Source organism: Marmota flaviventris, chromosome 1 (genome assembly GCF_047511675.1).
Source record: "Marmota flaviventris isolate mMarFla1 chromosome 1, mMarFla1.hap1, whole genome shotgun sequence".
Taxonomy (NCBI): Eukaryota; Metazoa; Chordata; class Mammalia; order Rodentia; family Sciuridae; genus Marmota; species Marmota flaviventris.
Genome location: NC_092498.1, coordinates 207,144,468 through 207,207,492, shown reverse-complemented (window position 1 = coordinate 207,207,492; position 63,025 = coordinate 207,144,468). Strand labels below are relative to the sequence as shown.

At 39.2% G+C, this 63,025-nt stretch overlaps 2 protein-coding genes across 3 annotated transcripts; both read left to right on the top strand.

The window, feature by feature from the left end:
- The first annotated feature begins 6,886 nt into the window (after positions 1–6,886).
- Positions 6,887–26,048, top strand: LOC117794580 (zinc finger protein 709-like). 2 transcript variants are annotated; one of them, XM_071601552.1, is made up of 5 exons: positions 6,887–7,259; positions 8,895–8,955; positions 21,487–21,613; positions 21,826–21,883; positions 22,590–26,048. In XM_071601552.1, the coding sequence occupies exons 3-5, from the start codon at positions 21,580–21,582 to the stop codon at positions 23,836–23,838; spliced, it is 1,341 nt and encodes a 446-aa protein (XP_071457653.1). In that variant the 5' UTR covers positions 6,887–7,259; positions 8,895–8,955; positions 21,487–21,579; the 3' UTR covers positions 23,839–26,048. The 2 variants fall into 2 exon arrangements, with proteins under 2 accessions (XP_071457653.1, XP_071457651.1); XM_071601550.1 differs by lacking the exons at positions 6,887–7,259; positions 8,895–8,955 and adding an exon at positions 16,146–16,243.
- Positions 26,049–38,579: 12,531 nt separating this feature from the next.
- Positions 38,580–54,119, top strand: LOC114090380 (zinc finger protein 709-like). Its single transcript, XM_027932573.3, has 4 exons — positions 38,580–38,669; positions 48,110–48,236; positions 48,446–48,503; positions 49,210–54,119. The coding sequence occupies exons 1-4, from the start codon at positions 38,667–38,669 to the stop codon at positions 50,756–50,758; spliced, it is 1,737 nt and encodes a 578-aa protein (XP_027788374.2). The 5' UTR covers positions 38,580–38,666; the 3' UTR covers positions 50,759–54,119.
- Positions 54,120–63,025: the final 8,906 nt, after the last annotated feature.

Genomic DNA, 63,025 nt, shown 5'->3' with positions numbered 1-63,025 from the left:
CGATCCTCAGCACCACATACAAACAAAGATGTTGTGTCTGCCGAAAGCTAAAAAATAAATATCAAAAATTCTCTCCCTATCTCTCTCTCTCACCTCTCTCTTTAAAAAAAAAAAAAGATTACTGTGATCCCTCAAAGCTAGGAGGTCCTGGAATAATATATTTCAAGCTCTGAAAGAAAATGATGTCAACCAAGAATTTTATATCCAGAAATATTAAGTTTCAGATTTGAAGATGATATTAAAACGTTCTCTGATAAACAAAAAATTTAAAAAGTCACAACTAGAAAGCCTACATTACAGCGCATTCTCAACAAAATATTCCATGAGGATAAAGTGGGGGTAAAAAAGTGAAAACCAGCAAAGGGAGGATCTACACTAAAGGGACATTCAACCAAATGAGAAACTTAAGACAAATAAAAACCAGAAATAAATCAAAATGACAGGGAATACAAATTATATCTCAATAATAAGCTTGAATGTTAATGGCCTGAACTCATCAATCAAGAGATATAGAATGGCAGATTGATTAGATTAAAAAGTAAGACCCAACAATATGCTGTCTTCAAGAGACTTGACTTACCTTATGGGCAAAGACATCCACAGGCTAAAAGTAAAAGGATGGGAAAAAAACTTATCATTCATATGTATTGCATAAATAAGCAGGGGTTTTCATTCCCATTTCAAATAAAGTAGACTTCAAAGTTAATCAGAAGATACAAAGAAGGACATTTCATACTTTTTAAGAGAAGTATATATAAGCAGGACATAACAATTATAAATATTTATGCCCCAAACAATGGAGCATCTATGTACATCAAACAAACCCTTCTCAATTTCAAGAGTCAAATAGACCACAATGCAATAATACTGTGTGACTTTAACACACCTCTCTCACTACTAGACAGATCTTCCAAACAAAACTAAATAAGGAAACTGTAAATCTAAATAATATAATCAACAATTTAGACTTAACAGACTTAGATAGAATATTTCATCCATCAACAAGCAAATATACTTTCTTCTCAGCAGCACATGGCTTCTTCTCTAAAATAGACCATATCTTATGCCACAAAGCAACCCTTAGTAAATACCAAAAAAAAAAGGGGGTGGGGTGGGGAATAATGCCTTGCGTTCTATCAGACCACAATGAAATGAAATTAGAAATCAATGATAAAATAAAAAATAGAAGTTACTATAACAAATGGAGACCAAATAATACACAATTGAATGAAGAATGGATAGTAGAAGAAATCAAGAATTAAATAAAAAATTTCTAGAGGTAAATGAGCACAGTGATACAACATATCAAAATCTCTGGGACGCTATGAAGGCAGTACTAAGAGGAAAGTTTATTGCACTGAGGGCATTCATTAAAAGAATAAAAAATCAACAAATAAATGACCTAACACTACGTGTCAAACCTCTAGAAAAAGAAGAACAAATGAACATCAAAAGCAGAAGACAGGAAATTAAAATCAGAGCTGAAATTAATGAAACTGAAACAAAAGAAATAATTGAAAAAAATGACCAAAAAGTTGGTTCTTTGAAAAAAATAAATAAAATAGATAAACCCTTGGCCATGCTATTGAAAACTTAAGTTACTAAATCAAGGTGAAGAAGAAAATATCACAATAAACATGTCTGAAAGAGAGAAGATAATTAGAAACTTTTTTGAAAATTTATACTCTAATAAAACAGAAAATATCAAAGACATCGACAAGTTTCTAGAGACAAATGACCTACCCAAACTGAACGAGAAGGTCATACATGATATAAACAGATCAATTTCAAGTAATGAAATAGAAAATGCCATCAAAAGCCTACCAACCAAGCAAGGCCTAGAACCAGATGGATTCTCAGCCGAGTTCTACAAAACTTTCAAAGAAGAATTAACACCAGTACTTCTCAAAGTATTCTATGAAATAGAAAAGGAGGGAACCCTTCCAAACTCATTTTATGAGGCTGATATCACCCTGATACAAAAACCAGACAAAGACACATCAAGGAAAGAAAACTTCAGACCAATATCCATGATGAACATAGATGCAAAAATTCTCAATAAAATTCTGGCAAATCACATACAAAAACATATTAAAAAGAGATTGCACCATGATCAAGTGGGATTCATCCCAGGGATGCAGAGTTGGTTCATCCTATGGATATCAATAAATATAATTCATCATATCAATAGAATTAAAAACAAGAATCATATGATCATCTCAATAGATGCAAAAATTTTAAAAAAGCATTTGACAAAATTCAGCACATGTTCATATTCAAAACACTGAAAAACTAGGGATAACAGGAACATTTCTCAACATTGTAAAAACTATCTATGCTAAGACCCAGACCAACATTTTCCTAAATGGAGAAAAATTGAAAGCATTCCCTCTAAAAACTGGATTCCCTCTTTTACCATTTCTATTTAACATAGTTATTGAAACTTTACCCAGAACAATTACACAAACAAAAGAAATTAAAGGGATATAGATAGGAAAGATGAACTCAAACTATCACTATTTGACAACAACATGATTCTATACCTAAAAGATCCAAATAATTCCACCAGAAAACTTATACAACTAATAAATAAGTTCAGAAAAGTAGCAGGATATAAAATCAACACCCATAAATCAAAGGCATCCCTGTACATTAGTGACAAATCCTCTGAAAGAGAAATTAGGAAAACTGCTCCATTTACCATAGCCTCAATAAAGCAAAAAAAGAAAAGAAAAAGAAAGAAAGAAAAACTTGGAAATCAACAAAAGAGGTGAAAGACCTCTACAATGAAAACTACAGAACATTAAATAAAGAAATTAAAGAAGACCTTAGAAGATGGAAAAATCTCCCTTTTTCTTGGATAGGCAGAATTAATATTGTCAAAATGACCATACTTCCAAAAGCATTATACAGATTTAATGCAATTCCAATCAAAATCCCAATGACATTCTATATAGAAATAGAAAAAGCAGGGGCTGGGGATGTGGCTCAAGCAATAGCACACTTGCCTGGCATGCATGGGGCACTGGGTTCGATCCTCAGCACCACATAAAAATTTTTAAAAATAAAATAAAGATATTGTGTCCACCTAAAACTAAAAAAAAAAGAAATAGATAGAAGTTTAGTTTCATTTTGCTACAGATGGATTTCTAGTTTTCCCAGCACCATTTTTTTTGAAGAGGTTATCTTCTATCCAATATGTTTTTGGTGCCAATACCATATCTCTAATATGAGATAACTGTATTTATGTGGGTTTGTCTCTGTGTCCTCTATTCTGTACCATTGGTCTATTTTGGTGCCAATACCATGCCGTTTTTGTTATTATTGTTTTGTGGTATATCGTAAGGTCTGATATAGTGATGCCTCCTGCTTCACTCTTCTTGGTAAGGACTGCTTTGGCTATTCTGGGACTCTTATTTTTCCAGATGAATTTCATGACTGCTTTTTCTCTCACCATGCACAAAACTCAACTAAAAGTGAGTTCAAGGACCTAGGAATTAAATCAGAGACCCTGAGCCTATCAGAAGAAAAAAAAAAGGTAAGCCCAAATCTTCATCATGTTGGATTAGGCCCCGATTTCCTTAATGAGACTCCTATCGCACAAAAAACAAAATCATGAATCAATAAATGGGATGGATTCAAACTAAAAACCTTCTCAGCAAAAGAAACAATCAGTGAGGTGAATAGAGAGTCTACAGAATGGGAGCAAATTTTTACCACATGCACATCAAATAGAACACTAATCTCTAGGATATATAAAGAACTCAAAAATCTTAACACCAAATTCTTCATCATCATCATCATCATCATCATCATCATCATCAATAAATGGGCCATGGAAGTGAACAGACACTTCTCAGAAGATGATATATAATCAATCAATAAATATATGAAAAAATGTTTAACATCTAGCAATTAGAAAAGTGCAAGTCTAAACTACTCTAAGATTTTATCTCACTCTTGTCAGAATGGCAGCTATTATGAATACAGGGAACAATAAATGTTGGCGAGGATATGAGGAAAAAGGCACCCTCATACATTGCTGATGGGATTGCAAATTGGTGCAACCAGTATGGAAAACAGTATGGAGATTCCCTAGAAAACTTTGAACGGACCCAGCTATCCCACTCCTCAGTTCATACCCAAAGGACTTATAAACAGCAAACTACAGTGACACAGCCACATCAGTGTTGACAGCAACAAGATTCACAATAGCTAAATTTTCAACCAACCTAGATGCCGTTCAGTAGATGAATGGATAAAGAAAATGGTATATTACACAATGGAATGTTACTCAGCATTCAAATCAAATCAAATCATGGCATTTGCAGGTAAATGGATGGGGTTGAAGAACATTATGCTAAGTGAAGTGAGTGAATTCCAAAAAAACAAGTGCTGAATGTTTTCTCTGATATCTGGATGCTGATCCATAATGGAGATGGCGGGAGTTGCCGCCCCCCAACCTGAGCGGCAGCTTAACTTAAGATCGCTTGTGTGAATGTGTAGGGACACCAAATAAAACACAGACACACTTTACTTTTATACAAGCTTCAGGACAGCTTCCCCCCTCTTGGCCTAAGGCTCCCCAAAAGAGAGACCAAGAGAAAGTCATGAGAGGCTGGCGAGAGAGAGCCAGCATGTTCGGAAGTGAGTTTTTATTGAGGAGACTTTAGTTCTTAGAAAGTTCTATCCAAAAAAAGGCCAGAAGGGGCAGGGTTACGAAGGACATGTTTTCCCTACACCTGAAAACCCGCCTCTCTATCCAAACCAGGATAAAGCCCAAGTCACCACAAATGTAGTGAATGGTCAGAGCCTCTTGCTTCAGGACTGGAAGGCGTGGGTCATTCAGAGTGGCTCCCTGCAGGGAGGGGCATGAGAAAAATGGAGGAGCTTTAGATAGGGCGAGGGGAAAGGAGGGGGCAGGAGGTAGGAAAGATGGTGGAATGAGATGGACATCATTACCCTAAGTACATGTATGAAGACATGAATGGCGTGAATCTGCTTTGTGTACAACCAGACATGAAAAATTGTGCTGTATATGTGAGAGGCACACTGCTGTCATGTATAACTAGAATAAATAAATAAATTTTAAAAATAAAATACATAAAATAAAGTTATTAAAAATTTTTTAAAAGGAGAGGTGAGGATTAATTAAATTTGTTAGAGCTAAGAAACAATTTTCCAGTGTCAAAACAGGATGTGTTCTCCTAAAATGCCAGGAATCATACATCTTAAGTAAGCAGCAAATTAAGTAGTTAGGACCTTATTTTCCTTAATCAAGGCCATCTTCCCTCATTCAAATTCATGGTGCACTCTCCATGATCTCAGGGGTCTGGGTCCTCTGGTGCATAGCAAGTATCATTAACTTTTGAACCACAGTTTCCTGATGTTGTAATGTCTCCATCCTGCTTTACAGGCTATGCAAAACAAGAACAGAGACAAAACTAACTTCATAGTTATAGCTTGTAATCCAACTACATGTGGAGAAAAATATTTAAAAGGATTAAGTGAAGAAATTCCTTCAGCTAAATTGCCCCAATCTTCTTCATTATTAAAAAAAGAAGAAGAAGAAAAAGAAAAGAAAAAAAAATAGGTGTTTTTGCATTAGCCATGGCCAGAACTTGAGACTGTAATTTTAACACATCCAAAGAGGCATTATGGAAAAGGATCAAGTCCCATTAGGTGATTACATACATCTTGCCATTGAGTTTCAGTATCATTATATGGAGCTCTAGTAACACAAAACTGAATGATTGTTGAGAGCCATCTGTGGGCTGTGTGGGGACTACATCACACATCACAGCCTAATGAATAGGAGAATCTGGTGACTGGGAATTTCCAGTGGACATTTCCTCTGGCTGACTGCCCAGACACATTGTGAGCCTTATTCAAGCTCTGCCAAATGTCCCTCACAGCCCCTCTGAGATGGGTTTGTCCTGCCAAGATGCCAATCAATCTGCTGCCTTCAAGACATCATGAAGAGGGCTGGGGTTGTGGCTCAGCAGTAGAGCACTTGCCTAGCACATGTGACATGCTACCTCATGAAAAATAAATACACCACATAAAAATAAATAAATAAAGGTATTGTGTTCAGCTACAACTAAGAACATATTTTTTTTAAAAAAGACATCATGAAGTAATTCTTCACCCCTGAAATGTTTTCTCTCTTTGATGTACCCCCTTCAATAAAGGTCAGGAGCAATTTTCTTTCTTTCTTTCTTTCTTTTTTTTTTTTTTTTAGTTGTCAATGGACCTTTATTTATTTTATGTGGTGCTGAGAATCAAACCCAGTGACTCACACATGCTAGGCAAGCGCTCTACCACTCAGCCTCAGCCCCAGCCCCAGCCCCAGCCCCAGCCCCAAGGAGCTATTTTCTAATTGTTTATCTTCAGCTCCTGGGTGGACTGGACCTATCAGGTCTCCATCTTTTGAAATTTTCTTTCTGACTTAATCTTTTGTTCTTCACTAATTATTCTAGACTTTAATTTCTTAGGTGGCTTATATCCTCCTGAGCAGGAAGAAGAACCTGCTTAAGGAGATGCTGGCCACCTCCCCATAGGTAATGTTATAAAGACATTGGGAGTCTCTGAGCCTATTGTAAATCTTGTACTTGTTCTCCTAGCCATATAACAGAATCTTTTAGTTGTGAATTTCACTCAAAATTTCCTGAGCAATATGTCCTTTACTTTGCCAGGTTTCCTTTACTTTGATTTTGTAAAGTCAGTACCAAATTGATGAGCTGTTGGGTATCTGCAATAAGTGTGCTGACAGTTTTTTTTGAAATTGTTGAAGGTAGATGCAGAAGCAATTATCCCAGCCAAGATAACCATGCCAGCTATTGGCCACCAGATAAAATGTTCAGCACTTTGTAAAAGTGCCAGGTGGCTCCTGGCCTTTTGGGAATCATAACAGCTTATCATGGACTCTGCCATATAGTCCAATTGACACATTATTGTAACATACAGTTCTCACATTTAACATAATTTATGTTTCGTGAGGCATTGTATTGTTCTTGAATAGGTCCAGATAATAAAACATAGGGATATAATACATATTCTGTGTATGAAAGGAAATATTGAAATGGGTAACATTGTTAAACTGATTATATTGAAAATCACCATTCCAGATCCAAAAAGTCTCCTGAGTCAGACCCTCCCTCCATATTCCAGATGGTCCTGGAGCCATTCTTACCCCATCTCTTGCCACTCCTGATTGGTTTACACAGAAACAGCAGGACATCAGATGCCAGGGAGTCCAGGTGATTTTGCAAAGTCAGTACCAAATTGGTGACCTGTTGGATATCTGTAATAAAGTGTGCTATTTTTATAGTGAATAGAAGTCCCGAATCTCATTGTTCCTGTGCCAATACCAATGTAGGTTTTTAGCTCTATGAGTAAGGGGATAACTTGCAGGGGGGCCGGGGGGTCTCTCCTACATCTGGTGTGTGCTTCTGTTACTCAGGGCTGGATAATCATACTAGCAAACATCAAGCCCACCTGTGTAGGTTAGGAATATCTGTAGGCCTTAAACTAACTAAAACCTTCTGACTCTGCCAGTTTCTCTTGATAGTTAGTTTCTTCTGATAGGTTTCAGGCATTCCTGCCTAAGAATCTCTCTTTTGTAGCCTCCTGTCTTGCTTATTTTGGGGGGCTAACACAAGGTGTATGCCTTAAGTTACATTTTTTATTATTATTATTATTATTATTATTATTATTATTATTATTATTTTAAATACCCAGGAATGGCTGTTTTGGTTTTAACTGTTTTCACTGGGGGTTTAAGATGAAGCAAGTCAATTGTTAACAGTCAGTTAAGTCAATTGTTATCTATTGTTAACAGTCAGCTGAGTTTCCATGGGAATAACTCCTGGGGGAACTTGAGAGCAGCTTCTTATTTCTGCTAGTGCCATTTGCACTAGGGTGGGTCCAGATCTTGCTTTACCATGTGGCTTCCCTTGGAAGCATCAGGGATGTCTCCCTTCTCCAATGACTGTCCTCTTCATAGCAAGTGCACTGATTGGCTTTCTGTTCTCCAGTGGTCTCATTAATCTCCCTGATCAGGAGGTCATGTGGCCCAGAGTTGCAAAGCTCTAGAGAAATTCCCTGTTCCCTGGATTCAAACTGACTCAGATGGCAAGAGTCAAATATTGGTTTTCTTGGTCCTTTTAATTTAACTTTAATTTTTAAGTCTTGAGCTTAAACACCTAGCAAATCAGCTCACCATTCTTAAATTAAGAGTACTGGGCTTTAACTTTAATATCTATAACTTTAGAATCATAAACCCTTTTTATTAACTGGGGTCTGCACTATCCTATCTGTCCTGTAGGTGATGGCTTATTATCTTAAATTAATCCAGGTTGTGTTCTTGAAGTAACATCTCTGCAAAACATTAACAGGCAACTGTTAGACAGTTTATAAGGAAAATACAGAATAAAATTAACTACAGTTAAAAACATTTAGTTCATATAATAGCTACCTTGAATTTTGACTGAGTAATATATTATACCCCCTGTTTGAGATCCTAGTAATCTTCTTTTTATATACCTTTATTTTATTTTTTTTTATGTGGTGCCAGGGATTGACCCAGTACCTCATGCATGCTAGGCAAGCGCTCTACCACTGAACCACAATCCCACCTCCCCCCCAAGATCCTAGTAATCTTAATAAAAATCAATCTCTGAACACAACTTTAAATGAACTGAAGTGGGCTGGGGATGTGGCTCAAGTGGTAGCGCGCTCGCCTGGCATGCGTGTGGCCAGGGTTCAATCCTCAGCACCACATACAAACAAAGATGTTGTGTCCGCCGAAAACTATAAGAATAAATATTAAAATTCTCTCTCTCTCTCTCTCTCTTTCTCTCTCCCTCTCTCTTTTAAAAAAAAATGAACTGAAGTTTGGCCTACTTTGGAGTCATTCTGTCATGTAGCAAGATGTGAGACAGAGCCTTATCTCAGGTAAGACAGGGTTCTTTATAAATCTTAAATGTCCTAGTTCTGAAGCTGATCTTTGCTTCTTAAATATCATTTTAACAAAGTTTACACACTTGTTGCTTGAGGTCACATGAATACTAGCTAACACAATATGATATTAAAGCATGAATTAAAGAAAGGCTGAGCACTTTTAACCTTTTGTGGAAAAGTAGCAAAATGCTTGTGTTTTATAATATTAACCTTTACATAGATTAGGCTCTCATTAACTTAAAAATACATTTAAATTGTATCCCAGTGTAAAAAGTTACACAAAACTTTATATATCTTATTGATAAGAGGTCCAGTTGTAGTATATTAAATGATATAAATAAATCTCAATATGTTATTTTTATAAGCCTAAAATTACCATACAACTTTAGTTTGGAGAAAACCAGCTTGATATAATGTTCTTTTAAATCTTCTGCCTTAAAGACTTGAATAGGGGCTGGGATGTGGCTCAAGCGGTAGCGCGTTCGCCTGGCATGCGTGCGGCCCAGGTTCGATCCTCAGCACCACATACAAACAAAGATGTTGTGTCCGCCGATAACTAAAAAATAAATATTAGAATTTTCTCTTTCTCTCTCTCTCCCTCTCTCACTCTCTCTTAAAAAAAAAAAAAAAAAAAAAAGACTTGAATACCTGGAAGATATGAACACATTTAATATACAAAGAAGAGTAATAGCACTGCAATTACATTGATGTTTTTATATTAAGCAAATTTAGCTTTTAAAGAAAAAACATAATAAAATGCTCTAAAATAACAGTTGTTGTTTAATCCTTAAGTCTTTCAAGATTATTTGCTTAAAAAAAAGACTTAAAACACAATGTTATGGGTAAATTAATGTTTTAAGAAATCTTTGTCCTAGGGCTGGGGTTGTGGCTTGGTGGTAGAGCGCTCGCCTCGCACATGTGGGGCCCTGGGTTCGATCCTTAGTACCACATAAATAAATAGAATAAAGCTACTGTGTCCAACTACAACTAAAAAACAAAATATTAAAAAAAGAGAGAAAGAAAGAAATCTTTTTCCTTTTAATACATATATTAAAGTTTGGTTTATATCAGTATATTAACATCTGACTTTAGGAAAAACATTAAATAGCTTTGATTGTTTCACATATATATATAACCAACTTATACAGACCTTCTGAATAACTTGCTGAGAGCCACGGCTGAGTCTGTATGGCCCCTGGCATTTTGCCAACAGTATTGATTGCCAGGCGAGGCATTACTATCCACCTCTGCCGCAACTTTTGAGTTCTCGCACTATTTTGGAGTTCTCGTGGGGATTTCCGGGGATTCCCCGAGAGTTCCCATTGGTTGGGGAAGTGCAGGAGGAGGGATTTTCCGGGAGAGATATTTCCGGCTGGGGGTTCCTGGACAAGCCTCGTGGTGTTCGGGAGGATTCCCCGGGAGCTGTGTGAAGTGTTTTCCTGCAGTTTAAAAATAAAGTTTGTTCCTGCTTCAGTGGCTCGTGATTTGTGCCCAGCCAGACTGCGGCAATAACTTACTTAAACCCTCTTATTAAAGAATTTCTTATCCAAAAGTACTTTCTTTTCCTTCTATTAAATATGGTTTCCATACCTAGAACCTTTTAATTTCTCCTTCCTATCTGTAAATCTCCTTTTCTGTTCACATTTTGAAACAATCCTTGTAAATTTCTGAATTTAGGCAAATTATTTCATTTTAATAAAAAGAAATATTTTATGTTACTTATAGTACTCTTAATTGGAACAGTTGGAAACTTTTGAGCCTTTGTATATAGAAATCTTCTATAAACCTTTGTATCTAGAATCACATCTGTTTATCATTTCATGAAAACACAATGTTTAAGTATATAGAATTATACCTGTTGGGACTTTAAATCTTTAGTAAAACCTTTTTTAGTGATGACAAAGCAACTTTAAACCCTATTTTTCTTCATTTACCAATTTATAAAAACATTAATAATATTACCCAATGGAATTTAAGAAGTTAAGAGTACTTGATAGTATATTTAACAGCATTTTAACCTTGTAAATTAATCAGATGTCTAACAAACAAAATTACTCAGAAATATGAGTAATCCCATGTCAAATCTACTTTATTTTACCAAAATATCAGATAAGTATATTGAACAGTATTAGCCATTTCTTCCTTGTTGAAGAAAAGTCCTATAACCAAGGGAAATTAGACATTTTATAGGCATCAACATTTAATTAGTTCTTTGCCCACCTAGAGAGACTTGTGAGTTAAGTTTAATTTTAAAGACATCTTTCTTTCATCTGTTTACCCATTTTAAACTGAACCGTTTTAAATCATGTGAATTAAAGATATTTGAATCCATTTTTAAAAAATTTTATGAGTGTTCCTTATTTAACTGCCAATTTTCATGTTATGTACATGATATATGGACATACACACATATAGGCATACAACACATAACACAAGTATGCATACATAACACAATAGTAAAGGCCTTGTAGCTTTTCGCCTTGTAGCTTTTCTGTTGCAATGTTTAAAAACTCCATAGTTAGGGGCTGGGGGTTTAGCTCAGTTGGAAGAGTGCTTGTCTCCCAAGGCCCTGGGTTCAATCCCCAGCACCTAAATAAATAAAATAAAATAAAATAAAATCTCCATAGTTGAATAAAAAATAGGACTGATAGGAAAAACATTAACCTAGGTCTGTAGGGTCAAAATCATGATCTAAAACAAAAAAAAAAAAAAAAAAAAAAAAAAACACAGAATCTAAGAAAAAAAGCAAGAGTCCTAGCAAAAATGACTTTTACTTTTTTTTTCTCCCCCTTGGGCCTCATATTAGTCTCCTACTGAGCTTGCCGGCTTCTTCCATTTGCATTTCAATGTAAGCCCTGGCTGAGGTCTGGGGAAAACATCTCATGCCTAAGGTGTTTTAACTATTTTTTCTAGTTGGTAATTGGACAGGTTTGGATGTCTAAAATCATGGTACTGAAAGACCCACCGATTCCCTGTCCAAGAAAGACGCACGAGGCACTGGCTGCAAAAGCAAGAGGCGATTTATTGATACACAGGCGCCTGCGGGTGCCCAGCGAAACCTCAGCCGGAGCTTCGGTGAACTGGCACACCGGGCTTTGGGGTACAGATCTTTTATAGGGTACAGTGGTCAGTTTCCCTCCTAGCACAGTAACAGGTATCTCATTGGCTCTTTTGAATCCAGCATATAGGTCACTTAAAGGGTAAACTTGTTTTTTTTCACTATAGGTTCCTGGAAAAACCACATAAAAACCATTTGTTATTCATTGTATGGTTTTTCATTGTATGATCCCCTTTGCCCAACCGTGCTGGTTCCTTTCCCAACCATCCTGTCCTTTCTTAATCGGTTACACTTAACTGATTTTCTGAAAAATACATCTGACGTCTGTGCAGGTGCGGAAGCAAGCCCTGGTGATTTATTACTGGGCCTAAAGTTATTGGGCTGGGGTCTTTCAGTACCTTACTTTCTATTACCTTTGAGAACAAAGCTACAATGTTAAGCTCATTCCTGAGATAAGCCATTTGCTGTTGAACAGGTCCTTGGCATTTCCTTGCCATTCCTAGGGTTAGTCTTCCTCTCTCAGTGACAAACAGGTTAAATCTTGCTCCAAAGTCTGTTCATAACTCAGGGGGAGTAAACCTTTTTGGCTGTTCAGGTATTTCTAAGAGTTCTAAGGTAAGAGGAGAAAACAGAAAAGCTGGTGCTTGTATTCTAGGGGAAATTGACTTCTGGCTCCTTACAGAGATGCAGGAGAAGCATACCTGGGGCATTGAAGGAAAAAGTTTGGCTAAGTTTACCTCCATGGGGGCTGGGGATGTGGCTCAAGCGGTAGCGCTCTCGCCTGGCATGCGTGCGGCCCAGGTTAGATCCTCAGCACCACATACAAACAAAGATGTGGTGTCCACCGATAACTAAAAAAAAAAAAAGATAAATAAATAAATATTTTAAAATAAAAAAAAAAGACTCCTTATTGATTATTTTATCTCTGACAAATCAACTTTTAACTGCAAGATTGTACAATGCTTCAAAAAAACATTCAAATACCAGATTGTTACAGTAAAACATCGTCTTTTTAGACACATTTACATCTATAGGTGGCCCATTCAGCCAAGATTATTCCCAGGAAACAATCTATAATATCAACCCATTTCTTAAAGGGCCAGAAACAGATACAAACAAAGACACAATGACAGACAGGAAGAGAGGAGCTCCAAACTATGGCCAACAGGCAGAAACCTTTAAAACAGACAGACCAGATAGGGGGAAAATCTCAAGTTCCCAACTAACACTTAACCATGACTCATACACAGGTGGCACCACGAATGTCCCCATGAATTGACCAGATGTTCCCACAAAGGGGAACCAGAAGTGTAAAATGAAGGGTCTTGGTGTGGCAACTTTACTGCATTAAGTTTTCTTTTCTTTTTTTAGGAAGATAGAGATGGAGCAATCCTTACAGTGTGGGGTGTGGGGGGGAGTTCGCTGAAGCAAAAGGGGCTTTGGCAGCTGCTGGAAGTGGCACAGCTCCTCTGGTTCTGGTTCTGTCTGACCCCAAGCACACTCGCCTGTCTCCTAACTTTCCAGTAGTCAGCTCTCAAAAAGTTCATCTTACATCCTAGGTATCAAAGTGCAGTTGCTTGGAGTGCTAGGTTTCCCCAAGAAAGAGGAGCGAGGAGCGGGAGGTGGGGGGGTGGGGGTGGCTGCTCTGGAGTCCCACCTGGGGTGTCAAAATTTGTAACTGTTTTCTCAAAACCATGTCCTCATTATTAAATTGGCATTAACTGGCTTTGGGGATAGGAACTGAGTTCAAGGCATGGGCAGGAATTCCAAAGAAGTTTAGAAATCTCAGTAATTTAAGAAAAACAGAGATTAACTTTTCATGACTTTGTGACAAGATGGCTCCAAATCTTAAAATGGAATTAGGCTGGGTTCATCTGTTTCTCTGCAGCTATATTGGAGACAATGATTTGGGATGTGTAGCCTACTGGAGTTGATCTGTAATTTGTCCATGGGAAGGAAATATATAAGGAACAGGATTAGAGAAAGAAGATTTAAAGATCTCCTAAGAAAGGGTGATAAAAGTGAGTCAACATGAGAGTGTTTATGGTGAATGTTCAGGTTTTGAAGGATGGAGAGTTTGCACACCATGAGGAGGGGACAGCTGGGCATGGTGACTTCCACCATGAAATCCTTATGCAATCTGCCTCAGCACCCAGGAGTGTCCCATTTTGAAAACTTGGATTCAGCAAGATGTCATTGTGGCCCTCGAGCTTGGGAATATGTTTAATCTTCTGAATCTAAGCTTTTCCTACATGTGGAGCAGGCTGGTTTCTGAGTTCAAATGTTTCCTTTTATTCCCTCTTGATTCTTTTGTAGAACGTTGCTTCCATATAGCTTCATTGCCCCCTGAACTGTACTCCCCTGTGGGTATGTAGGTAGGGTAGATAGACAGCAAAGGCATGAGAAAGCCTTGGCTGTGAAGCCAGCTGTCTCATCCCAAATGTCAGATCTCTGACAATACAGGGCACTGCCTCACTCCCTTCTGTTCCATTATGTCCTGCTAATACTGCCAGTTACCTGTGACAAGTTCTGCTACCTCAAATGTTGAAGTCTGAACATTAGAGAAGCATGCCGAGAGGCAAGCATACAAAGCAGGGTTTATTTAAAAAGGGGTAACATAGACTTCTCCCAGGAGAAAGAAGGGGGCTGTAGCTGGTATCCTGGTATCTCCAGAAGCAAGGTGTTCTGCCCTTTTTCTATGTCCTAGGCTTCTTTTGTCCTCCTGCCTTTATCCCCTTATATTTCTCCTTCCTGCATATGTGACTAGCCCAGGACTAGGCCCAGGAATGCTCAGTGGGATGGACCAAAGGTGGGAAAGTGTGGGCTGAAGGGGGAAGGGCAGGATGACGCAGCCCAGGACACATTGATTAACAATCTTATAGCTCCCTGTAGGGAGGGGCAATTCCTGGGACAGGTTACCTTAGAGCAGGGGGTGGTTCTTGATAAGGGTGAGGAAGGGCTCTGAAGGAATTAACATTTCAATCCCTCAGGGGATAGTCTCCAACTTGCCTCACTCACTCAAAATTGGCCTCCTTGATCTGACCTGACTCAACTTACCTATCTATGCTGACTACCTGTCTGATTCTGGCTTCACTGGCAGTCTGGGTAGATGTCCTTTTCTTTTTTGGTACCAAATTGAACCCTGGGGTGCTTAACCACTGAGCCACTTCCCAGCCCTTTTTCTTTTCTTTTTTTTTTTCTGTTTTTATTTTGAGATTGGTTCTTGCTGAATTGCTGAGGCTGGCTTGAACTTGCAATCCCCCCACCTCAGCCTCCAGAGCTGCAGGGACTCCAGGCGTGTGCCACCATGTTTGACAAGATGTCCTTTCCTGAGGTGGGATGTTATCTCGTGGACATTGCCTCTGGAATTGCCTAAGTACATTCACTGGTTCCCTCAATTAGGGGGCAGCAACAGAAAGAGCCCATTGATTACAGTGAGATGACAACACCAGTTCTGAAAGGCCAGGATCGAATTTTGCTTAAGTAATGAAATCCAGATTTTTCAATTCTGCAATGAATTTCATTTAATTATATATTATAACAATATAGTTAAGAATATTAATATCTCTTATTGGTTATATTTAAAATGGCCTTTTATGGCTGGGGCTGGGGCTCAGTGGTAGAGCGCTGGCCTAGTATGCATGAGGCACTGGGTTCGACCCTCAGCACCACATACAAATAAATTAATAAAATAAAGATATTGTGCCCACCTATAATTAAAAAATAAATATTAAAAAATAATAAATAATAAATGGTCTTTTATAAAACTATATTACATATCATATACTATATTTAGTTTTTATAGGTGTTCCCAGACCTGGGAGGTTGGTCCTAAATGGATACATGCAATAATCCCTCACGTTAGGTCAGGTCCAGGCCCTGGGAAGTTGCTGGGGCTGGGAAGGGCTGTAGATAGAAACCGCCTCTCGTGTGCCATTCAGCCAGGTAGAGGTTCTATCCTGCTGTCACTCAGGGTTCAGGGGCGGGGCCTGGATCACTAGCCAATCAGAGACACGGGAGGGGGGGCCTGCAGGAACTGTCCAATCAGGAGCGCAGTTGGAAGAGGGCGGGAACCTTCCTCTTTTGAACAGCTTTCTTCCTAGGACGCCGTAGTGTGCCTCGCGCGTCCTGTGAGGAGAGATTCTAAGTGGCTCAGCCTCCTCTCTGTGACATCTCCGTTCTACAGGCTGAGGCGACCCCGGGAACCCTAGAAGGCGGGGAATGGTGAGTGTGGAGGGCGCCCTTCCCGCAAGGGGAGCGGGTCGCGGTGAAGGGGACGGGTGAGTCGCTGTGGAGGGACCCGGGCCTCCGGCGGCAGCTGCGGCGACTGCGGTCGGAGTCCGGCCGGGCCCCGGGTCCTGCGCGGCGCTTTGCCGGCCGGAGCGGTCTGTGGGCAGCGCGGCCGCCCAGCCCCGCGTCTCCCCCTCTGCGGTGGCGGCGGGAGGGTCGCGGGGAGACTCCCGCCGCGGGCGAGGCGGGGACTGGGAGGGAGGTGTGCGCGTCCCAGCCCCCCTGCTCCTCGGGGTCCCCTGGTTACTCCGAAGTCTGCAAAACTGGGGAAGCCGGTCCCCAAATCCGCGACTGACCCTCAGCCCCGGGGCTTGTGGGGGCAGGAGGCGGACAGATCTGTAGACCCTTCTGCCAGGGCCCCCTGACTGGAAATCAGCGCCCGCTGGACATTGGTTTAGAAAATGCGGATGGAGGAAGGCACAGCTGCATTTAAGAGAACCGCAAAGCAGGGAAGCCCAGCTGTGAAGTCTGCAGACCTCTCAGTGGTTGGCAGAAAGGACTTTTTGAGGAGAGGAGCAAGCGGGATGCCAAGAAGGCGCTAGTGATGGGGGACAGGAGAGGTTGGGCACCTGGAATTCGTAGGAATTTTCTGGAAGCAGGTTTATTGACTGCGGGGCCCAGAGAGGCCGTTGCCTAAAGCATTCTGTGGGCGTTAGAGTCTGGAGTTCTTGACTTTGTCCCTCTGAGAGGAGGGGTTTGAAGGTTTACAGGACAAGTGCTTTTTGTTCCATTTTCTTTTTTTTTTTTTTTAGAATTTTAATATTTATTTTTTAGTATTTGGCGGACACAACATCTTTGTTTGTATGTGGTGCTGAGGATCGAACCCGGGCCGCACGCATGCCAGGCGAGCGCGCTACCGCTTGAGCCACATCCCCAGCCCTTTTGTTCCATATTTTGAGACTAGAGGTTTTACAAATTTGTTTTTGTTTTTCATTTGCAAACCAACAATTTCCAAAAAGAGGAAACTACCACCACAGTGCTCTATGCTGCTATGCAGAAGTTTTTTGTTTTTGTTTTGTGGTTGTTTTTTTGTTTTTGCTGACATCCTGCGTAAAAAGCTTTCTGAGAAGAATAGGAACTCATATGTTATGTATATGGTGGGGGTTTCTGCTTAATTATGGTAAGGGTTTTCATGGTGGGAGGTCTCTGGCCTGCTTCTGTAGATTATGGGAGGATGGAGGGTGGCAACCTAATTATACATCTGAGAAGAGTTCACCCTGCTGTCAGCCTTCTTTGTTACATGGTTGTTGTTTGTTTGTTTTGATACTGTCATTGAACCCAGGGTCCTTAAGCACTGAGCCATATCCCCAGCAACAAACCTTCTTCTTCTTTTTTTTTGTATTGGGGATTGAACCCAGGGGTGCTCCACCACTGAGTTACATCCCCAGCCTTGTTCATTTTTATTTTGAGACAGGGTCTCACTAAGTTGCTGAGGTTGGCTTTGAACTTGAGATCCTCCTGCCTCAGCCTCATGAGCCACTAAGATATAGCTTGCTTTTATTGATTACCTCTGGCCTTGATCTTTTTTTTTTTTTTTAGTGTTCCTTTATTTTTGTGAAATTGTTTCTCTCTTTGTCCAAATTCTTGTTCTGTATAAATAGTGTTTTAAATTTGAAGTTGATTTTTTTTATACTTGATATATAGAAAAATGACGAGTATTTGCATATTTATGGTAAGGGTTTTCAGGGTGGGAGGTGGCATGTGTGAACAGTCATTTTTTATTTGTTTCTTCTCAGTCTGAATGCCTATTGTTATTATTTCTTATGCTTTCTCTGTACCTATTGATATGACCATAGGATTTTTTTGTTTAGCTGGTTGAGGTGATCAATTACATGAGTTGACTTTTAAATGTTTAGTCATGGGCTGGGGTTGTGGCTCAAGCGGTAGCGCGCCGAAAAAAAAAACAAAACTAAAAAATAAATATTAAATATTTAGTCATTCTTAAATTCTAGGCTAGGCAGGTACTATACCACTGAGTTAAGCTCTCTTCAGTATCTTTTCACCTGTATTTTAGAAGCAGTTTGTCTTCTCTCCCTCTAATCTGTAATGGGATTGAAACTCAGGACACTCTCACTGAGCTACACTCCTTTCCTTTATTAATTTATTTTTGTTATTTCTTATAATGTTTATCTAGTTTTATATTTTGGCACTGTGGACCTCATGCATTATGAAGTAGTAGTTTTGCATCTCTTACCCGGAAGACATTGTAATGCTTGATATGCTTTTTTTTTTTTTTAATATTTTTATTTTTTAGTTTTCGGCAGACACAACATCTTTGTTTGTATGTGGTGCTGAGGATCAAACCCGGGCCGCATGCATGCCAGGCTAGCGCGCTACCACTTGAGCCACATCCCCAGCCCCGATTGATATGCTTAAAGGTTAGAATATGCCCAAAAGACAAGGTGGGCCTGGTTCTCCCTGTTTTTGAGTTTCTATTGTTTCAATTTGTGGAATACATAGAGCCTTATTTATATTGTTTATCTTTTCTCATGTGAGTTTTTCTGGATTGTTTCTTTCCAGAAATTGTTTGACTTCTTCCAAGTTCTTTTTCTGTGGCTTAAGAGTATCTTACTCTTGTTTTGCAGGTTATCCAATGTAATACATTACACTGTTGAGTTGAGGTCTTTCTTCTTTTCTAATATACACATTTATTGTTCTAAAGTTCTCCCTATGCACTGCTTTTTCTGTATCCCATAAGTAATATTAGCATGTTTGTTCAAGTTCACATAATTTGAAATACTTAAATTTCTTTGGTGTTCTTTCTTTCTATTCATATGCTATTGTTTGTTTGTTTGTGATGCTGGGGATTGAACCCAGGTACTTGTACATGTGAGGCAAGCACTTTACCACCTAAACTATATCCACATCCCTTAGCCATTGCTGAATGGCTGAATTAATCTGATTACCAAATACATTGCTTTACATATATTTTGTGTGTGTTTGGAATGAGGGCACTTTAAACATACTTCTCTAATGATTTCTCACAGTACTAGATTTCTTGAATTTATTTCTCATATATAAGAAATGTTTTGACTCCAACCTGATGTCTTGATAGTTAAAACTGTTTTTTTTGTTTTGTTTTGTTTTTGTTTTTTTTTCTCATAAAGTGCACAAGGGTGGAGCACAGGGTGGATCTTGTTTTCTACCAGTCTGTCTGTATTTAAAGGGATTATTGATACAATGGGATTAATATACACCATATTTGTAACTAATTTCTGTTTTACTTTATGTGATCCCTTTTCCTACATCTTTTTGCTTCTCTCTAAAGAACTTTCCAAAAGGCATGACAAGGAGATACATTGGTGAAACAGTCTCTGACTTCATCTTAGATGATTCTTTGTTCTCCTTGCTTCATTATGTCATGGAACACCTATAGTGATGGCTTCATGTGACTTGTTATAATTGCAAATTACTCTATGGGTTTTTGTTTGTTTGGTTGGTTGGTTGCTTGCTTTTTTGTTTGGTGATACTGAAGATTGAATCTTTATCACAGTTAGATCCCACCCTTTTTAATTTTTTGTTTAGAGTTAGGGTCTTGGTGCATTGCCAAGGCTGGCCTTGAACTTGTGATCCTTCTGCCTTAGCCTACTGACTCAGTGGGATTACAGGAGTGTATCACTTGCCCAGTGAATGTCTTTGTTGACTGAATTCAAATTCTGAGGTTTCTCAGAAGTGGCTTTTCTCTCTCTCTCTCTTTTTTTTTTTTTTCAATTAATGAGCCCTGTTTCCCTTTTCTTTATTACTATGATGATGATGATGATGCCGCTGCCAGGGAGTGAACCCAGGGGCGTTAAACCACTAAGCCACATCCCCAGCTCAGTAGCTTAAAGCCTTGCCAAGTTGCTGAAGCTGGCTTTGAATTTGCCATCCTCTTGCCTCAGCCTCCTTAATCGCCGGGATTATAGGCATGCACCAGTGTGTCTGGCTCCTTATTATTCCTTGATTGTTAGACATTAAATATGCCTAGAGGATTTGATGAGCTAAGTTTTTTCCTCTGTTGTTTTTTTCCTTTTTCAATTTTTTTTTTTTTTTTTTTAAATTTTTGGTTTGGGGGATGATGCCAGAAGCCCTAAATCACTCAGCCATATCCCTTCCTATTTTTAAAAACTTATTAATTTTCTTTATTTCTTTATTATTTTTGAGACAGGGTCTTGCTAAGTCCAAGTTGCTGGGATTATATGCATGTGCCAATGGAGCAGGCAAGAACAATTTTTTGTTTTCTTAGGAAAAGCTTTTGTTATTGACATTTTGCAATTTTATAGGTCAGTGTATAGGTGACATCTAGGTGAAGTAAAATCTTTCTAAGAACACATACCACTTTCCCCCTTGTTTTATTGTGCTTTGACATTCTCCATCAAATTTTTATTGATTACCTATTAGTCTACTGAGTTATCCTTAATGAATCTTATTTACTATTTAATTCTAATGACTTACAGGAACCTGGTACAGGCTTCTGGTTGTGGGCCCTTAGTGCAATCCCAAAGTATATACTAAATTCTCTAATGTTTTGCAAAAGAGGTTTCAAATTTGGTCTGATAGTCCAGTTCATTGGAGATTCATCACTCTTAGTGTATTTTGGGCGTTGATGAGATAGGCCACTTCTTCTCTTTTTAAAAATATTTTTTAGCTGTAGATGGATACGATATTTTTATTTATTTATTTATTTATTTTTAGGTGGTGCTGAGACTCAAATACTGTGCCTCATGTGTGCAAGGCAAGCATTCTACCACTAAGCCACAGCCACAGCCTGAGATAGGCAACTTCTGACAAGCATATCAAACTATTCCAGTTAGAGGACCAGCAGGATTTAAACAGGCTGCATTTTGTTGGGATAACCTGCTTGGGAACCCCAAGCCCTTCCTTGCAGTTAAGCTGGTGAGGTTCATCCCGGCAGTAATTGCTAGATACCAACAAAGTTCAAAGTATTTTCTCAAGCATTCCTAAGAATGTGCTGTCTCAGGACAGCTATTGTTACTAAGCACTGTATATAGTTGGACTTTGTTGTGGGAAGTGCTTGAGACCTGTGTAGAAAGAGAATTGGAGAGACCTAGCAGTACTGCAAGTGTTCCTGTTCTCCCTGGGAGGACATAGTATGATGTGAAATTCTCACAAGTGAATGAGGTCTCTAGTGCTGTGTGTCTCATTTTCCTCCTGGGAATACCTGTGGGATATTTCAGGAGCCAGTGACCTTTAAGGATGTGGCTGTGAACTTCACCCTGGAGGAGTGGGCTCTGCTGGATCCTTCCCAGAAGAAGCTCTTCAAAGATGTGATGCAGGAAACCTTCTGGAACCTGATCACTATAGGTAAGGGTGACATATGACATACTCTTCTCACTTAGTCAATCAGAGAACTGTTGTTCAGTTATCAGTGCTGTTCCATGATTTGGAATATTCGAAGCCCACATTTTGATGACTGTATTGGCATGGTGACATTATACAACAGATCTGCCACACTCTTACAGTTTTTATATAATTTTGAAATGAATCATAATGATTTTTCTGGGTCTGTATTTTAGGAAAACAATGGAAAAATCAGGCCATTGATGATCACTACAATTCCAGGGGAAATCTAAGGTAATTTAACTCACAAGAGAAGGCAATGTTCCTCACAAATCTGGGAGTAACTTATTAAAAAAATCATAAAAATAAGGAAAAGATACACCCCAAGGTACAGAATGATTTATCTCCATTTGTTCACTTCAGTGCATACAGGTTGAACATGCATAATTGGAGAGCGCAAAACCCAAATGAAACAGTGCCTTGATGTCTTAAGTGACACTTTCTGGTAGTTTATTATATACAGACTGTTTTCCATACACAGTTTATTAAAAATGTATGAAATTACCTTCAAGTGGGACTCATTTTGAAGATATTTTACTGTGTATACACAAATATCACAAAATCCAATCTGAATTTTTTCCCACGCATTTCACATAAGCAGTACTCAATTGTATTTACAAGTGTAAGCATCTTCAGAGTTAACAAAATCGTAACTTGGCAGGATTATTTAGAAAGCTGATCTGGGCAGTGATGCACACCTCTAATCCCAGCTACTAGGGAGTCTGAGGGAGAAGGATCACAAGTGGGAGGCCAGCCTCAGCACTGTAGTGAGGCTCCAAGCAACTTACTAAGATGCTATCAAAAAAAAAAAAGAAAGAAAGAAAACTTTAAAAGGACTGGAAGGTAGCTCAACAGTAAAGCTTACACAGCATAAAACCAATTCTTCTGCTAAATCATTAATATTACAAATACTTAGTAATGTGCTTTTCATTTTTTGCAGAAGTCAAGTGTTAGAGAGACTCTGTGAACAGAAAGAAGATGGTCAATGTGGAGAAATCCTCAGCCACATAATAGATTCTCTTGTTAACAAGAGAAGTTCTGGAGTAAAACCTAGTGAACACCATGTGTGTGGAGAAGTCACCATTGCTGATTCATCCCTAGCTGTGCCCCTGATAGCTCACACTGGACACAAAGCACATGAGTATCAGGAATATGGAGAGAAGCCATATGAATATAAGGAACATGGGAAAGCCTTGCATGATCCCCAACGTTTCCAGAAGCATGAAAGAACTCACACAGCAGAGAAACCCCATGTGTGTAAGCACTGTGGAAAAGCCTTTAGTTCTTCCAGCTACATTAAAATCCATGAACGAATTCACAGTGGAGAGAGACCTTATGTGTGTAAGCAATGTGGAAAAGGCTTTAGTTCTTCTGGTGACATGAAAAGGCATGAACAAATTCACAGTGGAAAGAAACCCCATGTGTGTAAGCACTGTGGAAAAGCCTTTAGTTCTTCCAGCTACATTAAAATCCATGAGCAAATTCACAGTGCAGAGAAACCTTATGTGTGTAAGCAATGTGGAAAAAGCTTTAGTTCTTCTAGCCAAATGGAAACACATGAACAAATTCACAGTGAAGAGAAACGCTATGTGTGTAAGCAATGTGGAAAAGGCTTTAGTACTTACAGATATATGAAAAGACATGAAGAAATTCACAATGGAGTGAAACCCTACACATGTAAACAATGTGGGAAAGGCTTTAGTACTTCTAGATACATGAAAAGACATGTACTAATTCACAGTGGAGAGAAATCTCATGTATGCAAGAAATGTGGAAAAGGCTTTAGTACTTCTAAGTACTTGAAAATCCATGAACGAAATCACAGTGAAGAGAAACCCTATACATGTAAACAATGTGGGAAAGCTTTCAGGCATTCCAAAGCAATCAGAAGACATGAAAAAACTCACACTGGAGAAAAACCCTATGTATGTAAGCAGTGTGGAAGAGGCTTTAGTTCTTCTACCAATTTTAAAACACATGAACGAATTCATAGTGGAGAGAAACCCTATGTATGCAAGAAATGTGGAAAAGGCTTTAGTTCTTGCAATTCAATTAGAATACATGAACGAATTCACAGTGGAGAGAAACCCTATACATGTAAACAATGTGGGAAAGCTTTCAGTTATTACGGTTCAATCAGAAAACATGAAAAGTCTCAAGAACACTGGAGAAAAACCCTATGTATATAAGCAATGTGGAAAAGGCTTTACTTCTTATAGCCATACCAAAACTCATGAATGAGTGGCTGGAGTTGCGGCTCAGTGGTGGAGCACTTTCCTAGCAAGTGTGAGGCACTGGGGTTTGATTCTTAGCACCACATATAAATAAATGAATAAAATAAAGGTCCACCAACATCTAAAAAATATTTTTTAAAAACACATGAGTAAAATAACAGTGCCAAGAAACCTTATACATGTAAGCAATGTAGGAAAGCTTTTCAATTCCCCAGAACCCTTCAAATACATGAAATAATGCTCAATGGAGAAAAACCCTATGTATGCAAGAAACTTCTAGCTCTATTGGAACTTCCAGCTCTATTAGAATATATAAACGAATTCACAGTGGAGAGAAACCCTGTACATGTAAGCAATGTGGGAAAGCTTTCAGTTTTTACAGTTCAATCATAAAACATGAAAAACCTCAAAAACACCGGAGAAAAACCCTATATATGTAACCAATGTGGGAAAGGGTTTAAGCACATGAAAACATTCACAGTGAAGAGAAACCTTATACATGTAAATAATGTAGGAAAGCTTTTTATTTTCCCAGATCCCTTCAAATACATGAAATAATGCACAATGAGAGAAATGTTGTGTATGTTAGCAATGTGGAAAAGGCTTCAGTTCATCTACCATATGAAGACTTTCAGAGTGAAGAGAAACCCTATATATGTACACAATCTGGTAAAGCTTTTCTTCATTCCTATTTAGTCAAAAGACATGAAATAAATCACACTGGAGAAAAATCCTATGTATGCATGCAATGTGGCAAAGCCTATGGTGATTCCAGTCCCCTCAGACAACATCAAAGATTTCACAGTGCCATGAAACATGCATGTGAGCAGTGCGGGAAAGCCTTCAGTCATTCCTCCATCCTTAAAATACATGGAAGAATGCACACTGAAGAGAAACCCTGTGTGTGTAAAGAGTGCAAAGAAGCCTTCACTCCATTCAGGTACCTTCTCAAAATTCAAGGAACTCACACTTGAGAGAAACCCATGAGTGTAAGCCATGTGAGAAAGTGTTCCTGTTCACAGTTCCCTTTGATACCATGAAAAAGATCATAGCGAGGAGGAACCTTAATGATGTCAGCAATGTGGGATAACCTTAATTTTAAGATTCTTTCAAGTACATAAAACACCACATGGAGAGTAACCCTGTATCAACAGAAGAAATGGGAAGTCTTTATTATCACATGAACTTGTGAGCAAACCTAATAAGCAGCTGCAATAACTTGTATTTTTGCATTGGAAGTTTTGACCCTTGTTGCCATCTTGGTTCAGTGTGCCCATATAAATGAGCACAGTATGCGGTGGACCTGCAATAGAAGGAAGACCTGTGCAACAATCTCTCTTTGGTTCGTATGTAAGAAATCACAGTGAATGAAAAACCCTGTGAATGTCTGTATCCCAGTGACTTGGGAGGCTGAGGTAGGAGGTTTGCAATTTCAAATTCAACCTCATCAATTTAGAGAGGTCCTAAGCAACTTAGAAGAAACCAGAGACTGGCAATAAATTACCTTTTTTCTGAAATATTTATATGCTACTTTTTCTCACATTCCTATGTATCTGATCTTTTTAAGCTAAAGGCATTTATTTGCTTAAAGATGAATTGGATATATTTTACGGAAATCAGGGTGAGAAGAAATCTATAACTATTAACTTTCAAAATAAATTTTTTGTGTTCTCAGTTTAAAGATAAATTAAGAATAAATGGGATTGATTCAAGCAAAAAAAAAAAAAAAGCTTCCTCTTAGCAAAAGAAACAGTCAATGATGAGAAGTGGGAGGCTACAGAGTACAAGAATATCTTTATCACATGCACATCAGATAGAGCACTAATCTCCTGGATCTATAAAGAACTCAAAAAATTTAACAACAAAAAATACAACTCAATCAATAAATGGGCTAAGGAACTGAATAGACACTTCTCAGACTATATACAAGTGATCAACAAATATATGAAAAAATGTTAAGCATTTCTAGTAATTAGTGAAGTGCAAATTAAAACTAAGATTTCATCTTACTTCAGTCAGAATGGCAGTTGTTAAGAATACAAGCAATGGGGTTGGGGTTATGGCTCAGCAGTAGAGTACTTGCCTAGCATGTGTGAAGCCCTGGGTTTGATCCTCAGCAGCACATAAAAATAAATAAAATAAAGGTATCAAATAAATAAAATAAAGGTATCCAACTACAACTAAAAAATACATATTTTTTTAAAAAAAATGAATACAAGCAATAATAAGTGTTAGCATGGATGTGGGGAGAAAGGTATACTCATACATTGCTGGTGGGATTGCAAATTGGTGCAACCACTTTGGAAAGCAGAGTGGAGATTCTTCAGAAAACTTGGAAAGGAACCACCATTTGACCCAGCTATACCACTCTTTGGTCTATACCCAAAGGACCTAAAATCATCATACTGTAGTGATGTGGCTACACTGATGTTTGTAGTAGCTCAGTTTACAATACCTAAATTTTGGAAACAACCTCAATACCCATCGATAGATGAGTGGATAAAGAAACTGAGATATCGGGCTGGGGATGTGACTCAAGCAATAGCGCGCTCGCCTGGCATGCGTGCGGCCTGGGTTTGATCCTCAGCACCACAAACAAAACAAAGATGTTGTATCCGCCAATAACTAAAAAATAAATATTAAAATTCTCTCTCTCTCTCCCACTCTCTCTTTAAAAAAAAAAGAAACTGAGATATATATATATATATATATATACACACACACACACACATATATACATACATACATACATACATACATATACATACATACACACAATGTGGAATATTACTCAGTGTTGTTGAGACCCACAGCCGAAGGGGCCCCAGCAAACTTCCAGCTGCCAGCTGATGATTGGCTCACAGCGGCCCCAGCAAACTTCTAGCTGCCAACAGATTGGCTCCTCTGCGGTGATGCTCATTGGGCTGTTTCCCCGCCCTTTCAGGCCAAGGAGCTGCTCATTGGGGGACTTTTTGGCTCCGCCCACGTGACCCAGCCAATCGGCCTCAAGAGCAGGAGGAGTGGGGGAGGTGCAGAGGCTTGTGGGAAGCCCTGGTGGCAGTTGGGCTCTGAGGGTTTTTCCTGAGGAGCTGTGTGGTTAGGTGTGTGTGTTCTAAAAATAAAGTTCGTTTCTTTTGACATGTGGCTCCTGAATTGTGCCCAGCCAGACTGCGGCATTTGGTGGGCTGCACGGGGAATGACTGAGGGTAAGTGATAAGGTAAACTGCATGCCCCTGAGGGCAGGGCGAGAGGATGGGTAGCCATTTTAAGATTCTTTTGTTTTGTTTCACTTTTGTTTTAAGTTGCCTGTCCCTGGAGATGAGTGAGATGGAAGAAAAATCGCTCACATCTGAGGAAAAACTATTTGCGTCTGAGGAACAGATAGGGAGAAAGTAAGGATGGACATTTCAGGAGGATAGAAAGGCTATAATGATTTCATGTGGTTCCATTTTTATTTCATTCTGTCTCGGTTTTGTTTGGTGTTATCTTGTTGGGTTGTATTATAGTAGAAATATGGGATCAGAAATTAGTAAAAAACAAACCGAAAGAGTGTTAAGTAAATTGTTAGAGGAAGGAGGCATCTCAGTAAAATCAAGAACAGTTAGGGCATACGTTGATACAATACAAAAATGTAGCCCATGGCTTTTTTTTTTTTAATATTTATTTATTTAGTTATTAGCGGACACAACATCTCTGTTTGTATGTGGTGCTGAGGATCAAACCCGGGCCGCACACATGCCAGGCGAGCGCGCTACCACTTGAGCCACATCCCCAGCCCTCCCATGGCTTTTTAAGGAGGAGTTGTTAAATATATCACAATGGAACCATCATGGTGAAGATTCAAAAAGAATAGAAAAGAAAAGCCCAGGGACTCTGCCGGTTGGCACATTGCCATTGTGGATGTTTGTATCTTGTTTGCTTAGTCCAAAGCCTTCAGTTCAGACAATGGTAGAGGAAGGAGAAGACATATTGATTCAAGTAAAAGAGAAGGTCTCTCGAGCTAGTCAGATAGAGGAAAAGGTTCAAGTAAAAGAGAAGGTCTCTCGAACTAGTCAGACAGAGGAAGAAAGTTTAGAGCAGAAAAAGCCATCAGGGGAAAAGTTACAACAGGAGAATGCTACTAACACCTTTCTATCACAAGAGGGTGTAAGTGTCCAACCAACAGTGCCACCTCTATAGGAGACTGCTACTAACACCTTTCTATCACCAGAGGGCGTAAGTGTCCAACCAACAGCGCCACCTCCATATGCTGGGAAGCTCCCAACCCCCGCAGTTGATAATTGGGATCCTGAGACAAGATCTCAAATATTAACATGCCCTGTATTTGAGCAGGCAGGAAGGCAGCGAATTCACCATGCTTTAAATTTCAAAACAGTGAAGCAGCTAAAAGTGGCTGTAACAACCTATTGTCCTCAAGCACCCTTCACTGTAAGCATGGTCGAATCCATTACCAACTTGAACATGATTCCAGCAGATTGGGCTAATATGTGTAAAGCTGTGCTAAATGGAGGACAATACCTGTTATGGAAGGTTGCCAATGAGGAATTTTGCAAGGAGTCGGCTAGGCGAAATGCAGCAGCTGGTTATCCTCAGAGAAATCTAGATATGTTGTTAGGAAAGGGACCTTATGAGGATCAGCAGCAACAAATTGCATATGATCCTGGCGTATACATACAAATTGCTGTAGATGCGGTTAGGGCATGGAAGACTTTACAAGGACATGGAGGTTTACAAGGTCAATTATCTAAGGTAATACAAGGAGCTAATGAACTTTTCGTTGAATTTGTAGATAGGCTTATTCAAACAGCTACCAGAGTTTTTGGGAATACAGAACAAGCAATGCCATTAATAAAACAAGTGGCTTATGAGCAAGCGAATCATTGGTGCAGAGAAGTCATTAGACCATGGAAACATGAAGATTTAAACACATATTAAATTATTTAGAGACATTAATGAACAAGGGCAAGTCGTGGCAGCTGTAGTACAACAGGTTTTAGATGCCAAGCCAAGAACATGCTACAATTGTGAACAAACAGGACATTTTAAAAGGAATTGCCCCATAGGAGGAGGGTTTAACAAAACTAGATATCAAAGGAGTAGAATACCGGGTACTTGCCCACGATGCCTTAGACGGAGACATTGGGCTAATGAATGCCGTTCTCAAACCACCATAGAGGGTACTCCATTATCAAAAAACGAACAAGGACCAGATGTTTATCCACGATAACGTGGAGAAAGGCATCGGGCTCCATGCTAACCCTGTCTCTTACCACCCATGATAGGTTTCCATAGAAACAGCATTCGTTCATGATCAGTTTTGTAGGACAACAGATGCCAGGAGTCATTTGATTTTGTAAAGTCAGTACAAAATTGGTGTCCTGTTCCATATCTGCAATGCCCTGTGCTATTTTTATAGTGAATAGAGGTTTCTAATCCCGTTCCTCCTGTGCCAATCCCCGTGGATGTTCTTAGCCCTATGAGTAAGCAAATAGCTTTGTGGGGTTCTCCTACATCTGGTGTGTGCTGTTATCAGAATGGTAGGCTTTGGTTCTTGGGGAAAATGTCAGTTTGAGGAGTAAGGAAGATTAAGGTACAGATGCCAGTTTAATTTTGGTAAGCAGGGGCAAATAGGGGGCCTCAGAAAGGAAAAAAAATAATTTGGGGGGCATCAGGGTTGACACAAGTGTAGTTCTTAAGTTCCATTAAAGAACCATTGTATTTCTTTTTCAATGCCCAGATATGACTGTATGTTGGTTATAACTGTTTTTCTAGGTTTCTCTCTGTTGTTAAGAGTCAGCTGAGTTCCCATAGGGGTCACTCTTGGGGAACTTGAGAGCAGCTTCATAGCTCTTTTAGTGCCATCTGCTAGGATGGGTCAGGGTCTCCTTGATGAGGTGGCTTTTCTTGGAGGCATCTGGGATGTCTCCATTTTCCAGTGACCCTCCTCTTTTGCAGTATGTGTGCACTAATCAGCTTTCTGTTCTCCAGTGGTCTCATTATCTCCCTGATTGGGAGGTCATGTAGCCCAGATTTGCAAAGCCCTTAGAGAAGTCCCCTTGTTGCCTATGTTCAGGCTGACTCAGAGGACAAGAGCTGAATATTGGTGCTTTTGTACCTTTTATTCCTAGCCTTAATTTTTAAACCTTGATTGTAAACATCCAGCAAGTTTGTCTGTCTGTCTGTCTATCCATCCATCCATCAATCTATAACATAGTTACACATAAACTTGTTGAAATTGCGCTTTAGTTACATACACCTCCTGTCACTTAATCAGGCCCTCTTGTGGTTTTTTCATCATACAGATACTTTCTTACACAGAAACATTTTTTTTTCTTTTTCCTTCTAGGAAATATATTTCCACCTAGAACTTCTAATATCTATTCCCTGTCTGTTCCCCTTTTCTTAATTCACTGAAATAGAAAATGCCATGAAAATCCTACCAACCAAGAAAAACCCAGGACTAGATGGATTCTCAGCCAAGTTCTACTTACTTTCAAAGAATTAACACCAATAGTCCTCAAAGTATTCCATGAAATAGAAAAGGAGGGAACCCTTCCAAACTTATTCTATGAGGCTAATATCACCCTGATACCAAAACTAGACAAAGACAGATGGAGGAATGAAAACTTCAGACCAGTATCCCTGATGAACATAGATGCAAAAATTCTCAATAAAATTCTGGCAAATTGCATACAAAAACATATTAAAAGATAGTGCACCACAATCAAGGTGGGCTTCATCCCCGGGATGCAGGCTTGGCTCAACATATGGAAATCAATAAATGTACTTCATCATATTAATAGACCTAAGAATCATATGATCATTGCAATGAATTCAGAAAAAGCATTTGACAAAATACAGCACACATTCATGTTCAAAACATCCCTAGAAAAACTAGGGATAGTATGAACATACCTCAATATGATAAAAGCTATATGTTAAACCCAAGGCCATCATCATTTTAAATGGAGAAAAATTGAAAGCATTCTCTCTAAAAACTGGAACAAGACAAGGATGTCCTCTTTCACCATTTCTATTCAACATCATCCTTTTTAAAAATTTTAATTTTAAATTTTCAGTTGTTGATATGTGGTGCTGAGAATTGAACCCAGTGCCTCACACATGCTAGGTAAGTGTGCTACTGCTGAGCCACAGCCCTATCCCCCATCCTTTTTTTTCTTTTTACATTTATTTTTTTTTTTAGTTTTCGGCAGACACAACATCTCTGTTTGTATGTGGTGCTGAGGATCGAACCCGGGCCGCACACATGCCAGGCGAGCGCGCTACCGCTTGAGCCACATCCCCAGCCCCTATCCCCCATCCTTGAAACTCTAGCCAGAGCAATTAGACAAAAGGAAGAAATTAAAGGGATACAAATAGGTAAAGAAGAATTCAAACTATCACTATTTGCTGATGACATGATTCTACATCTAGAAGATCCAAATAATTCCACCAGAAAACTTTTAGAACCAATAAATGAATTTAGCAAAGTTAGCAGCAAATACAATCGACACCCATAAATCAAACACATTTCTATACATCAGCAATGAATTCACTGAAAAAAGAAATTAGGAAAACTATCCCTTCAGAATAGCCTCAAACAACAACAACAACAAAAACCTGGAAATCAATCTAACAAAAGAGGTGAAAGATCTCTACAATGAAAACTACAGAACACTAAAGAAAGAAATTGAAGAAAACCTCAGAAGATGTAAAGATTTCCCATGCTCCTGGATAGGCAGAATTAATATTGTCAAAATGCCCATACCACCAAAAAGAGTTATACAGATTTAATGCAATTCCCATTAAAATCCCAATGATATTCTTTGCAAATTTATTTGGAAAAATAAGAGACCTAGAATAGCCAAAGCAATTCTTAGCAAAAAAAGTGAAGCAGGAGGCATCACAATACCAGACCTTACACTATACTACAGAACTATAGTAACAAAAACGGCATGGTATTGGCACCAAAATAGACTTGTAGACCAATGATACAGAATAGAGGACACAGAGACAAACCCACATAAATTTTGGTTATCTTATACTAGACAAGGGTGCCAGAATCACTCACTGGAGAAAAGATAGCCTATTCAACAAATGATGCTGGCAAAACTGGAAATCCATATGTAGCAAATGAAATTAAACCTCTATCTCTCACCCTACACAAAAATAAACTCAAAGTGATCAAAGACTTAGGCACTAGAACAGAGACCCTGTGCCTAATAGAAGAAAAAAATAGGCCCAAATCTTCCCCATGTCAGCCTAGGATCTGACTTCTTTAACAAGACTCCTAAAGCACAAGAAGTAAAATCAAGAATCAATAAATGGGATGGATTCAAATTAAAAAGCTTCTCAGGGACTGGGGTTATGGCTCATGGTAGAGCACTTGCCTCACATGCATGACGCACTGGGTTCAATCCTTCCTCAGCACCACATAAAATCAAATAAAATAAAGATATTGTGTTCATCTACAACTAAAAAAATATTTTAAAAAAGCTTCTTCTTAGCAAATGAAACAATTAATAACATGAGGAGAGAGCCACAGATTGGGAGAAAATCTTTACCTCATGTACCTCTGATGAAGCATTAATCTCTAGGACATATAAAGAACTCAAAAAACTTAACACCACAAAACCCCAAATAACCCAATCAATAAATGGGCTAAGGAACTGAACAGAAGAAGAAGAACTACAGTTGATCAACAAATATATGAAAAAGTGTTCAACAGCTCTAGCAATTAGAGAAATGCAAATCAAAACTACTCTAAAATCTCATCTCCTGTCAGAATGGCAATCATCAAGAATACAGGCAACAATAAATGTTGGCGAGGATGTGGGGGAAAAGGTTCACTCATACATTGCTGGTGGGACTGCAAATTGTGCAACCACTATGGAAAGCAGTATGGAGATTCCTCAGAAAACTTGGAATGGAACCACCATTTGACCCAGATCTCACTTCTCGGTCTATACCCAAAGGATTTAAAATCAGTATACTACTGTGATGCAGTCACATCAATGTTTATAGAGGCTTAATTCACAATAGCTAAACTATGGAATTAACCTAGGTGTCCTTCAAAAGATGAATGGTTAAAGAAAATGTGGTATGTATATTCAATGGAATATTAAGCAACTTTAAAGAAGAATGAAATTACATCATTTGCCAGCAAATGGATAGAGTTGGAAAATATGCTAAAAGAAATAAGCCAATCCCAAAAAACAAAGGCCAAATGTTTTCTCTAATATGCGGTTACTAATTTACAACAAAGGGGGGGCACTGCCAAAGAAAAGAGTGACCTTAGATTAGGTAGAGTGAAGTGAAGGGAGGGGTGGGGAAGGGATGAGGGGATAAGAAGAATAGTAGAATGGAACAGACATTATTACCTTATGTATATATATGACTGCATGGACCAATGTGATTCTACAACATGTACACTCAAAGAATGAGAAATTATAGGGCTGGGGTTGTAGCTCAGTGGCAGAGCACTTGCCTAGCATGTGTGAGGCAGTGGGTTCAATCCTTAGCACCACATAAAAATAAATAAACAAAATAAATGTATGTGTCCATCTACAACTAAAAATCTTTTAAAAAATGAGAAATTATATCCCATCTATCAACGTGCATAAATGCATTCTACTTCATGCATGACTAATTAAAACATAAATAAAAAAATTAAAAATGAATGAGTGCCTAAAAAAGAAAAAATAAATATCTAAATTTAGACAAATTATTCATTTTTTGTTTTTGTTTTTTTATTTTTTTTAGTTGTTGATAAACCTTTATTTTATTTATTTATACGTCATGCTGAGAATTGAACCCAGTGCCTCACACATGCTGGGCTAGCGCTCTACCACTGAGTCACAATCCCATCCCCCAAATTACTCTATTTTAAGAAGAAGAAACACTTTGTTATTCACTATACTCTAGTTGAAACTTTTGGACCCCTTGTACATAGAATCACATCTGATTATTTACAAATTTGTGAAAACACAAATAATGCTCAAGTATATCACCCCATGGAGTTCATGAAGTTAAGGGTATTGAAAGTTAGCATTTTAACTTTATAAATTAATCACATGCCTCTAATAAACACATTGATGGGGCTGGGATGTGGCTCAAGCGGTAGTGCACTCGCCTGGCATGTGTGCGGCCTGGGTTCGATCCTCAGCACCACATACAAAGATGTTGTGTCCACCGAAAACTAAAAAATAAATATTAAAAAAAACCCTTAAAAACCACATTGATGAAAATTAATGTCATTGATATTAAATCTAATTTATATATTAATTATAAGAACCAATGTATCAGGTGTATCAAAAAGCATTTATTTTTTCCATGTTGAACAAAGACCTTAGAAACAATGGATTCATACATCTACATTTTACGAATTTGACACTTAGAAAAACCAGTGAGTTCGTAGCTGTAAAGATATCATTCATTCTTATCTGTCTGCCCCAATGTAAACTGAACGCTTCAAATTACATTTTTAAATTTTAATTTATGAGCGCTCAAGTTTGATACACACACATAGACAGGACAACACACTGGTGTACACACATACACAAACAAAGGCCGTGTAGCTTTTAAAAACCTATTAGATTGAGAGCTGACCCTTGCAAATAAGCCTCTGAAGAAAGCAGAGTGTGAAATACCTTTATAGTTGGATACAATAGGACTAATCAGTAAAATATATTAACCTAGGCTTGTAGGATCAAATCATGAGCTCCAAAAAATACACATTAAAAAAAAGGAATCCTAGAAAAAAATGACATGGCTATTAATTATTTAGTAAAGCAGCGTGAGAGGGAGGGAGGGAGGGAGGGAAGGAGGGAGAGAGAGAGAGAGAGAAAGAGAGATAACCCTGAAATAATTTTTCTCCCTGTGCTGAAGTCAGGATATCTGGCCAAGGGAAATTTCTGTTTAGAGCAAAAGCATCATGCCTAGGGCTTTTAAAAAAATATTTATTTTTTAGTTGTAGGTGGACACAATACTTTTACTTTATTTTTATGTGGTGCTGAGGATTGAACCCAGTGACTCACGTTGGCAAGAGCTGTACCAGAGCCACAAGCCCAACCCCAATGCCTAGGGCTTTTTAACCATTTTTCCCCCAGTTGGTAGTCAAGCCAGGTTCAGATTAGGTTTCCACAAAGACAAAGGTGATCAGTAACCTTTTTTTCCTGGTCCTTCTTTATCATTTTACACAGGTCCACTGAAATGAACTCTTTTCTTGATTGGGCTCAACAGCATGCCACTAGGGTGCATGACTGCTGGACGTGAGGACTGTTCCCCTTTCCCAGCACTTCTGGGCTACCTTGGGGGGAATCTCCCTTACAAAGAAGTGACTGGATAGAATTACAGTCTTTAGTTGTTAGAACCGAAGAAAGAGAAACACTCTTAACAAGCTGCAACTCATGCCAATATTAAATTATAGCCTATAAATGAAACTTTATCACAACCAGGTCATGGAAAAACTTTCACTTTCCAACAAGCCAACCTTCAGACTTTATAGCTGTCAAATCACATTTTAGCCCATCCACTCCATGCTTCCCAACATCAGTGCAAACATGTCAAAGGTCTAAGGATGGTGACTGTAGATTTGGGATGGGTATTTGTAGCTTAAACCCACCACAGGGCATCTAAACCAAGAAGCCCCAATCTGTTGAGAACAATGTAACCACACCTGACAAATGGCCTAATGCTACCTGGGAATTAGGATGGACCCCCGAGTCAACACATAGTGATTTTACAGGCCAACAATTGCTTTGGGACTCATTGGTTCTCTAGTCCTGAAATTAGGTGGCCAGCCACCCAAAGGGACACAATGGATGTGTGGAAAAAAATTATAGCACTGGTTTCCCCCAGCATGGAGAGGAAGATGGACTATTGGGTACCCCTGGAGGCAAGGGAGATGGACACCAAGTATAGGACAGCCAGCAAACCTCTGCAGTCTCCGACGCGGGTGGGCCCGATCTGGTTTTGGTTGCTATGATCCTCAGCTTCACGGTTACTCCACAAACTGGCTTAGAGGTTGGACTGTGGCACCTGGAAACCCTATACTCACACTGCCCTATACCAGGTTGAGTATTTCTCTTCTTAACACAGAAGTAGCCCTCATGAGGAAAGCCATCTGACAAAAGCAGATGGCTTTAGAAGTCCTCACTGCAGCCCAAGGTGGCACTTGTGCCATGATTGAACTGATGCTGTGTTTTCATTCCTGACAACTCTGGAAATGTAAGTCACTTCCTAAAGGTCTAGGTTCCCAGGCTGAGGCCACCAGCCCTGTCATGGGAACAACTTCTTCGTTCTGGTCCTCTGGTGCCCCCTGGTGGAAGACACTCAAGCTCTGTCGTCCTCACCATACTCATCCGCGGGTTCGCATGCTGCGACATTTTTTTGTTGCACGGATCTTATGCCAGTACTCACGTCTTCTTGTTTCTCTGGTGGATCACCCGCCTCTCAATGGCTTTACAACCTGTTGCTTCCAAACCAGACTTTTCTTGTGGACCCCTCGACCAACCCCATTCCTGAAAGGGAAGCTCAAGCTGCTGCCCCACATCATTCCCTCTCAGCTCAGAGGCCAGAGCTGTCATGGGCACTTTTCCCTCACAGCAGCAAGGGTTCCCTAAAATTAGACTTGGGGGTGAAGCAAGAACAAAGGGCAGGGAGCTAGTGTAGACAGCCGGTCCTCAGGTCAGGTGGGGAAGAAGGAAGCTGGTTCCAAGGAAATGGAATGTTAATACCTTCAGGGCACTTCAGAATCACCTGTGGCTAAGGTCGCCTGGGGAGGGGGGGTGTTCCTCCCACCAGGGAATTGTTAATGAGTAATCACTGTGGCTTGCTTCCTGCTTTTCTGGGCGGACAATGGAAAATAGGGAGAGGTTCCCCTGGATCATGCCCTTCTATCCCACATTAGCAGGATAGGAGGAGGGGGCATGAGAAGTTAGAAACTTGGAAAATCTAAAGGACAAGATTCCACACCTTGGTGGAATAAATAAAACTTATTTAGTTTTATTTAAAGAATAGAACAGAGTCCTCCCAAGGGAGAAAGCAATCCATATTGGTGTTCATTATTTCACTCATGGGGAAACAGGACTTGGACATCAATGAGTGGTATCAATATCCTGACCCCAAAGGAACTAACTTGTTTTTACATGTTCTCAGAAGTCCCTTTACGATCTATTCATTTCTAATTTTACCTACTAGTTTTGGGTTTTTTATATCTTTATACTTACAGCAAGTAGACTAGTTTAATCTGTACCAAATAATGCTAGAGAGTTTTCCAATAGTTCACAACATATAATTGTGGGGGTTTTTTAAAAATTTTTTTTAGAGAGAGAATTTTTTAATATTTATTTTTGAGTTTTCGGTGGACACAACATCTTTGTTTGTATGTGGTGCTGAGGATCCAACCCGGGCCGCTTCCATGCCAGGCGAGCGCGCTACTGCTTGAGCCACATCCCCAGCCCATATAATTGTGGTTTTCAAGGAACTAATTTCATCAGAATTTTACAGGACTCTAGAAACCTGCATTTTTAACAAGCCTTTGATTAAAAGTGTGATTGGGGGAAGCAATTTTAATTCATTTTGTGTCTGATCACATAATACAATAAAATTAAATTAAGTCATTTAATTAAACAAGAACTTTACACAAATTTTTGATACCTAAACACAATTTGATTAGGAAAATGAAATCATATGTATATTGTTTTCATAAGACATGTGTTCTAAATGAAAAGCTTATAATAATGAGAAACATTCAAGGGTCAAATCCAGGTACAAAGAAAGACACTCCTCTGAATTTCATGTTTCATTATGCATCAAAAACCACCAATCTTTTGGTTCTTTTCTTGTACATTATTCTGTATCTACATTTATGTGGTACTTAGGATTGAACTCAGTGCCTCTTCCACACCCCCAGCACTATACTTAACTTTGAGTAGGTATTCCATATCTGGACTTATTATTATTATTATTATTATTAATGTAGTGCTGAGGATCCAATCCAGCACCTTGCTAGGCAAGTCCTCCACCACATCAGGATGATGCAATTAAATGAAAAGGTGCAATAATCCTTCAGGTACCTGGGAAGAAGCTTATGCTGGGATGTTGAGAGCCACAGCCAAGTCAGAATGAAGCCTGGCATATTGCCAGAGGGAAGGGTTGAAAGGTGACCCCAGCGAACCATTGAGATGATGATTTGAGTTAAGCTGTATATAATTGCTGTGATGCTGGATTGATTGAGTTGTATATGGACCCTGCTCCGGGGGAATAGGGCGGCTCCAGGAATCTACCTGGGGCAACCGCTACTTTGGAGTTCCCTGTGCAGTTCTTGCGGGGGTTGGGGAGATTGGGCCCCACCCTGGTGGAAGGAGTGTGCGAGTAGTGTGTGTGCAGTTCCGGTGAGAGTTGGGGGAATAAAGAGTTGCTGTTTGAACCTACAGGCTTTGTGGCGGCTTGGTTATTTGTGCCCAGCCAGACTGCGGCATTGGGAAGGGTTGTAATTGAAAAGGTTCACATGAATTCCTTTCAGCCAGGTGGAGGTTCTTTTCCGCAGCCTCTAGTGATTCAGGGGCGGGGCCTGGATCATTAGCCAATCAGAGACATGGGGTGGGGCTGCAGGATCGGCCAATCTGGAGCGCAGCTATAAGAGGACGGGAACCCTCCACTTTTGAACAACTTTCTTGCAGTAGTGGGCGTAGTGTGTCCCGTGGGTCCTGCGAGGAGAACTTCTAAGTGGCCCAGCCTAGTCGCTGTGACATCTCCCCGGGAACCCCAGAAGGCGGGCAATGGTGAGTGTGGAGGGCGCCCTTCCCGCAAGGGGAGCGGGTCGCGGTGAAGGGGACGGGTGAGTCGCTGTGGAGGGACCTGGGCCTCCGACGGCAGCTGCGGCGACTGCGGTCGGAGTCCGGCCGGGCCGGGTCCTGCGCGGCGCTTTGCCGGCCGGAGCGGTCTGTGGGCAGCGCGGCCGCCCAGCCCCGCGTCTCCCCCTCTGCGGTGGCGGCGGGAGGGTCGCGGGGAGACTCCCGCCGCGGGCGAGGCGGGGACTGGGAGGGAGGTGTGCGCGTCCCAGCCCCCCTGCTCCTCGGGGTCCCCTGGTTACTCCGAAGTCTGCAAAACTGGGGAAGCCGGTTCCCAAATCCGCGACGGACCCTCAGGGGCTTGTGGGGGCAGGAGGCGGACAGATCTGTGGACCCTTCTGCCAGGGCCCCCTACTGGAAATCAGCGCCCGCTGGACATTGTTGTTGTTTTTGTTTGTTTTTTAATCGAATTGAGGAAGGCACAGCTGCATTTAAGAGAACCGCAAAGCAGGGAAGCCCAGTTGTGAAGTCTGCAGACCTCTCAGTGGTTGGCAGAAAGGACTTTTCTTTGAGAAGAGGAGCAAGCGGGATGCCAAGAAGGCGCTAGTGATGGAGGACAGGAGAGGTTGGGCACCCGGGAATTCGTAGGAATTTTCTGGAAGCAGGTTTATTGACTGCGGGGCCCAGAGAGGCCGTTGCCTAAAGCATTCTGTGGGAGTCAGTCTGAAGTTCTCTATTTGTCCCTACTGGGAGGAGGGGTTTGAAGGTTTACCGGACGAATGCTTTGTCAGTTTTTGAGACTAGAAGTTTTACAAGTTTTTTTTTTTTTTCTCATTTACAAACTTAGCACTTTCCAAAAAGAGGAAACTGCCCACCACAGTGCTGTATGCAGAAGTTTATCGTTGTGTTTTTTTTGTTTTTTTTTTTTTTCTTTTTCCTGATATCCTGTGTAAAAAGGTTTCTGAAAGAGGAACTTATGGTAGCGATTTCTGCTTAATGATAATGGTCTTCTGGGTGGAGGATCTGCGCCCTGCCTTAGTAGATTATGGGAGACTAGAGGTGGCCACATCGTCTTACATCTGAGAACCTCCACTCTCACTCAGACTTCTTTGTTGTAATTGTTTTATTTGTTTCGTTTTTGTTTAATACTGGCATTGAACCTAGAGTCTTTAAGCACTGCCATATCCCCAGAAACAAACCTTCTTTTTTTTTTTTTTTCTTTGTATTGGGGATTGAACGAGGGGTGCTTCACCACTGAGCTGCATCCCCAGCTTTAGCCCTGCCAGCACAGGCTTTATAGGTGAAGGTTGGGCCACGTGGGAAATCCAAAGGGAGTTTGAATTAAAGAGACAGACTCTTAATTACCTTTAAACCAGCTCCTGGACGGCTTCTTATACCACCAGCCTCAAGCTACCCATTCAAGTAGCCAGGTTTACTGAAGAGGCCAGCTAGAGAGAGAACACCAGGGAGTAGACTTTTATTGGGGAACAAAAAATTCTGGGGAAAATCCCATCCAATGAAGATTAAGGGGGGACAGTGTCCCAAGGTCAAGTGAGATGATTGGGTCTTCAGGGGCTGTGATCAGGGATGCTTCCACTCGACAAGCCCTGGGACCCAACAAGGGTGGGGAAAGCTCTGAACACAAAGATGTGTTTGAGCGCCTCTCACAGCTGGGGAGGTAATTCAATCAAGTACAAGGATGGCCTCCCACACCCAGCCCTTTTTATTTTTATTTTGAGACAGGGTCTCACTAAATTGCTGAGGTGAACTTTGAACTTGAGATCCTTCTGCCTCAGCCTCTTGAGCCACTGAGATATATCTTGCCTTTATTGATTACCTCTGGCCTTGAGCAATTTTCTCCAGTGGTTTTTTGTTTTTTTGTAAAATTGACTCTTTGTCCAACTTTTTCTTCTGTATAAATAGTCTTGTTTTTAATTTGAAATTGATATTTATACTTGATATTTAGAAAAATGATGGATTTTTGCATATTAAGCTTGTGTGTGTTTACAGCCTTGTTACATTGCAGTATTAATTCCCAGAGTTTTTGTTGGTTCTTTGGGATTTTTGTAGGTAGGCCATAATGGCACATGTGAGAAGTCTTTTTTTATTTGTTTTTTTTCTCAGTGTGAATGCCTATCGCTATTTTGTTTTATGCTTTCTCTGTTCCTATTGATTTGATCTTAAGATTTTGTTATTTAGATTTTGGAGATGATCAGTTCCATGAGTTGACTTTTAAATGTTTGGTCTTTTTTTTTTTTTCTTGGTACCGCCTATTGATCTCAGGGGCACTTGACCACTGAGCCACATCCCTAGTCCTATTTTGTATTTTATTTAGAGACAGGGTCTCACTGAGTTGCTTAGCACCTTGCTTTTTGCTGAGGCTGCCTTTGAACTCATGACCCTCTTGCCTCAGCCTCCCTAGCCACTGGGATTACAGGTGTGCACCACCGCACCCAGCTGTTTGGTCATTCTTAAATACTTATAGTAGGAGCAGTGGTTGTGGCTCAGTGGTAGATGCTTACCTGGCATGTATGAGGCACTGGATTCAATTCTGAGCACTATGTCCAAATAAATAAAGTCCCATCTACAACTAAGTATTTTTAAAACTACTTATAATAATTCTTATGTAGTTTTGTTGGATCATGCTGTTTGTATAAGGATAGATGTACTTTGCCATTATTTGTTGAGGATTTTTTCTTTTTCTTATTTATTTTGGCAGTGCCAGGGATCAGAGTCAGAACCTCACACATGCTAGGCCCTTATACTGAGCTATGCCCTTATAAAGATTCTTTCATCTTTATTCTTAAAAGCAGTTTGTCTTCTCTCCCCCTACTCTGTACTGGGATTGAAACTCAGGGCACTCTCACTGAGCTATGCTCCTCACCTTTATTCATTTATTTTTGTTATTTCTTATAATGTCTGTCTAGTTTTGTATCTTGGCACTATGAGCCTCATACATTATGAAGTAGTACTTTTGCATCTATTGCCTGGAAGACATTGTAATGATTGGTGTTCTTAAGTGTTAAGAATAAGCCCAAAAGACAAGGTGGGCCTGGTTCTCTGTGTTTGAGTTGCTATTGTTTTAATTTCTGTAATACATAGAGCCTTATTTACATTGTTTATCTTTCCTCATGTGAGTTTTTCTGGATTGTTTCTTTCCAGAAATTGGTTGATTTCTTCCCAAGTTATTTTTCTGTGCTTTAAGAGTATCTTGCTCTTCTTTTGTCAGTTATCCAATGTGGTACATTAAACTGTTGAGTTGAAGTTTTTCGTCTTTTCGAATATACGCATTTATTGTTGTAAATTTCTCCCTATGCATTGCTTTTTCTGTATCCCACAAGTGATGGTAAGATTTTGTTCAGGGCTGGGGTTGTGGCTCAGTGGTAGAGCACTTGCCTAGCATGTGTGAGGCACTGGGTTCAATCCTCAGCACCACATGAAAATAAATAAATCAAATAAAGGTATTGTGTCCATCTACAACTAAATTTTTTTTTTAAAAGATGTTTGTTCATGTTCACATATTTTGAAATACTTAAATTTCTCTGCTGTTGTTTTCTTCCATCCTTATGCCATTCAGCCATGTATCTTGGACATTTGCCAGTTAAGTTCATGCTACTGATGTCTGCTTTAATTTCAGTATGGTCTGAAAGGGAGCAAGTGTCTATGACTTCTTGCTGAGACCCACGCAGCATCAACAAAGGATCTTGAGTACTGGGGAAGGGAGACGAGAAAAACAGAGACAAATGAACTGAGACATTTTTAAGCACAGCTGGGGCCAGATGGAACTCTGGCCTCTGATGGAGGAACAGTGACCTGGAACTAATTGGCATGTTTATTATATAGAGTCTTCTAATCAGGAAGTTTAGCTATCAGGGCATTGTAAATTCTTCAAGGCTTGTGAGCTATTAAGAGGCTTCTTTGCGCGCTAAAAAGTTTCAGAACAAGAAGCTCTTTACAGCTATCCTGCTGTGCCCAAAAAACCCATTCTACTGAAACTTTTATAACTGTTAGTATCAGAGCCGAGTGTCAAGGCTGTTCACGTCCTCACCTTTTGGCAAGGAATGTTTCCCAGGCTTGGCTTTTGCCAACATACAGCATCAGCCGATGGTTGGGGGTTTAACTGTTCTGCACAATTTGTGTTCCTTTAGATTTGTTAAGGTGTGTCGTGTAGTTCAGAACATGGTCCATGTTGGATATGAATCTATACTGTGGTAGAACAAAAATGGGAACATTGGCATTTTAAGAGCTGACAGGCTGTGGTTTTTGCACGCTGACACAGAAACTCTGCTTACTGACGTGTAAATATAGAGGCTTGTGGTGGCTAACAGGTACCTGTAAGAGATAACTGCAGTGGTAGAAGCAGGAAACCCAGCAATGGGGACAGAACAATCCCAGTTTAGGCTTAGTGCAGTAAAAATCCCTAAGCAGTAGGAGCTAAGAGTCTCTAGACTGTTGACAACTTGCTCCCATATAAGAAAAGTAGAATGCACCTTCCAATAGAATTGCACCAACTCCCTTGCCTGAGGTACCCCAACTGTGCTTATGTATAAAAGTAAAAGCCCTGCTGTGCTCAGGGCTCAGGCTTTGGGAATTATCCCTCTGGGCTGTGGAGCCAGGAATAACATATTGCTTCCAGATCTCACTGTCCTAAATCTCATTTCCTGCTACACTGTGATCTTGACAAGAATGTGTACTGAGGCTTGGGATGTGGCTTAGTGGTAGACACACTTAGCTAGTATTTGCAAAGCCTGGGTTCAGTCTCAACACTACAAAAGGATAAGGCAAAAGAACGTGCACGCTGTAGTGGTTTCTACCTGAGCAGATGTCTCTAGTTGATGTCTGATGTTATTAATTTCAACTATTCCAGTACTGATTTTCTGACTTCTTGATCTATCCCTTGCTGATAGAGATGAGTTGAAATCTGAAGATATAATTGTGAATCTGTGATTTTTCCCTTCAGTTCCATGTTTTGCCTCATGTGATTTGATGCTCTGTTTAAGAGACTATATATTAAGGATTTTTATGTTTTCCTGGAGAGTCAACTGTTTTATCATTATTTAATCCCTTTATTCCTTATTATTTTGTTTGAGGTACAACTTGATTGGTACAAAATTAATAGAGCTTCCAAAATTGTTTTGGGGTCAAAATAAGAATGGACATAACTTTAGATTTCATTCATTTTTGTCTTCATATTGATGTATTTTAAAAATATCTATATATTTAATTGATAAAAATTGAATGAATTTGTAATTTCACATATGATGCTTTCAATCAGATGTCATGGGGGCATACCTGTAATCTCATCCATTTGAATGGCTTAGGAAGAAGGTGGTAAGTCCAAGACCAACCCTGTGCCACTTAGACCCTGTACTAAAATAAAAATTTAAAAATGTATTGGCTGCAACTCACAACTCAGTGCTCCTGGTTTCAATGCCCTTTATCACACAAATGTGCACGTACAATTTAGCCATTGTTGAATTATTAAATTGAGCTTATTACCAACTACATTACTTCACATATATATTTTTTGGGATGAGGGAACTGTAAACATAATCCTCTAGTGATTTCTCACAGTACTAGATTTCTTGAATTTATTTCTCATATATAAAATAAATTTTGACTCCTGACTTGATGTCTTGATAGTTAAAAAAAAAAAAAAAAAAAAAAAAAAAAACAACTGTTTTTGTCTCATAAAGTACACAAGGGTGGATCTTGTTTTCTACCAGTCTGTCTACAGAGCATTCACATTTAAAGTGATTATTGATATGGTTGGGCTAATATACACCATATTTGTAACTACTTTCTGTTTGTTTTACTTTATGTGATCCCTGTTCCTACATCTTTTTGCTTCACTCTCAAGAACTTCTTTCCAAAAGGCATGCCAAGGTGATACACTGTTGAAACAGTCTCTGAAGCTTATTCTCTGTTCTTTGTGTTCTTCCAACCATGTAATTTCAATCATTTAACTTCATCTTAGTTGATTCTCTGTTCTCCTTGTTCCCGTGTGCCATGGAACACCTATGGTTATGGCTTCATGTAAGTTGTTATAATTGGAATCTACAAATTACTCTATGGTCTTTTTTTGTTTGGCTGGTTGCGTTTTTTGTTTGGTGGCACTGAGGATTTCAGCTTTATCACAGAGCCATATCCCTAGCCCTTTTTTATTATTTATTTTTTTAAGAATTACAGTGTTGCTGAGTTGCCAAGGCTGGCCTTGAACTTGTGATCCTTCTGCCTTAGCCTACTGACTCAGTGGGATTATAAGAGTGCACTACTCGCCCAGTGAATGTCTTTGTTGACTGAGTTCAAATTCTAAGATTTCCTTGAAATGGATTTTCTCTATTTTTTTCTATTAATGAGCCTTCTCCCCCTCTTCTTTATTACTATTACTATTATTATTATTACGGGGATTGAGCCCAGGGGTATTTAACCACTGAGCCATATCCCCAGCCTTTTTTATATTTTATTTAGTGACAGGGTCTTGCTCAGTTGCTTAGAGTCCTGCCAAGTTGCTGAAGCTGGTTGTGAATTTGCCACCCTCTTACCTCAGCTTCCCAGATTGCTGGGCTTACAGGAGTGCACCTTGATTTCTCTTTTTTGCTATTGTTGCTATGTGAACATTTGAGGAGTCTAATGGGTATCTATATGGATCAGATTCTCTTCTTTCAGTGTGTGAGCAGAAATATTTGATGAGGTTAAATTTGATTTCAGCCACTGGTGTGAAGGTTGTGGTAAAATTGAAATTACAGTGTCAGGGATATGCATCAGTTTATCCTCCATTTATGTATAAGCCTGTGTGTTTTGCTATGATCGTCACTATTTATATGTATTTGGCTTGTTCCTCAAACAAGGACACAGTTCTCTTTATGCTGTTTTATATTGAGTTAAAGTGTTTAGAGTGTCTTTAATCATGTATTCACTTATTTTTGTTCTGTGCATTAATCATGTTTATTGTGGGGGTATTGGGGATTGGATCCAAGGCTTTGCACATGCTAGGCAACTGCTCTAACACTGGCCTACACTGCAGCCCTTTTTCTTTTTGGGTGCGGGTATCAGAGATTGAACTCGGGGGCTTTCCACCATTGAGCCTCATTTTGTATTTAGAGATGGTCTCACTGAGTTGCTTCGCACACCACCATTACAGATGCTGGCTTTGAACTCGCGTTCCTCCTGCCTCAGCCTCTTGAGCCACTGGGATTACAGATTTGTGCCATGTTCCCAGCCCTTTTTCATTTTTAATTTTGAAACAGGGTCTCCCTAAGTCACCCAGACTTCCTTGGAACTTGGGATCCTCTTGCCTCAGCCTCCCAAGTAGCAGTGATTACAGGTGTGTGCCTTGGAGCAAGCACCTTCTCCTTTTTCATGCCATATATTGCAAAAAATTTTATACATTGTTATCTTTTACCTTCCTGTATTTTTAGTATGTCCACTTATTTTTTAGGAATTATTACTTTTTAAAATTAGAAAACACCATTTTCTATTTTTTTGTTTGTTTTTGTTCTTGTTGTTTTTGTTATTACAAGGGATTGAACTACTCAGGGGCACTTGACCACTGAGCCTCAGTCCCAGCCCTATTTTGTATTTTATTTAGAGACGGGGTCTCACTGAGTTGCTTTTGCTGAGGCTGGCTTTGAACTCACAACCCTTCTTTCTCAGCCTCCTGAACCACTGAGATTACAAGTGTGCTTCACCACGCCCTGCAGAAAACACTCTATTTTCTATATTGAAAATGTATGTGTGGCGTTAGGGCTGTAGCTCAGTGGTAGAGCACTTGCCTAGCATGTGTGAGGACTGGGTTCGATTCTCAGCACTGCATATAAATAAAATAAAGGTACATTGACAACTAAAAAAATTCTCTCTCTCTCTCTCTCTCTCCATATATATATAATATGAATGAAAATGTATGTGTGGCTTTTCAAATTGTTCCTGTATTTTTTCCTGGTTTCAATGTGTAATTTGTAATTTGTATTTCATCCTTGGAATAAACAGGAACACATGGCATGTCCAGGTAAATATACCTTTTTGTCCCTCTCTCAACTCTTAGAGTGATTGGGATGTCTACCACTGTTGTACACTGCCCACTATGTCATGAATCAGTTCTCTATTCACAAGTGGGTCGAGTGAGTGTTCTTTTCTTTTTCATGATGTGTTTGGTAATCTTTCTGTTAATAGCATCTTTTTCTAAATAGTGTGACTTCAAAATGTTTATGTATAGTAGTCAAATGATCAGTTTCTTATTCCAATGAGTTTAAATATTGTTAGACATTAATTATGCATAGAGGATCTAATAAGCTAGTTTTTTTTCCTTCGGTTTCTTTCCTTCTTTTTTTTTTTTTGTCTTTTTCTGTTTGGAGAATGATGTCAGAGGCCCTAAAGCACTGAGCCATCTCTTTACCCTTCTAAAAAATTTATTCATTTTACTGATTTCTTTATTATTTTGAGACAGGTTCTTGCTAAGTCCTAGTTTATGGGATTATACACAATCCCAGTTGATGGGCAATTGAGCAAGCATGAACAATTTTTTGTTTTCCTACCAAAGGGTTTTATTATTAACATTTTTTCATTTTATAAGTTCATGTAAAGTTGACACCTTGGTGACAGTGAAATCTTTCTAAGAACATGTACCAATATTCCCTTTATTTTATTGTTTTTTTAACATTCTCCTACCAAAACTTTAATGATTACCTATTAGTCTACTGAATTATCCTTCATGAGTCTTATTTACTATTTGATTCTGATTGATGTACAGGAACTAAGATATAGGCTTCCAGTTGTGGTCCCTTAGTGCAAATCCAAAGAATGGATTGAATTCACTATACAGTGAGTTGTAAAAAGAGGTTTTAAATCTGATCTAAAGATCAGTTCCCAAGAGATTCATCACCCAGAGAATATTTGTGGGCTAATGAGATAGGAAACCTCTGACAAGCATGTCAGAAAATTGCAAACATTAGGGGACTAACAGGACTTAGGCTGCATTTTGTTGGGATAACCCTCTTGGGAACCCCAAGCCCCTCCTGCAGTTATTCTGGTGACGTCCATCTTAACAGTAGTTCCCAGAGAGCAACAAAGATCAAAGTTTGTTCACAAGCATTTCTAAGAATATGCTGTCTCAGGACAGCTACTGTTATTTTGTGCAGTAAATATTTGGACTTTTTTTCTGAGAAGTGCCAGAGACCCTCGTGCAGAAAGAATTAGAGACCCAGCAGCACAGCCAGTGTTCCTGTTCTCCCTGTTACTCTACCACTAGGTGCAATTCAGCACCAGAATTGCTGTGGAGAGGATGTGAGCCTGGCAGGAGATTAAGAGTGTGACACCCAGGTGACAGAGTATTGGGAGGACATGGTATCCTGTGAAATTCTCACACAGTGAGTGCAGGTCTCCAGTGCTGTGTGTCTCACCTTCCTCCTGGGAATGCCTGTGGGATATTTCAGGAGCCAGTGACCTTTGAGGATGTGGCTGTGAACTTCACTCTGGAGGAGTGGGCTCTGCTGGATCCTTCCCAGAAGAAGCTTTTCAGAGATGTGATGCAGGAAACCTTCTGGAACCTGACCACTATAGGTAAGGGTGACATACTTTCCTTACTTAGTCAATCAGAGAACTGTGGTTACTTGCTTGTCAGTTCTGTTCCATGATCTGGAATATGGAAAGCCCACATTTTGGTGACTATACTAGCATGGAGTCATTATACAACAGATCTACAAGACTCTGATATTTTTTTCTATAATGTTGAAATGAGTCATAATGATGTTTTTGGGTCTGCATTTTAGGAAAACAATGGAAAAATCAGGCCATCGATGATCACTACAATTCCAGGGGAAATCTAAGGTAATTGAACTCATTAGAGAAGGCAGTATCCCTCAGAAATCTGGGAGTAACTTATAAAAAAGCATGAAAAGAAGGAAAAGATACATGCCAAGGTTCAAATTGATTTATCTCTATTTGTTCACAACGATGCATACAACGATGCAGGTTGAGCATCCATAATTGGAAAGTTCAAAATCCAAAATGTTACAGTGTAGGCAGCATCTGGAATACTGACTTGATGTCATAAGTGACACTTTCTGGTAGTTTTTTATATACAGAGTGTTTTTTTGTATATAAATTATTAGAAATGTATGAAATTATCTTCAAGTGGGACTCATTTTGAAGATATTTTACTGTGTATACACAAATATCACAAAATCCCAATCTGAGTTTTGTCCCATGCATTTCACACAAGTAGTACTCAATTGTATTTACAAATAAACATTTTCATGGTTAACAAAATCTTAATTTGGCAGGATTATTTAGAAACCTGAACTGGGCAGTGGTGCATTACTATAATCCCTGCAATTTAGGAGGCTGAGGGAGAGGATCACCAGTGAGAGGCAAGCCTCAGCACTGTAGTGAGGCCCTGAACTAAGATGGTGTCTCAAAAAAAAAAAAGGACTGAAATTTAGCTCAGTAGTAAAGCTTACACAGCATAAAGCCAATTCTTCTGCTAAATCATTAGTAAACAAATCCTCAGTAATGTCCTTTTCATTCTTTGCAGAATTCAAGTGTTAGAGAGACTCTGTGAACAGAAAGAAGATAGTCAATGTGGAGAAATCATCAGCCACATCATAGATCCTTTTGTAAACAAGAGAAATTCTTCTGGAGTAAAACCTAGTGAACACCATGTGTGTGGAGAAGTCACCATTACTGATCCATCCCTAGTTGTGCCCCTGACATCTCATGCTGGACACAAAGCACATGAGTATCCAGAACATGGAGAGAAGCCATATGAATATAAGGAAGATGGGAAAGCCTTTCATGATCCCCAATGTTTCCAGAAGCATGAAAGAACTCACACAGCAGAGAAACCCCATGTGTGTAAGCACTGTGGAAAAGCCTTCAGTTCTTCCAGCTACATTAAAATCCATGAACGAATTCACAGTGGAGAGAAACCTTATAAATGCAAACAGTGTGGGAAAGCCTTTACATTTCTCAGTTCTCTTCAAATTCATGAACGAGTTCACAGTGGAAAGAAACCTTACATATGTAAGCAATGTGGAAAAGCCTTTAGATCACTCAGCAACGCTAAAGCACACAAACAAAGCCATAGTGGAGAGAAACCCTATGTGTGTAAGCAATGTGGAAAAGCCTTTAGTTCTTATGGTTACATTAAAAAACATGAACAAATTCACAGTGGAGAGAAACCTTATAAATGCAAACAATGTGGGAAAACCTTTACATTTCTCAGTTCTCTTCAAATTCATGAACAAATTCACAGTGGAAAGAAACCCTACATATGTAAGCAATGTGGAAAAGCCTTTAGTTCATCCAGCAACGCTAAAGTACACAAACGAACTCACAGTGGAGAGAAACCTTATAACTGCAAACAATGTGGGAAAGCCTTTACATTTCTCAGTTCTCTTCAAAGTCATGAACGAATTCACAGTGGAAAGAAACCTTACATATGTAAGCACTGTGGAAAAGCCTTTAGATCTTCCAAGTATGTTAAAATCCATGAACGAATTCACAATGGAGAGAAACCTTATAATTGCAAACAATGTGGGAAAGCCTTTACATTTCTCAGTTCTCTTCAAAGGCATGAACAAATTCACAGTGGAAAGAAACTCTATATATGTAAGCAATGTGGAAAAGCCTTTAGATCACCCAGCAATGCTAAAGCACACAAACAAATCCATAGTGGAGAGAAACCCTATGTGTGTAAGCAATGTGGAAAAGGATTTAGTTCTTCTAGCTATGTGAAAACACATGAACGAATTCACAGTGGACAGAAATCATGCATTTGTAAACAATGTGGAAAAGCCTTTAGTTCTTCCATGTATGTTAAAATCCATGAAAGAATTCACAGTGGAGAGAAACCTTATAAGTGCAAACAATGTGGGAAAGCCTTTTGTTTTCCTAATTCACTTCAAATTCATGAACACATTCACAGTGGAAAGAAACCCTATGTGTGTAAGCAATGTGGAAAAGGCTTTACTTCTTCCAGCTCCATTAGAAAACATGAACGAATGCACAGTGGAGAGAAACCTTATACAGGTGGAACTATGTGGGAAAGCTTTCAGTTATCTCAGTGCATTCAGAAGACATGAAAAAACTCAACACTGGAGAAAAACCCTATGAATGTAAGCTATGTGGAAAAGGCTTTAGTTCTTTTAGCCACATTAAAACACATGAATGAATTCCCAGTGAAGAGACACCTTATACATGTTAACAATGTTGGAAAGCTTATCATTTCCCCAGATCCCTTCAAATACATGAAATAAAGCACAATGGAGAGAAATCCTATCTATGTGTACAATGTGGAAAAGGCTTTTGTTCATCTAGCCATGTGAACAAATTCAGAGTGAAGAGAAGCCCTATATATGTAAACAATGTGGGAAAACTTTCATTCATTCCTATTTAGTCAGAAGATATAAGTCACCCTGGAGAACCACTATGTGTGCAAGCAATATGGCAAAGCCTGTGGTGATCCCAGTCCCCACAGACAACAACAGAGAATTCACAGTGACATGAAAACATGTATGTGAGAAGTGTGGAAAGCCTCCAGTCATTTCTCCACCCTTAAAATACATGGAAGAATGCACACTGGAAAGAAACCCTGTGTTGCTGGGTCCAGCCCCAGTGGGGATCCAGGGGTCTTGAAGGAGGAGTCGCATCTGCGAAAGAAGAAGAGACTGGAAGATAGGTTTCAAGTTATGAGCAGCCTCCAGAAGGATCTGCTGCCCCTAGAGGGGCCTTTATTTTTACACCTTTTTTGCAGGTGTTTTCTCAGGTAGTTAATGAATAGCCTCAAAGCCCGAAACATCTTTGATTTACATAATTTTCAAGAGTTACAATCTTTTCTGGCAAACACTGATTACCTAATGTTGGGGACCGCAAATCAAGTCAAGATGGCGCCTGGCAGTTTGCCAGGAGGAGTGGTTTGTGAGGCAATGCCACCGAGCCATTAAGTTGGTGGGGATTCCTTATTGGCTGACTGCTGTATCTAGATGATGCTAATTGAGTCAAGCTGTGTGTAATCAGTTGGGTATATAAACCTCTGTTGCTCCACAATAAGCAGTTCCTGCTTCAACCTTCAAGTTGCTTGTCACCTCCCGGTTATTTTGCCCAGCCGGACTGCGGCAACCTAAGATATTGAGTACATTGTTTAAAATATTTTCCTGTAAACCTTTGCCAATCATGATTAAGCTTTTATGTTTTTACCTCAATCACTAGGTACTAGATTATGCAACTCGACTACAGGTCTCCTGCCCTACCATTAACTTGTAACTTTAAAGCCTACCTATGATGACTGGTAAGCTTTCTTACTTCTAACCTAAAGTCCCAATAAAACACACTTAAAATAGTGAAAGTCTATTACTTAAAAGCCTACGACTCTGAAGTGACTCTAAAATATATCTATGTTAATTTTACATTACTCTATTTTTAATTTCCAGTGTAATTTCCTTTTTTCATATGACCTATTTAACTTCTTTCTTAAAGAAGTTCTCTGATCCTTAGTCAAAGCACACCAAGTCTTGGACATCTTTGTATTCTTTAACTAAAGGACAGGCTCTGCACCTCAACCCATTTGCAGTTAATATTAACTATGAGTTCCCCATTCTCATCATAAATTCCTGCGTAAGGCAAAGGAGGGTCTGTTAGTGGGGGGAATGTATGTTGCACAGGTCGTGGCTCTAGAACGGGGGCTTAGTGTAAATTGTTAACCATGGGATAAATGTTCTTTGTTACTTAGGCTTGAGGAATAACAATATTGTTTGTATCCTGAGAGATATTGAAACACACCTCGGGCATGTCTTAATTGTATCCTTAGTCTCGTTCTGGGAGTTTTCCTGAAATTTCAGGCAATACATACTTTTATTATTGATTGACATATGCCCTGTTACCCATATCATGAGTATCATAAACAAAACACTTAACATTCCCCATGTTTCCAGATGATGTGGCCCTGCCGCAGCATCCCCCACACCGTGGCCCGGTCAAACAGTGGGTGCAGGTATGCCTTCACCACTGTGTGTGTGTAAAGAAAGCAGAGAAGCCTTCACTCCATCCAGTTACCTTCTCAAAATTCAAGGAACTCACACTTGAGAGAAACTCCATGAGTGTAAGCCATGTGAGAAAGCTTTATTGTTTACAGTTTCCTTTGATACTAAGAAAAAATTCACAGTGAGGAGGAACCTTAATGATGTCAGCAATTTGGGAAATCCTTTATTCTCAGATTCTTTCACGTACATGAAAGAACACACTGGAGAGTAACTGTGAATACAAAAAAATGGGAAGTCTTTATTATCACATGAACTTGTTAGCAAACATGAGAATGCACTTGCAGTAACTTGTATTTTTGCAAAGGATGTGGGGACATAGATACAACAATTCTCACTAAAATTCTGGGAAATTACATACAAAAACATTAAAAAGATAATGCACAGTGACCAAGTTTCATTCCAGGGATGCAAATTTGGTTCAACATACAGAAGTCAATAAACATAATTCATCACATCAATAGGCTTAAAGAAAAAAATCGTGATCATCTCAATAGATGCAGAAAAAGCATTTAATAAAATACAACACACTTTCATATTCATAACACTAGAAAAACTAGGAATAGTAGGCACGTACCTCAACATTGTAAAAGCTATCTATGCTAAGCCCAGAGCCTACATTATTGTAGAGGGAGAACAATTGGAAGCATTCCCTCTAAGAACTGAAACAAGACAGGGATGCTCTCTCTCACCACTCCTATTTAACATTGTCTTTGAAACTCTAGCCACAGCAATTAGACAAAATAAATTAAAGGCATTTGAGTTGGAAAAGAACTCAAAACATCACTGTTTGCTGATGACATGATTCTATGCTTAGAGGATCCAAAAAACTCCACCAGAAAGCTTCTAGAATTAATAAGTGAATTCAGCAAAGTATCAGGATACAAAATCAACACCCATAAATCAAATACATTTCTATACATCAGTGATGAACCCTCAGAGAAATTAGGAAAACCATCCCATTCACAATAGCCTCAAATAAATAAAAATAAAACCTTGGGAGTCAATCTAACAAAAGAGGTGAAAGACCTATCCAATGAAAACCACAGAACAAGAAAGACATTGAAGAAGACCTTTGAAGATGGAAAGGTCTCCCATGATCTTGGACAGGAAGAATTAATATTGTCAAAATGGCTATACTGACAAAAGCGTTATACAGATTAAATGTAATTCCAATTAAAATCTGTGGGGACAAGTGTCGGGAGTCTCCCCGGCTCCAAAGACTAACTTCCTCATCCCCCGAGACAGCGGCGGGAAGAGCCACCCAATGGTGAGCCCTGCCAACTCACATGACCAATCAGAAAGCGCCCCCTGTCAAACTGTTAAATCATTTAACTGTCAAACCCGCCCCTGGCTCTATAAATATGCAGAGCTGTTCCTCAGTAAATGAACACTTCTCCAATGACAAGCCTTGTCTGGTCGTTCCTTCAGGGAGCTAGATTGGACTCCATAAGAAATAAGAGTGGAATTAATGACTGCCATCCCTCTGGTGGTCAATAGCTCCCTTTCTTTCCCAATGGCTGCGTGGGAGATTTCCCTCCACTAGCTCACATACCCTTGTGGCAGCTATGAGTTCAGCTTGTTGGTTGGTGGTATTGGGTGGGAGAGGTTTTGCCTCTATGATGGATGAGAGGGAAATGACGGCATACCCCGCCACTTTAACCCCTTCTTGTATAAAGGAGCTACCATACTGCATACAAGGCATATGTTAAGGGTGCCTGAGTGGTAGGACACCCCATACACACAGCCCTGGGCATGAGTCCATGAGCTGCAGTTCCTGCACTTGCTCTGCAGCCCACTCCTAGACTGGTTGCTGCAAGTTAGCAGAAATTACATTGGTGGCTGCCTGTAATTTGCCTAGCTACTGCCTGAGTATATATACATGGTAACTGTGCAATAAACTCAGACCTGCTTGGTCTCCGGAGGTCTTGATGAGCGACTCTGCAGCCACACTCTCCTCTACACTATTCCGTGGGCCTCCATGCTGGACGAGTGAGAGCCCACGCAAAAATCCAAACAACATTCCTAAAAGAAATAGAAAAAGCAATCATGAAATTTAGTTGGAAAAATAAGAAACCCAGACTAGCCAATGCAATCCTTAGCAAGAAGAGTGAAACAGGAGACATCACAATATCAGATATTAAACTATACTACAGAGCTATAGTAACAAATGCTGAGGTATTGCCACCAAAATAGACATGTAGACCAATGGCACAGAATGGAAGACAGAGACAAACTCACATAAACAGTTATATCATACTAGACAAAGGTGCTGAAAACATACATTGGCAAAAAGATAGTCTCTTTAAAAAATGGTGCTGGGAAAACTGGAAATCCATATGCAGCAAAATGAAATTAAACCACCATCTCTTGCCGTGCATAAAACTCAAAAGTGGATCAAGACCTAGGAATTAGACCAGAGACCCTGCACCTAATAGAAGAAAATATAGGCCCAAATCTTCATCATGTCAATTAGGCTCTGACTTCCTTTTATTTATTAATAAATCAAATCAAGAATTAATAAATGGGATAGATTTAAACTAAAAAGCTTCTTCTCAGCAAAGGAAACAATCAATAATGTGCAGAGATTGCCCACAGAGTGGGAGAACTACTACTCACACATCAGATAGAGTGCTAATCTCCAGGATGTACAAAGAACTCAAAGAAACTTAACATCAAAAAAATAAACAACCCAATCAATAAGTGGGCTAAGAAACTGAACAAATGCTTTTTAGAAGAAGATATACAATAGATCAACAAGTATATGAGGGATGGGGATATGCCTCAAGTGGTAGCGCGCTCGCCTGGCATGTGTGCAGCCCGGGTTCCATCCTCAGCACCACATACAAACAAAGATGTTGTGTCCGCCGAGAACTAAAAAAATAAATATTAAAAAATTCTCTCTCTTTCTCTCACTCTCTCTTTAAAAAAAAAAACAAGTATATGAAAAAAATGTTCAGATTCTCTAATAATTAGAGAAATGAAAATCAAAACAGATTTCATCTCACTCCAGTCAGAATGGCAATTGTCAAGAATACAAGCAATAGGGGCTAGGGATGTGGCTCAAGCGGTAGCGCACTCGCCTGGCATGCGTGCAGCCCGGGTTCGATCCTCAGCACCACATACAAACAAAGATGTGTCTGCCGAAAAACTAAAAAATAAATATTAAAAAAAATTCTCTCTCAAAAAAATATTATTGCTTGTATTCTTTTTTTTAAAAAATAAGTTTTGTCAAGGATGTGTTGAAAAAGATACTCTCATACAGTGTTGGTGGCACTAAAAATTGGTGCAACCACTATGGAAAGCAGTATGGAGAGTCCTTAGAAAACTTGGAATGAAACCACCATTTGACCCAGCTATTCTACTCCTCAATCTGTACCCAGAGGACTTAAAAATCAGCATACTATAGTGACACAGCCACATCAATGTTCATAGCAGCTCAATTCACAAAAACTAAACTTGGAACCAACCTAGATGCCTTTCAACAGAGGAATGGGTAAAAGAAACTGTGGTATATATACACAGTGGAATATTACTCTGCATTAAAAGAATAAAATTATGGCATTTGTAGGTAAATGAATGGAGTTGGAGAATTATACTGAGTGAAGGAAGCCAATCCCCCAAAAAACCAAAGGCTGAATGTTCTCTCTGATAATTGGATGGTGATCCATAATGGGATGGGGGGGATGGAGGCTCTTTGGTCAAAGGGGAGGAATGGAAGGGTAGGGGGATGGAGGCAGGAAAGATGATGAGATGAACATCATTACCCTAGGTACATGTATGACCGTTCATATGGTGCGAATCTATATCATGTATAACCAGAGAAGTGAAAAGTTGTGCTCCATTTGTGTATAAATGAATCAAAATTCATTATGCTGTCATGTATACCTAATTAGAATTAGTGTGTGTAAAATGTTGTAGATGGACACAATATCTTTATTTTTATTTATTTATGTGGTGCTGAGGATCGAACCCAGGGCCTCACACATGCAAGGCAAATGCTGTACCACTGAGCCACAACCCCAGCCCAGTAATTTATTCTTAAAGTAGATCACTGCACTGTGTGTTTCTGATGTGTATTTGAGTGTATGTGTGTGGTGCTGGGGATTGAACCCAGGGCCTTGTGCATGTGAGGCAAGCACTCTACCAACTGAGCTATATCCCTAACCCTCTGATTTGTATTCTTGAAAATAAAGATTGAGATGAAACACTTGTGCAAGTTTTGTTTAGGCTGTGCTATCTGAATTTCCTAGGTAGTATACTCTTAATCAAATCAAATAGTGAGCCCTCTGACACTTTGAACTATGTTGGATCAAAAGTAAATTGAATTTTATTTCTAATATGTGACAAGTCTTAGACTGTATGTTGTTTTTCAATATTTGTGGCTAATGGGCCACTGAAGAATGAATTTGTTCATTGTTGCCAACATCCTACTGACCTCACATGATGGGTTATGCTACCCTCTTATTTATATATAATACAGATATGTGTACATGTATACATGTGTGGGTTTCTTTTCAGGGAAAAATGACATTTTTACGTGGATTTTATATTTTTCACAGTCTTGCATATTTTTCTGTCTTATCGCTTCATCATAATTACACATAATGGTGAGATTGATTTTTTCATATTTGTACATGCCTATGATATGGCAGTAGATGTATATTTTCTTCAAACCCCATTTCTTAGCACACTTTTTTAGAGTTTCTTAAAGGTTTCAAGCAAATTACAGATTAACATATTAGCTTTTTCTTTTAAAAAATTTTTATTGGAATCATTGAAAATATTGTGTTCAAGTACATTTTTTGTAAAACAGATCAACTACTGATAAGAAATTTTTTTTCCAGTGGGATAGCAATTCTCTCTAATTGGAAAATCAAATTGCTGTGTCAGGCATACAGACTAGTTCAGGACTCTCAAGGAGACTTTTTTTCTTTTCTTTTTATTTATTTATTTAGCCATTCTGGGCATTGAACCTAGGGCTTCACACTTTCTAAGTAAGTGCTTTACTACTCAGCTGTATCTCCAGCCCCATTTCTTTTTGCTGCAGTCTGGCTGGGCACAAAATCACGAGCCACTCACAGCCTTGTAGATTCAAACAGCAATTCTTTATTCCCGAACTCACACTGGCATTCTACAAGCACATTCTGGGGAAAATCCACACTCTCCACCGGGCTCTGAATCCCAAATACTCTCTGAATCCCGCAAGAACTCAACGGGAACTCAAGGCGCCTGAGGCAGCAGGATACTCCCTATTCCCAGCAGGAGTCACCTTAAACCTGGAACCGCCCTAAACCCGGATCGCCCTAAACCCTGATCCACCCTAAACCCGGATCCGCCCTGGTCCTTGAGCAAGGTCACCTTTCATGCAAAGTCACTGCAAATGACCTGGGTCCACAATGGAGAGTCCTTCCTCTAAGCAACATGGGGTAGGCTGACAAGGAAATTGCCATGTGTCGTACCTACTTAGCTATGGCTCTCAGCATCTCCCCCCTTCTGATTAATTAAACAACAAGCAATGTGGCTTAGGGACCATGCCTGGTAGGTTGTCCAATTCAACATATGGTTCTTACCCGTCATGGGATGAACTGACCTCTAGGCGTCAGCCTCCTGTCTTAGGTTGATACCACTGCAATTGGACCATACCCATCACTGACTACCGGTCCAGCATACAGCCATACTTGTGGATAGGCCTATGCACCAGTGGGGGGGGGGGTGAGGTTCTTTGCCTCACCTCTGTTGGCCCCCAAATTTGGCCTTGGTGCCAGTGGGGGGGTGAGGTTCTTTGCCTCACCTCTGTTGGCCCCCAAATTTTAGACCATCACTAGCAGAAGGGAGGAGGATACAGAAATGCCACGACACCAAGCCAATTGACAGCTCATTTGGAAAAATTGCATCACTGGTGACACCATCAGCAAAGATATGCCAGCACTACCACAATTCGCTGCACCAAAGGATAGTTCACAATGTATACAAGTGATACATAGTCCAGGCAAGTTCTGCAAGCAGTTCAAAGCGGAGGAATCTATCAATATGTCCGTTTCCTCCCAAAGTAAGTCAACTCCTTGATTGTTGAGTTATATTCATTGATGCATCAGTTTATACAGTTTACTGTGATAGCTATCATAGAAGCTGTAGTTTGGCTTTATCTTAGTCTTCACCAGCACTGGGATGAAGATAGGAATTCTGGCAAAGATGCTAAAGAGACATTATCCTGAAAAGAATTATTAAATATAATGAAAAGGAAAGGTGAAAGTAAACAAACAGATCTGTTAACCTCCTTTAAAAACAATCCTTAACAGCTGTTTACCTAATTTAAATTAAACCATTTAAATCATGTGAATAAAAAAAATTCAGATCCATTTTTTCAAGAGCGCTCCTCATATATGAAATATGGACATACGCACACACAGACATACAACACAAAACACAAGAGTGCACACAAACGTACAACATATAAGACAATAGTAAAGGCCTTGTAGCTTTACCTAGGTGAAATCTCCATTGCAATGTTTAAAAACTCCACAGTCAAAAAATAAAACTGATCAGAAAAACATTAACCTAGGTTTGTATGAGCTCAAAAAATAAAATAGAACTTTATGATGTGGGAAAAGGCAATAATAAAATAGATATTGAAAAAAAGCATCCTGGTTAATCATTGTCGCAGATGTAAGAATAGCCAAGCTGGAGCTCTGGATATCAGCTGTTATGGCTTTGAGTCAAATCATCATCTTTTTGGTCTGTAGAATTGCTTTGGTTAGTCTCTCTGGAATCCAAATCGGTTGCTGTTCTCCCTGTGGAAACACACAAACAGAACCTCCGACTCCAGACAATCACTGGGTCAGGACCTTTCCATTGTCCTGTTAGAATATCTTTCCAAAGTACCTTAGGCTTATGTACATTTTTTGGATACATATATCTTTCTGCAGCACTAAGCCCTGATGAATCCAAATTTTAAAAGTTTAGAGTAAAAAGCGTTATTTTAAGTTTATCTTTGGGGGATATATACCCCTTTCCAATTCCCTCTTTTTGCTTTAATAAGTACGTTTTAATAGTTTGATGAGCACTTTCAACTATGCTTTGTCCTTGTGGATTGTATGGGATTCCTGTTAAGTAAAACATTAACTGATTTTTCTTCAGGGATAATGTTCCAAAATATCCTATATGCATCCTTTGGAAATTTAAAGATCCTTTTAAATTCAAGTCTTCCAAAAGCATTTTGCCTTAGTTTTTAGAATTACTTTAGTCCTTCTAATTTTTTGATGTGGTTTTAAACCAATTTCCTTTTAGTTTAACGTTTTCTAAATTGGCTCTTGTCTATAAATTTTAACACCCTCTGGGGCTGGGGATGTGGCTCAAGCGGTAGTGCGCTCACCTGGCATGCGTGCGGCCCGGGTTCGATCCTCAGCACCACATACAAAGATGTTGTGTCAGCCGAGAACTAAAAAAAAAAAAAAAAAAAAAAAAAAAATGAATATTAAAATTCTCTCTCTCTCTCTTTAAAAAAAAAATTTAACACCCTCATCTGAGACTTCTAATTTTTGAACCACCAGAAATTAAAGTTGATGGGCTTTTTGAAAAAATTACTAATAATCTCCTTGTTCTTCTATTTTATCCAATATTTGACTTTAAACTTCTCTCTTCTACCTTTTTCTATCTTGAATGTCTGTATCTAATAGTTGTCTTAGCTTTTTGTATTTTTTATCTGAAATACCTTTATTTGACATTTTTAACCATTTTTATCTTGTTTCTATCTTCTAGTTTTTTTTTTTTTTAAGGTTTGTACATACACCCTTAGTTGCTTTTTTTTCCTCCTATTTTTTTTTTGTTTCCTATTTTGTGGGTTTAAAATTCTTGTCTTCCTACATCTTCTCTATCTTTTTTTTACCTTTCTGTACTTCTGTCTTAAAGTTTTCCACTTCAAATTTTTAATCTTCTTTATCTAAATATCTTTTATCCTATTATCTTCCCATTTTCATAGTTTTTTTTAAGTAATGCTTTTAAGATTAACTAGGCTTCGAATGACACAATCTTTCCTCCGTCATGACGGCATCTTAACCACCTTCAATTTAACCTTTTAAAGCCTTTTGTAACTTACTTAGACATTTTACAACTTTTTACTTGACCACACAAAGATTATCTCATCTAGAAACATTTGTTTTTCTTTTAACCTTCCATATTAAAATATATTTCCACATCTTGAATCTTTTGTATCTCTTTTTCTTTTTTCTGCCATGAAGGTATCTCAACCACCTTCAATTTAACCTTTTAAAGCCTTCCAATTATCATCTATACTGTACATTTAAATGTACTTTTTCACCACCTACAGCTTCACTCTTTTAAACGAGGCTTAGATTTTGTTTAAATCGCTTAATGTTAGTTTACATTGCTGCCCTTCAACTAAAGGCTTTTTTTTTTTTACTCCATTAAGAAGCTTTGTCTCAATCTGCCATGTACAAATACCTTTTTCTTCTTTCTTCCTTTCTCAAGCTTTTAAAGTAAGTCTAGTTTCCTCAAAATCTTTTTAAATGGCATTTTACAACTTTTTACTTTACCACACAGAGATTATCTCATCTAGAAACATTTCTTTTTCTTTTAACCTTCCATATTAAAATATTTTCACATCTTCAATCTTTTAATATCTCTTTTCTAGCCATTAACCCTTTTTATAAATTCACATTCTGAAACAACTCTTATAAAATTTCTGATTTAGACAAATTACTCCACTTTAATAAGATGAAATACTTTCATGTTTTTTTTTTATGGTACTATAATACTATAATTGAAACCCAACTGAAACTTCTTATACTTTTTGTATATAAATTACGCCTGATAGAATCTTAACACTTAGTAACCTTGTTTCAGCAAAGACACAGACCAAAGCAATATTAAACATTTTTTTCCATTTACCAATTTATGAAAACACATAATGTTTAAATATATTACTTTATGTAACTTAATAAGTAAGAGTACTTGATTTTATATTTAGTGGTTGATATTTTAACACTTTAGCTTTGTAAATTAATCAGATGTCTGTAAAAACCAAGATCTTAGAGAAGTATAGTAAACAGAACTAGCCATCTTTTTCTTGTTGAAGAAAAAATCTTTCTACAGGATCGCATGATGGTCCCATTGTGATATTTTTAACAATTCCTCTTTAAAAAGCCATGGGCTACATTTTTGTATTGTATCAACATATGTCCTAACTGTTCTTGGTCTTACTGGGGTGCCTCCTTCCTCTAACAATTTCTCTTCCTCAGGGCCGACAAACTTCAAACCTTGAGCCAACCATTTTTTCCAGTTTGGCTGAGAAATTTCTAGGGATAGGCAGCTTGAAACAAAAACAAAATAAATCAAAACAAGAACACATTGTTTTTTGAAATGGTCACCCATTCTCTCACCTTCCCTCAGGGGCGAGCAATTTCACTTACCTCCAAGCCTTAGACGTTCCCCGTATGGGCCACCAAATGCTGCAGTCTGGCTGGGCACAAAATCACGAGCCACTCACAGCCTTGTAGATTCAAACAGCAATTCTTTATTCCCGAACTCACACCGGCACTCTACAAGCACGTTCTGGGGAAAATCCACACTCTCCACCGGGCTCTGAATCCCAAATACTCTCTGAATCCCGCGAGAACTCAACGGGAACTCAAGGCGCCTGAGGCAGCAGGATATGCCCTATTCCCAGCAGGAATCACCTTAAACCCCAATCCACCCTAAACCCAGATCCGCCCTGGTCCTTGAGCAAGGTCACCTTTCATGCAAAGTCACTGCAAATGACCTGGGTCCACAATGGAGAGTCCTTCCTCTAAGCAACATGGGGTAGGCTGACAAGGAAATTGCCATGTGTCGTACCTACTTAGCTATGGCTCTCAGCACTTTTCACTTGATAAAGGGTCTAATTTGTCTGAGCTAATGTCTAATTTGCTTAGGACTGTGCCACTCAGCCCTGCTTATTAAGAGACATTTTACTAGGAACAGGGAAGAGTTCAAAAACAAAACAAAGACTGGCAATAAATTACCTTTTTCTTAAATACATTTATATGCTGCCTTATTTTACATTCTATTTACCTGGTCTCATTAGACCAAAGGCATCTATTTGCTTAAAGGTGAATTGGAAATATTTTACAGAAATCAGGGTGAGAAGAAATCTATGAATATTAACTTGTGATATATATATATATATATATATATTTAAAACTCTCAGTTATAAGATAGTGTTAAAGTCTATCAAAATAAGACTTTTGAGGGGGGTAATGGGATTGGATCTATGGGTGCTTAACAACTGAACCACTCACAGCCCTTTTTATATTT

Excerpts from the sequence above, each read along its gene's own strand:
- LOC117794580 (XM_071601550.1), top strand. Across the intron at positions 21,614-21,825 it reads CTGGAACCTGATCACTATAG|GAAAACAATGGAAAAATCAG; the intron begins GTAAGGGTGACA and ends TCTGTATTTTAG. Across the intron at positions 21,884-22,589 it reads AATTCCAGGGGAAATCTAAG|AAGTCAAGTGTTAGAGAGAC; the intron begins GTAATTTAACTC and ends CATTTTTTGCAG.
- LOC114090380 (XM_027932573.3), top strand. Across the intron at positions 48,237-48,445 it reads CTGGAACCTGACCACTATAG|GAAAACAATGGAAAAATCAG; the intron begins GTAAGGGTGACA and ends TCTGCATTTTAG. Across the intron at positions 48,504-49,209 it reads AATTCCAGGGGAAATCTAAG|AATTCAAGTGTTAGAGAGAC; the intron begins GTAATTGAACTC and ends CATTCTTTGCAG.